The 72,089-nt window shown below is 41.3% G+C and overlaps 1 protein-coding gene, 1 non-coding gene and 2 pseudogenes across 2 annotated transcripts; all 4 read right to left on the reverse strand.

The window, feature by feature from the left end:
* Window positions 1-488: 488 nt before the first annotated feature.
* Window positions 489-23,488, reverse strand: LOC134368361 (transcription factor E2-alpha-like; annotated as a pseudogene).
* Window positions 23,489-26,344: 2,856 nt separating this feature from the next.
* Window positions 26,345-26,536, reverse strand: LOC134368852 (U2 spliceosomal RNA). The gene has a single exon (XR_010022542.1). It is a non-coding gene; the product is annotated as a U2 spliceosomal RNA (small nuclear RNA).
* Window positions 26,537-27,070: 534 nt separating this feature from the next.
* Window positions 27,071-29,263, reverse strand: LOC134368362 (transcriptional repressor p66-alpha-like; annotated as a pseudogene).
* An 18,652-nt stretch (window positions 29,264-47,915) lies between these two features.
* On the reverse strand, window positions 47,916-48,500 carry LOC134368363 (RNA polymerase II subunit A C-terminal domain phosphatase SSU72-like). Its single transcript, XM_063084883.1, has one exon. The coding sequence runs from the start codon at window positions 48,498-48,500 to the stop codon at window positions 47,916-47,918; it is 585 nt and encodes a 194-aa protein (XP_062940953.1).
* Window positions 48,501-72,089: the final 23,589 nt, after the last annotated feature.

The following is a 72,089-nucleotide window of genomic DNA, read 5'->3' on the forward strand; positions in this document are numbered from 1 at the left end:
ATTTTAATTTCACAGAACAACAGAGTTAAAGGGAAAAGGAAGCCAAAAATTACTGATTTCTTACTTTTTTCTCTATTTCTTGACCTCATATTATTTTGTTAAGTTTTTTCATATTTCCAAGTAAATTCCTATTCCGATGCCATGCTCTCTTGTTACAGACCACAAAATAAGATTTCAATTTGTTTTATGAAATAGCAAAACTTTTACTACTGAACTGGATAAAGAGTAATAAATGTGTGATCAATGTCATTCATAAACTTAGTTTCTTAAGCTAATTAAACCTTCCATTTAAAGGAATAACATTTGAAAAATTCCAAACTGAAAACAAGAGAAAGCTCCAAGTTACCCTTATAGTACAGGAAACCAAAGCTGTTTGTTATTCACTCTATTTCTCTAGCCCCACACTATCTTTCTACTTAAAACAGTGACTGCTATTTTCAAACACAGTAGAGAATCTACCTTAGACTTCATCTGGGCTTAGAGAAGCTTCAAGGTGTGCCACTAGAACTGGTACTGGCTGTGGCAGAAGTGCCATTTGTGGTGGCAATTCCGGCCTGGGCGCTTTCTTCCTCATCTCTCAGAGCCATCTGATACAAGTGTGGGAATAAACTGGGGAAAGTAATATTGAACTGGGCCAAATGCTCGAGAACTTCCATCTTGCTGGTTTCAGCGTGGGCACGTGGGCCCCACAGGAACCGATAGCACACAGGATCACTGTTGGGCACCTGCCGGTACTCCAGGTAGTTTTCCTGCACCCAATCTTCGGTGATGAGCTTCCTGGGCTCTCCATAGATGGGGTGCTCCCTCCCAGGACACAACCCCAGCACACCCAGCACATACCACATGCTCTTCTCAGAGGTGCAGTCGCCCTCCATGAAGACCAAGCCCAGGGTGATAATCAGGAGGCCGGTCTTGGGCACGCTCTGGTCATCGCTCTGCATCCCATCGTAGGTGAGGCCCAGGGAGGTGCTGAGGATGTAGGAGTGGCTGGCAGGGTCCACTTCCTTCACTGCAATGCCATAGACAATCTCCATGTACTTAGAGACTTTGCTGAAGATGGCAGGGAATTGGTCCTCGTAATTTTTGAGGACTCCATTCAGCATTTCTTCCTTTGTGATCAGCTCCTTCTTTCGATACTTGAGGAGCAGGAGATTAAGCAAATCATACATCATCTCCTGTGGTGCACCCTGGAGCAAGTACTCAGGGAATCCCACATCCTGTGAGCTGCTCGGGCCCTCCTCTTCTTGGATGCTGGGGCTCTCGCTTGCCTGGCTCCATGGAGGGGAGACAGTGGCAGTGGGGGATGAGCAGACACTCTGAGGACTCTGGGGAGGACTTGGTGTTCCAGCAGTAGGCACGTCCTCCGGGGTGCCTGGGATCAGAGGAGAGGTGGAGGCAGAGGAGTTGGAGGAAGAAGAAGAGGGGGTGAACACCTCCATGTCGTCCTCATCACCAGGAACCTGCGCACCCACCAGGGCTGGTGCCTCTCTTTGGGCCCGAAGGTCTTCCTCAAGCTCGCAGAGCTGACTCTTGTCACAATAAGGCATCGCGACTTTCCCTGGGGGCAGAAAACAGGAATGTGGGCTGGAGTTGGGTGACGGGGATGGGGACGCACAGGCCTGGAGGAGGGAGAGAGCGGTTGAGTGGCCTCAGCCTAGAACCACACCCTAGGGGGTTCTGACAAAGGCCTACTTACAGGTCTTCTCTTTAGCTTGTGCTCTAGGGCCTCACAGGGCTCCTGTCCTCCTCGTTGGCCTGTCTCCTGAGGACCTGAAGGGGGAATGAGATGGCCCCTCAGGGTGCAGCCGGCAGAGAATGAGGCTCCAGCACTGACAGTTTTGTGGGCGGGGTCGGGCACTGCGGGGTCCCCTCTGTTCTGGGGCCGGTGGGGCTCTTGTTAACTCATTCAGGGCATGCACCTCACCTTGACGCCTGGCTCTCCTGGGCCTCCTCTGCTGTGACCTGAGGACACTGCCTCAGACCAAGGTCTCACCTCTCAGTTCCTGGAGCTCCTGTAAGAGGAATAGAGGAAGTCCTCAAGCTGCAGACTGCAAGGACACCTTGGACTCCCAGTACCGACAGGAGGGGTGGGCCGGACTCTGTGAGGTCCCCACTGTTCTGTGGTGAATGAATGGTCCCCTTCATACTCACTCAGAGCCCTCACCTTTACGTCGTCAGGACCCGGACCCAACCCATCTGCTGGCCTGAGAAACTCTCAGAACAAGAACTCACACCCCTGATATGGAACAAAAGGCAGAGAGGGGCCCACATCTGGCCACACCTGCCCAGGGCATCCCAGGGAGGACCGCAGGAGGTGCCCAAATTTAGTGGGATCCATGTGTCCTGGAGTGAGCGGTCTGCGTGATATCACCTTTATGTCTGGCAGGTCCTGGGACTCTCCCTCTGCTGACCTGAGGCCACCTTCCTTATGCCAAAGCCCTGTCTCCATGAAACACTGGAAAAGGAAGTGAGAGCGCAACAACCCGCTGTTCCCTGGGTCTTCCCATGGCTGACAGAAGGAACAGGGAGGGGCTGGAGTCCTGTGTGTTCTGGTCTGGGTGGTCCCCTCAGCCCTCACCTTGACTCCTGGTAGGGCCTGGGACAAATCTCTCTGTCGATCTGAGCATGGCCCTCTCAGATCAAGGTCCTCTGCCCTCTGAGACTCCTAAGCCAGAAGTGAGGCTCAGTCTGAAGGCCTCCCCACAGTCTCCTGGGCTGACATCAGGGCCACGGTGGATATTTGTGGGGCCTTCTTTATGTTCTGGGCTGGGGATACCTTCAGTCCTCACCAAAACCTCTTCCCTTGACATATCCTGGGATTCCTCCCTCAGCTGATCAGATGCCTCTCTCCCTTCTGATCCAATCTCACCCCTAAATCCAAGGCCCTCAGCTCCCTGAAAACCCCAAGCCAGAAGTGATAAGGTGTCATGTCCTGGGGGTGTCACCCCTGCCTGGGGTCTCCGAGAGTTGAGAAGAAGGGACCACTGCATTCTATGGGGTCCTTTCTTTTAGGAGTTAGGGGGTACCTTCAACTAGATCGATCACCTTGACTCCTGGCTAAGCCTCAGATGACTCCTTCTGTGACCAGATGTGGCGCTCTCTGCTGACCTGAAGTTGCCCCTCAGACCAAGACCTTCACCTCCCTGAGAGGCCCAAGATAAAAGTGAGGGTGCATCGTATCTGGGCACTTTTGCCCAGGATGTCCCAGGGCAGACAGCAGGGCCTGGGTCCAGACTGTTTTGGGTTGGGGCTTCCCTCAGTCCACCCTCATAGTATTCACCTGTAATCCTGACAGGGTCTAGACCAACCCTCTGCTGAGCTGGCATCACCTCCCTTGGCTCAGGCCAAGCTCTCACGTGCTTGAGGACCCCTTTCCCCACCATGGTGGAATTGACAGCATGTCACACCCAGCTACACCTACCTGGATCCCCTAGGGGTTGAGAACAGGGAAGCTGGACTCTGTGGTGCCTTTTCTGAGATGGGTAGGTATATTTAGTCTTCATGAGGGGTACTTACCTCGACTTCTGAAAAACCTGGCACTTGTCCCTCAGCTGATGTAAGGCTACTCCCCTCAGAACAAAGTCATTTCCTCCCTGACACCCTCCCCAGGCTGAAGTCAGAGGCCGCACATCCAGACAGCCCTATCTGGGTCCTCCCAGGGCCAACAACAGGGGTGGGGAGTTGTTGGGTCCTCGCTATCTGTGGTGGGATGTCCCTACGTTCCTCCCTCTGTGTCCTCACCTGGATGTTTGGCAGGGCCTGGGACTCTTTCCTATGCCGACCTGAGGCTTCAACCCTCAGACCAAAATCCTCACCACCCTCAGAGTCCCCGAGGCAGCAGCGAAGGAGCATCATATCTGGTCACCCTGCCTGGAGCTTCTAGGGCTGACAGTGGTGACAGAGTGGGTTCCTGGGAGGCCTCTGCTGTTCTGGGGTGGCGGTATCCCCAGTCGTCCCTCAGGCAAAGGTGTTCACCTCCCTGACTCCCCAAAAGGAGAAGCAAGGATGCAACACTTCTGGCAACCCTGCCCAAGTTCTCCCAGGGCGGGGCTGGGCCCCAATTTACCTGGGGTCCTGGCTCCCCTGAATCCTTACCTTGACTCCAGGTAGATCCTGGGCCATCCCTCTGCTTTTCTGAGCTCCTGCTCCTAATACCAGGCCCCTGCTCTCTCCCACACCTGGATGTGGAAGTCAGGACACATGCCCATGGCCTCCCAGGCCTGACAACAGGCGCAGGCTTCTGTGGCGTTCCCTCGCTCTGGATTCTAATGCCCCCTGCCTCTTCTCTCTGTGTTCTCACCTGTCTACCCGGAAGAGCCTCGGCCCCCTATCCTCCAATCAAGGCCCACGCCTCTTCCCCATCTCAAAGGCAGAAGTCAGCGGACGTGATTTAGGGCGCCATTCCTGGGGCTTCCGAAGCTGACAGCGGGGGTGGAGATGGACTCTGTGGGTCTCCTCAGTTCTTTCACAGGGTCCCGACATTCGCGCCTGACAGGGCCTGGTCCTGTCCTTATTCAAACCCAGTCACCCATATCACAAAAAAGCTCTGACTTCCAGAGTCGAGTGAAGTGGCATGGGGGAAGGGTGGTTCAGCCTGACAAGTATGTCCCCGAGTGGCTCTCGGCTGACAACGGGGGCACAGCTGGAAGATTCCGGACTCTCAGTCCAGCCTCATTATCTCACTTCGTCTCTAACACAGACAGAGCTGGGTCCCCTCTGCCGACTGGAAGTGTTCACCTCACACCAAGGCCCTCCATTTTCTCAGACCTCCAAGGCGGAAGTGAGAGGACGTGATTTCCGGCACCGTGCTCGGCGTGTCCTGCCTGAAATGGACTCCGTGGGTCCCCTTAGTGAACCCCCTGGAGCCTCAACTTGGGTGCAGGCAGAGGCTGGAGCCCTGTCCCCTGTGACCTGAATCTGTCCCCTCACACCAAGGCCTAACTCCGCGAGTTCCCGAGGTGGGAATGTAGGAGGGGGGCTAAGCCTCACAAGTCTGCCCCGAGTGGTCCAGGGGTGGCAGCAGGGGCACAGCTGGATGATTCTGAGTCCCTCGCCCCGCTGAGAGTCTCACCTCGACTCTAGCACAGACTGATCACGGTCCCCTCTGCCGACTGGAATCATGCACCTCACAGCAACCGCTCAGGTTTCTCAGACGCCCCAAGGCGGAAGTCAGAGGACGTGACTTCCGGCAGCATGCCAGGAGTGTCCCGGAAAAGTGGACTGTATGGGTCCCCTTACTTCACCCTCAAGGTCCTCACCTTCATTCCTAGGAGGCCTGTGACACCTCCCTGGGCCTACCTGAATATGCCCCTCTTGGACCGAGGTCCACACTTCCCCGATTCCTTGAGGCAGAAATGGACTTGTGTAAGTGAATCCTTGTATAGGTGAAAATTGGGGAATTGGTCACCCTGACACCTCTGTCTGGGTCCTTGCAGGGTTTACGGCACGGGCGGAGATGGATTCTTTATTTATGTTGGTGGCTGGATGGAGAAGAGATCCAAAGCCCTGATCTTGGTGTTATCAAAGCACTCTGTAATCAACTGAGCTAACCAGACAGCACGAGATGGAGTCTCTGAGGTTGCTTTGGTTTGGGGGAGTGGACCCCTCCGACGTCACTCATGAGGGCCCTCATCTTGGCAACTGGCTTCAGGACCAAATGCTTTCTGGGAGATATCATCCCTGTCACATCTGAGAATTTGTCTAACTACAGCCTTTGTGAAAAATGACTCCAAGTCTGGAGCTGCAGCAGGGAAGACCTGTGGTAGACAGTCATATCTATAGTGGTGCCTTAGAAACACCTCTCCTGCATCTATATTTAACATATATATTTTAAATTCTATTCTTTGTTTATGCCTTTTTTTTCTTAGTAATTGATCATCTTTGCAAAAAATGTCTATTTTATAAGCATTTTCAAAGATCTGGGTTTTGTTAGTTATCTCGGATATCTGTTTCAATATTAATGCATTTATCTTTATTATTTCTTACTCTCTTCTAACTTCGACTTGATATTGTATTTATTCCCCAGCTTCTTGATTTGCCTGGATGTTTTAAATGTTTTTTTAAGTTTCTAATACATTTAAGGATATACTTTTGCCTCTGAGTATCACTTGAGCTGTATCACACAGTCAGTGTTAAATACTTTATGTGTATTGCTTGAACCCTTTAAAAGTTGAGTATATTACTCTGTTACTTATCCTATTATTTTCTCCATATATATCCCCATATAAGGGGGTGTAAAATTATTTTTGAGAAGATTGTGTAAAGTTTGAGAGGGATAGAATGTCATTTGGAGGAGATCTCAGGATCCAGGGGCGTTTTGTTTTGTTTTGTTTTAATTTTGTCATTAGTTATAGAAGGGAGTTAATCATATTCAAATGCTGTTGACAGAGTTGGTTTTGTTGCAGGAGTGCAAAGAAGTTTAACACTATAAGATCAATCAATATAATTGCCAAGTTGTAACAGTTAGGAAAGTAGAAACCCTTCTGAACATTTAATACAGAGGGAATATAATGCAGGGGACTGGTTACAAAGTGTAGGAGAAGCCAAAGATGGCAGAGGTGGAGAATCCAATAATTAGCAACATGAAGTAGTAAATCCCACCTCTAGGCTGAGAGGAGAGGATGTTACTGGAGCCTATGTGTTGAGTTCGACAGGATCTGAAGTCATGGTGGGACAACGTGATGGTGGCTCATGGAAATATGTGATGGAGCCAAGGAAAATATGTAGTCTTTAAGAAGAAGCCACCTGATGCAGAGGAAGAATGAGGAAAACTCTGGCTGCTCGGTCCTGGTTTTATCTCCTGTGGGTCCCTCCAGTTGGTTAAACCAAAATGGCAGCCAAATGTTGGTGAGCTTAGAAATTGAAGCCTGCAGGGGTCAATCCCTGTATAGCAGAGAGCAGAGCAGAAGAATGAGTGATGGGTCTGTGGGCAAATAGTACTAAGACTGGCTAACTATGTGAACATATTGAGCGAGAAAAATCATATCTGCATTAATCTTAAATGTATTTAATAAAAATTAACATACATTAGTAGTGAAAGAAATGTTAGTCTAAAAGTATAAAATGTAGTGCTATGAGTCCATACTGATATAAATAAATGACCGAATAAATAAAGAAATAGAGAAGAGTAGACAAATCTCCTGTGCAGAAGAATTGCTGAGCATTTATGCAGGTACTCTCTACTCCTCAAGTGTGGGCTGTGCATTAGTGACGTTCTTCCAATGAGAGTACAGTGTGGATGGGGGGAAAAGGGTAACTTTACAGTAGGGAAGCCTGACAAGCACCACCTGGGGGAGGTGGTCAAGATTAACATCAACAGTGGTAAGGCACTGTTGGTAGTATATGTCCTTAATACCATGCCATGAGAATAGCACTTTACCTCTGTGGTCTTCCCCTTCCCAAGTTCATAATCCCAGTGTAATCACGACAGAATCATCAGAAAAAGTCCAAAAGAGGGTCATCCTAAAATATGCCTGACTAGCATGGCACTCTTCAAAACTGTCAAGATCATCACAAACAAGGAATGCCTGAGAAACTGTCACAGCCAAGAGAGGAGCCTAAGGAGGCATCATGGGTAAATGTTGTGTGAAATGCTGGGTAGAATCCTGCAACAGAAAAAGGGTATTAGATAAAAATGAAGGGAAATCTGAATAAAGTGTGTATTTTTGATAATAACATTTTATTAGTTTTGGTTTATTAGTTGTGACAATTGTGCCATACTAAGATGATAGTAACAGGGGAGATTGAGTGAGACATATGCACCCTCTCTGTCCTATCGTTGTAATTTTTCTGTAAATCTACAATTATTCTAAAAGAAGTTTATTAAAAATTGAAAAAAGTAAATTGAGCCAACTAGATGAAGAATATGTATGAAAAACCTATGGCAAACATTATACTTATATGGGGAAAAGTTGAAAGCTTTTACTCTGAAATTGGGTACTGAATGGACCCTTGATTTATGAAAATGGTGCTACTGAGAAGTAATGGGGAGAGGACAGTCATTTTAATAAATCACAGTGAAACAACTGTGTCTCTAAATAGGATAGAAAATGCAACTGGAACCCTCCTGACGCTATACAAAAGCTAATTGCAGAGGAATTAAAGACCTAGTTTCCAAATTGTTGTAAAAAATGTCAGCCATACATGAAATTATGTAGAATAGTAAAATGAACCTTCATATATTTCTGTCATCTAGAGAGCTAGCAGCATGGGTCAAATAGGGCATTGATAATGCTGGACGGGAAAGGACTGAAGGAGGCTGGGGATGCTGGTCAGGTCAGTATCAGAAAGGATGCACATGATATGAGTGGGGGAACGAGAGGAACTGGCAGCTCCTTCTGCCCTTTGTCTCCAAGGTTGATTGCCTTGCCACCTTCATGGGCCTTTCTTTTCAAAGAGCACAATTGGGAATGTAGAGGTGGCTTGGGAAAAAGCTACCTGGATCGATGATCTGTTCATTCCACCTCCCACAGCATCCCCTGCTGAAATCTGGAGCCCTGGAGCTTCAAGAAGTATGGCCTGACAGCACGATTCAGAGACTCGTGACAAGAGATGTTGGGCTGACACTCTGAACAAGCCCAGGAAGATTTTACCCACCTGGAGGCAGTGCCAGGTTATCCACATGTGACAGGAGTAGGGTCCTACCTCTGTCCTCACCAGGATGTGAGCTCTTGATGGGAGGAAGGGTTTCAGGGATTTTGCTTCCTTCATTATATGCTCATTTCAAGGTGTCCTGCAGATCCTGCGCTTTTGTGGGAAACCCTCTCTGGGAATCCCCACTATTGGGACTTGGAGTACTTCACAGAGCAAAGGAAGGGGTCTCTCCTGAGGTCAGAGGTACTCTGAAGGTAGAGAAGATAAGTATCATGGGATGACCCTGAGCTAATTCCACAATGGGAGGGGGCCTCCAGGGACAGCAGTGCATGGGCTTCTTCACCAGCACATCAGCTACCACCAGTCTGGGCAGGATATGTCATGGAAGTCTTAATGAAGACCCTTCACCATTAAAATGGGATTTGGAGTTCCTAGTTGGAAAGGCTCCAGGTTAGCAGTCAGTCTCAGAATGAGAATGGGGTCACCCAAACTGGAGCTCCAGGTGATGGGCTGAGAAGGCACTGCAGGAAGGAAGCACGCCATCTTGATTATCACATCTGCCCATGGATAGTTGCTGGCCCAGATCAATGTGTGCCCCGACCTCTGCTCCACCTACTTCCCCTCAGCTGTCCTCTCTCTCTCTTTTTATTCTTTTCCATTTACAAGTTGGATTATATTATATTTTGCTTTATTTTATTTTAAATTTTTAAATTTATTATTAGCATATTCATTCTTACAAATCATTATATTTCTTTATGCCCTTTTTTGGCTAAGATCAAGTGTAGTGCCCTCACTCTTGACAGGGCCCTCACGGAATTCAGGAACCTCAAGGTTCCACAAGTGGTTGAATTGTGGTTTTTGTCAGAGATTTCACTGAAGGTTTGGGTCATCTCCACATCTACTCCGCCCAGGAACAACTGAGCTCTTGTGGAGGTTGCTTTCTTCCTCAGCTTTGGCTATCAGTGTCTCGGGTGTGGTTAGCCTCTCTTGTAGCCAGAATGGGGTACACAATGTCAGAGGTGAAGGTAGAAAATCTTGGGTGTTTATTTCAAAATGGCTCCTCTTTGCCTCCCCTGGCCAGATCCACAAGGAGATCTTTCTCAGTTCTTCATTTTGACAACCTATTGGGGTTTCTGGGGGTAAGGCCCACGAATTTTCCTCTAAAGCCTGCAGCCCCAGGTAGCTTATTACTCTCATAGTACCCCACACTCAACCTTCAGAAATTCATCAGAGTTACCACTTAGATATTCTTACCAGTTTATGGCTCCAGCAGCGTTTGCTCCAGGTAAACAGATCTTTCCTGTGGCTCTTTGTACGCACCTGTCTCTCCACATTTTGGGTTGGTGGTTTGCCCTAAAGTCTCAGTTCTCTGATGGGTGTAAGAAAAGTAGTTAGTTTTTCAGTTTGTCAAGCATTTTCTTGTTGTAAGAATGGGAGTGTAGACAGCTGTACAGATTTTTGGACTGCTTAGGTATTACATATACATATTACCTCCCTTCATGTCTTTTTACCCTTCCCAATTTATGTCTTCATTGTCTTAAATATTTCTTCTATGTACGTTTAGAGCCACATCAATGTGATAACTTTTGCTTAACCTGTCAAACATAACTTAGAAAACTCAAGGGGAGAAAGAAAGTCTATTGTATTCACCCTTATTTTTGCTTACTATGTTCTTTCTTCATTCCGGATGATCCAATTCCACATTAACCTTTTCATAATTTTTATTTTTCTGTTTGGGGAACTATCTTTTCCTTCATCAGAAAACATCTTGATTTCCCATTCATCCTGAAGGATATTTTACTAAATATAGGATTCTTTCTTCACTCTTCTTTCCTTTAAGTAATTGAGAGATGTGCATTTTTCCTTCTGGCCTTTGTGATTTGTTTTGAAAAAAAAAAAAAAACCCACTGTGATTTTAATTGTTTTCCCTCTGTGTTAGGCTGTAATGTGCAAAGAAACAACGTTTATTGCTTATAGTTTCAGAAGCTGGGAAATCCAAAGTGCAGGGAACACTTCTGGTGAGGGCATTCTTTGGTGATGACTTCAGTGTAACAGGGAGAACTGGTGGATGGCTTGAACAGAGAGAGAGGGAGCTTCTCGTGTGCTCTCCTTTTAAAGCCAGCAGAACTACACCAATGACCACCCATCAACGGATTAATTCTCATATAGTCCTCACAATCTAATCACCTCTTTAAGGTCCCTCTTTCAGTGACCATAATAGGATTTCCATGCTCTCGACATTGGCAGTCAGGATTAAGCTTCTAATACACAAACTCGAGGGACATAATTCAATCCATATCATCCTGTAAGCTGAGGTGTGGTTTCTTTCTTGCTGCTTTTAAGATTTTTTCTTTGTCTTTAGTTTTCGGAAGTTTGAGTGGTGTGTCTTCACTTGGATGTTTTTGGGTTTTTTTTTTTTTTTAATTATTATTTATAGTATTTGGCTACTGAGCTGCTTGAATTTGTACGTTTATGGCTATTCTAAATTTGGAAAGTATTCTGCTATTTTTTATTTGGGAGCTTTTCAAGCCCTATCCTCTTTTTCATCTCTTTCCTGTGCTCCAGCAACATGAATGTTAGATCTTTTGTTATAGTCCTGTAGGTTCCCGAGGCTCTGTTCATTTTTATATCAATGTATCTTCCATCTGTTGTTCAGACTGGGAAATTCCTATTCTATCTTTCAGCTCACTGATTCTTTCCTCATTGTCTCCATGCTCTTGTGAGCCCATCCAATGGGTTTAATTGCAGTTTTTCATTTGAGGAAACTTCACTGGATTTTTCTTTGTATGTGCTGCTTTGTTAAGACCTCTTTTTTATTTTCCATTTGTTTCAAGTGTGGTCCTAATTTTGTATTGAAACATTTTTATGACGGTTGATTTAAGATCTTTGTCAGATAATTCTTTCGTATCTGTCACCTTGGTGTTGGCATGTATGGATTGTATGTTTTTACTTGTTTAAGATCTTCCTCTGTATTTTTGCTTTGTTTAAGATTTTTCTGCTTCTTGTTATGTGAGTGAATTAAAATTTTATTGAAGGATATTGATTGTATGTATTTATGGAGTACACAGTTATATTTCAATATGTGCATACAATGTGGGATGATCTAATCTGGTAATTAGCATATTCATCACTGCAAACCTTCATCATTTCATTGTGATGTGGACATTTGACCTCCTCTCTTCTAGTTGTTTCATAATCTGTGTGAAACCGTTGTTATTAAAGATTCTTGGGTCCACGGCATAGCAATAGAATTTATTTTTCCTTTCTAGCTGTAATTTTGTGTCCATTAACCAGCCTCTCACTTCCCTCCCTCCTCCCTGCCCTTTCCCACCTCTAGTAACCACAGTTCCTCCCTCTCCTTTTACCAGTTCAATGTATTATTTTTTTGTTTGTTTCCTTGTTTGTTTTTAGCTCCTACATATGAGTGAGATCATGCGGCATTTCTCTTTCTGTGCCTGGCTTATTTCACTTAATTTTCTCCAAGCCCATCCGTGCGGCTGGAAACAGCAGATTTTCATTCCTTTTTATGGGTGAGTAGTATTCCCTTGAGTCTATATACCACATTTTCTTTCTTTTAGTTGAAAGATAATTGATTATACATATTTGTAGGATACAAAGTTGAATATCAATACCTGTGTACAATATGTGATCAGTATATCAGGATAATTACCATATTCATCATTTCAAAATTTGATCATTCTTTGTGACCCTTAACCAACTTATCGCTAACGCCCCTTCCCCTCTCCCTTTCCCACCTCGAGTAACGACAGTTCTGTTCTCTCCTTTTGAAAGTTTAGCAGATCATTGGGATTGTTGTTTCTTTCTTTGTTTCTTATTTATTTGTTTGTTTGTTTGTTTGTTTTTTAGCTCCAATTTATGAGTGAGGTATTTCTCTTTCTTTGCCTGGCTTATTTCACTTAACATGATTTTCTTGAAGTTCATCTATATTTCTGCAAATGACAGAACTTCAATCATTTTTATGGCTGAGTAGTGTACATATAATTCCTTTGTGTATATATACCACAGTTGCCTTATCCAGTCATCTGTCAATGGACGTTTAGGTTGGTTCCATATCTTGACTATTGTAAATAGATCTGTGATAAACATTGGAGTGCAGGTATCACTTGGACATGATAATTTCCATTCCATTGGGTATATACCCAGTAGGGGGATTGCTGGATCATTTGGTAGTTCTATCTGTAGTTGTTTGAGAAAACCCCATTCTGTTTTCCATAATGGCTGCACTAATTTACAGTGCCACCAACAATGTACAAGGGTTCCCATTTCTCCACATCCTCACCAGCATTTGTTATTAACAGCCTTTTTGGTAATAGCCACTTGAAAGGAGCAAGAAGATATCTAAATGTAGTTTTGATTTCCATATCCCTGATGATTAATGACATGGAGCATTTTTTCATATACCTGTTGGCCATATGTATGTCTTCTTTTGAGAAATATCCATTCACCTTATTTGCCCATTTTTAAATTGGTTTATTTAGTTTTTTACGATAGACTTGTTTGAGTTCCTTCTATTTTCTGCGTATTAGTCCATTGTCAGATGCACAGTTTGCAAATATTTTCTCCCGTTCTGCAGGTTGTCTCTTTGCTCTGTTGATTGTTTCCTGTGCCGTGCAGATGTTTTTTTAGTTTGATAAATCCCATCTGATTATTTTGCTTTTGTTGCCTGTGCTTTTAAGGTCTTATTCATAATATCTGTGCCCAGTTCTACATCGTGGAGGGTTTCCCCTGTGTTCTCTTCCAGAAATTTTATAGTTTTAGGACTTACATTTAAGTCCTCAATCCATTTTGACTTCATTTTTGTATGCGGTGAAAGATAGGTGTCTAGGATCATTCATTTACACATGGATATCCAGTTGTATCAGCATTATTTATTGAAGGGGCTCTTCTTTCCCCAATGTTATGTTTTCAGGGCCTTTGTCCAGGATCAGTTGGCTATAAGTACATGGATGTATTCCTGGGTTCTCTATTCTATTCCATTTTTCCATGGGTCTATTTGTATCCTGGTACCAGGCTGTTTTGGTTACTACAGCTTTGTAGTACATTTTGAAGTCAGGAAGTGTGATACCTCCTGTTTTATTCCTTTTGCTCAGAATTCCTTTGTCTATTCGGGAATTTTTGTTTGTTTGTTTCATATGAATGTTAGGATTTTTTTTCTATTTCTGTGAAGAATGTCATTGGGAATTTGATAGGGATTGTGTTGAATCCATAGATCACTTTGGGTAGTATGATCATTTTCACAATATTAATTCTAGCAATCCATGAGCATAGAATGTCTTTCTGTCTTTTTGTGTCCTCCTTAATTTCTTTCAGCACTGATTTGTAGTTTTCATCGTAGAGATCTTTCACCTCCTTGGTTAGATTTATTCCTACATATTTGACTTTTTTTGATACTGTCATAAATGGGATTGCATTCTTGATTTCTTTTTCTGCTAGTTCATTGACAGTGTGTAAAAACACTACTGATTTTTGTATACTGATTTTGTATCCTGCTACTTCACTGAATTCTTAATTGAGCTCTAACAGTTTTTTGATAGACTCTTTAGGCTTTTCTCTATATAAGATCATGTCGTCTGCCAACAGGGACAATTTTACTTTCTCCTTTCTAATATGGATGTCCTTTATTTCTTTCCTTTGCTCAATTACCCTGGCTAGAACTTCCAGTACTATGTTAAATAGGAGCGGTGAGTGTGGGCATCCTTGTCTTGTTCCAGTTCACTGAGGAAAAGCTTTCAAGTTTTCACAGTTCAGGATGATGCTAACTGTGGGTTTGTCAAATATGGCCTTTACTGTGTTGTGACACTTTTCTTCTATGCCTAGTTTGTTGAGAACTCTTATCTTGAAGGGATGTTGAATTGGATAAAGAAAGTTTTTTTTGCATCCTTTGACATCATCATATGACTTTGTCTTTCATTAAGTTGATGTGGTGTATCACATTTATTGTTTTGCTTATGTTGAAAATTCCTTGCATCCCTGGGATGAATCCCAGTTGATTAAGTGACGTATAATCTTTTTGATGTTCTGTTGGATTTGTTTCCTAGTAGTTTGTTGAGAATTTTTGCATCTAATTCATCACAGATATTGGCCCGTGGTTTTCTTTTTTGGTTGTGTCTTTGTCTGATTTTGGTATCAGGTATGCTGGCCTCATAGAATGAGTTTGAAAGCCTACTGTCTTCTTTAGTTTTTTGGATAGTTTGAGAAGAATTGGTATTAAATCTTCCTTAGAAGTTTGGGAAAATTCATCAATGAAGTCCTCTGGTCCTGGGCTTTTCTTTGTTGAGAGACTGTTGTTTACTGATTCAATCTCATTGCTCATTACTGGTCTGTTCAGGTTTTCTGTTTCTTCTTGGTTCAGTCTTGCTGTGTTATATATGTCCAGACATTTATCCATTTTCTCTAGATTTTCAAATTTGTTGGCATATAGTTGTTCATAATAGTCTTTAGTGAGTCTGCATTTCTGTGGATTCAGTAGTAATGTCTCCTTTTTCATTTCTGATTTTGGTATTTGTGTCTTCTCTTTGTTTCTTGGTTAGTCTAGCTAATGGTTTGTCAATTTTGTGTATCTTCTCAGAAAAACAAGTGTTTGGTTCATTAATCTTTTGTATCTTTTTTTTTTTTTGCCTCTTTTTCATTAACTTATGCTCTGACTTTTATTATTACTTTCTATCTACTAATTTTGGGGTTGGATTTTTCTTGCTTTTTTAGTTCCTTGAAGTATACTATCAGGTTGTCTATTTGAGATCTTTCATCTTTATTTGACATAAAAACTTATTGCAATAAACATCCTTCTTCAGACTGCTCTTGCAGTATCCCGTAGGTTTTGGTGTGATGTGCTTCTATTTTTATTTGTTTCAAGAATTTTTTTAATTTCCTGCTTTCCCTCTTTTTTGACCCACTGGTCATTCAGGAGCATGTTGTTTAATTTCAGTGATTCTGTATAGTTTACAAAGCTTCACTTGTTATTGATCTCCAGATGTATTCAATGTGGTCTGAAAAAAATACTTGATGTAAGATCAATATTTTAAAATTTGTTGAGACTTGATTTGGGCCTAATATGTGGTCTACCCTGGAGAATGATCCATGTGCTGATGAGAAGAATGCATATTCTGCATTTGGATGAAATGTTCTGTAAAGGTCCGGCAGGTGTGTTTGCTCTAACGTGCGGTTTAAATCCAATGTTCCTTGGCTAAGTTTTTGTGCAGGTGATCTGTCCAATGCTGAGAGAGGGATGTTCAAGTCTCTAACTATTATCATATTGGGGTCTATCTGTCCCTTTAGCTCCAAGAATAATTGGTTCATATATCCAGGGGCTCGGATGTTGGGTGCATGTATATTCATGATTACTACATCCTATTGCTGAATCATTCCCATTATCATTTTATAATGTCCTTATTTGTCTCTTTTTATAGTTTTTGTTTTAAAGTCTATTTTATCTGATAGAAGTGTACTTATTCCTGCTTGTTTTTGGTTTCCACTTGTGTGGAATAACTTTTTCCATCCCTTCTCTATTAGTCTATGTGTGTCTTTATGTGTGAAGTGAGTCTCTGGAAGGCAGCATATATATTTTGTTCTAGATTTTTAGTTCATCAGTCATTCTACATCTTTTAATTGGGTAATGTCATCCATTTATATTCAGGGTTGTTATTGAAAGGTTTTGCCTTACTCCTGGCATTTTATTGACTTTTTTAATGATTGTTTTATGTTTGTTTTGCTTGTTCCATTCCCTTTGATTACTTTTCTTTTATGTTTTTTGTTTTTCCTTTTCTTCTAGTGATAAAATATAGGTTTTTTCTCTTTCTTGTTTGCGTATCTACTCTACCAGGGAGTTTTATTCTTTCTCATGCATTCATGACAATGATTATTGCTCTTTTGATTCTGAATGTAAAACTCCCTTGAGGATTTCTTGTACGGTCAGTCTCATTGTGGTCTCCTTTACTTCTGAAGGATAGCACTGCTGGTTATAGTGTTCTTGGTGGGTCATTTCCTATAAGGTTTCTGTTGAGAAGTCTGCTGTTAGTATGCTGGGGATTCCCTTATAGGTGACTTGACACTTTTCTCTCACTGCTCTCTCTCTCTCTCCCTCCTTCTCTCTTCCCTCTTTTTTTTTTTTTTTTTTTTTTTGACTTTTGACAATTTGACCATAGTATATCGTACGAGGGCTTTTTTTTTTTTTTTTTTTGAGGGGGAGTTTGAACCTGTTTGGGGATCTCTGAGACTCTTGAGTCTGGACGACCATATCTCTCAGAATACTTGTGAAGTTTTCAGCTATCATTTTGTTAAATACATCTCTAATGACTTTTCCTTCCTCTTCTTTTTCCAGAACACCCATAATCTGTATGTTTTCATGCTTAAGCTTGTCCGATAGATCGCATAAGCTTTCTTCAGTTTTTAAATTCTTTTTTCTTTTTGGTCCAACTCAGTTAATTCAAAAGCCTGTCTTCAAGTCTAGAAATTCTTGCTTCTGCTAGTTCTAGGCTCTTGCTTAATCTCATGGTGGTATTTTATTATTTTGTTGAATGAATTCTTCAGTTCCAGGATGTTGCTATGTTCCTTTTTATGATATCCATCTTTTTGTTGAATTTCTCCTTCAGTCCCTGGAATGTTTTTCTCCCTTATTGTTATTTCAGTCTATTTTCTTGCATCATGCTGAGTTTCCTGAAGATTATTATTTGGAATTCCTTTTCCGGCATTTCATAGATTTTCTGCTGTTTGGAGTCTGGTATTGGAGAACTATTGCTTCCTTTAGTGGAGTCACGTTTCCTTGTTTTTTTCATGCTTCTCATCTCTGTGAGTTGATGTCTGGGCATCTGGTGTGGCAGTCACTTCTTCTAACTTTTGGAGTAGTTCTTGAATGGAGAAACTTCCTGTAGAAGTGTTCTATATTACCAGTCAGGTTGAGTAGTTCAGGTTTGGTTTCAGGTGAGCACCATAGGGTAGTCTTCGTGCAACTTCTTCAGCTGCATTCAATCTTGGAGTTCTCTGTGGGTGTCTTCATGGCTGAGGCAGTGGGGCCTTTGGCAGTTTCTTCTTGGGAGTGGGTAACACTGAGTAGGGTTTTTGTGGCTACGGGCACAGCATTAAGTACCTTGGGGGTAGGCTGGTTCGCTCAGTGGTTCCTGTGCCAAAGTGAATGACTCTGTATGGTGTCGCTGTGGTCACCAGTCGAACTTTGATTCCTTGGATAGGTGTTGTGGTAATGGTCAGTTCCTCTGGTAAACTGGGCAGGGTTGAAGGGGTAGTGAGCAGAGTGTACAGTACTGGGCAAAGTGCTGGTGCACTTCTTTGTGCCCCTGAGTGAGGTGGGCAAGCTTTCTGAAGTTTCCCCACTGGAGTGTGTGGGTCTATGCAAGTTTATCAGGGCCACAATGCACTGTGCATACCTGGGAGAAGCCAGCATGCTCCCCTCAACCTCTCAGTTGGAGTGGGAGTTCCCAGCAGGCTCTCCAAGGTGGGTAGGACACTGCATTGCCCAGGGGAGGTGGTTGGGCTTTCTGAAATTTCTCTGCTGGAGTAGGTGGATCTAGACAATATTACCTGAGATGTGCCCGATTGTGAGCACCCAAAGGTGCTCCAGACCATCATGCTCCTGCCACCCTGTGCACTGTGTTGGGTGATTTTTGTTTGAGATGTTGCCTTTTGGTTGTCATGGTATTTTACTCTGGATCTTATTTAATGCTTCTATTGTAGCTGGCTTCCTCTGACACCACTCTAGCAAGAGAAGCAGGGTACCCTTTCATTACTGCCATGTGGAAATGGAAGACCAGGTTCCCGTCCTGACCTCCACTGACACCCAAGTCTCTTCATTACTGCTGAGTGGGAGTGGCTGCTCTGGGTCCCCACTAGGCCTCTACTGATACCTCCTTATATGGGAGTGGTTGGTATTTTCATTCATGTCCCCCATGTGGCCTCCACTGATACCATGGTTTGTGGGGGATGCCCTCATTATTGCTGGACAGTAGTGAAAGTCTTCACACTTCATTAGGCCTACTTTGTTGACATCCCAGTTGACAGAGGAAGGGGTAACTTGTTATTTTTGGATGGAAGACCATGTTCCCCACATAAGCTGTACAGACAAGCTGGGGTTGGGGGTAGGGGAAGGCCTCATTTGTACCTGGTGGGGAAGAAACTCCAAGCTCCCACTCAGACTTCTCTGACACCAATCTAATGGTGGTGAGGGGGCAGTTGGAGCACCATGGTATATCCTGATGAGGGTGAAAATCTAGGCTTCCTACTTGGATTTTGTTGGTGTGTGTGTGAGGGAAGCCTCAGATTATTTAAAACATTTTTTTTTTGGTCGTGGTGTTTGGTGGGAGTAGGGCAGTTGTTGTGTAAAAGATTTCCATCCTATTCGGCTGACCCCATCCTTTTTTGCATAGACAGAGCAGGCTTTTGGTGAGGCTTTTTTTGCCCCCTGCACCTGCTGGCCTTTTCATTTGCTAGCTTTTAAAGCTCCATTTCTGAAATATATGAGGCATAAGGATAACCCAAGGAACTCACCACTGTGTTATTCCTTGGACGCCAAGGTCTTCACCAGCCTGCATTTCTCTCTCCACTGTTAAGTCTTCTTATGCTTGTTTTACATATATTGTTCTGAGTGTTTAGTTGTACTTAGCAGGAGAAATGGGGGAAAACACATTTACTCCATCTTCCCAGAAGTGGAAGTTGAATCCCTATCACAACAGTGATAGGACTGAATAAAAACCAGCCTTGACTTTGGTCACCACCATATCTCGGTATATCTACATAATTCAATTGACAAAATACTCTCCCCACAAATCTCTTATCTTTAGTCTTTTAAAAAGTTGCTTTACTCTGCAGAGAATATAATTTTAAAATAGAGTTTTTTTAAGGTATTTTTGACATTGACATTCAATGAATTTCCCAAAGTGTCTAATTTGAAAATTTTACATATCTATACACGAGGAAAACCATCACCATTGTCAAGATAGTAAACATATCCATTACGCTTAAAAGGTTCCTCCTATCCCTCTGTAATTCCTCCCTCCAGCCCCTTCCTGTGTCACCAGTCCCAAGCAACTATTGATCTGCCTGTCATGGTAGATTAGCTTGAATATTGAAAAGGCTTATATGAATACTTGAGAGGGGGATGGTTGCAGTGTATTGTAGGTATATGATTAACTTTTTAAGAAACTGTCAAATTGTTTTGAAAAGGTGTCATTTTATAATCTCACCAGGTATGTATGAAAGTTTCAGTATTTTGCATGCTTGTCAACCTTTAGATGGGATGATAATTTCCAATATCAGCCATTCTAATAGTGTATAGAATTCTAATTGTGATTTCGATTTTAATTTTCCTAAGAAATAGTGATGTTGAGTTTATTAATGTGACTATTTCCCAGCTTCTTCCTACATAATTCTTATTTTCTAAAGCTATTTTAAATGACACTGTTGTCTATTTTAGATAGGTACAGCTTTTTGCATAGACTAACTTGTGGCCTGTGAAAAATAGTTTTAGTTCTCCTTTTCCAATCTGGAAGCCTAAATTTTTCTTGTTGCACTGAACAGAATCCCAAGTACAATACTGAGCAATCCCCCTCCCCGTATCATGAACTTATTATTCTTGGATAATAGTTTCCTGCATGCAAACATCCACCACAACTTCTGGCATGTAAATGTCTGCCTCACTGCTGCACACTCACTATTAAAATCCAAGTCTCGGTACTACACCTATTGAGATAAGTAGGTCCCCCAGATTTGAAACAAGACTGGGATACGCAGAAGACCGAGTTTATTTACTGAGTCTGCCAGCCTGAAGGCAGTGATTTCAGACTGGAAAACAAAACTGGGGGGACCTCTGTGGACACTGGGAAAAGCGAGTAGGATGGAAAAGTTTCCTGGTGGCAGCCAGGAAGTGAGTCTTCATCAGGGTTCCTAAGAGAAATTTTTAGGAAGGTAGTAGGATGATTCATATCTCCACACAGACTTAAGCGTGGCCACATTACTGTGGGTGGATTGTAGGTAGGAAATAGAAAAATCAGGTAATGGTGAAGGGTGGGAGAGAACAGAATGAGCCACTGAATCAGGTGGCCCTGGGGAAGGGCTTGGAGAAGACACCCTCTCCTTGCCATGTGATCCCGCAGAATTGAACCATGCATGAGGAGTGTGGCAGGTCTGTTCGCAAGGCGCTGTCGGTTGCTAAGAAAACAGCCCATTTTCCAACCAGGGCACCTTGGCCTCCCCCCACTCCCAGAGGAGTCAGGATGGGCCACTGTGATGTCTGAACCACCCCTGCCAGGACAGGGCTAGACAGGCTGGGGGACTGGCTTGCTGACCAAACAAAGCGGAGGGTGTGGCTGCTCACTGTCCTGTGCAGGGCGTATATAGGGAGGCCAGGGGCCCTGGGACAGACCACTGGGCAGTGCTGACATGGCAAAGGAGACCAGGAAACCACAGCTCACCGGAAACACCAAATCGGGGAAGAAGACGAAGAACCCCTCTCCACCCAAGTCCAGAGGAAAGGGCAAGTTTAGATGACCACCCAAGCTCCTTCTCGTCTTCCCCTTGACTCCTTTCTCCCAAGTTTCCTACCCTGTCCTCACCTGGTACAACCCCCTCAGCCCACACGCATTCTCAGGAAGCCCTTGTTCCCATCCCTTCTCCACCGTCTTCCCCAAACCATTGCCCTTCTGTGATCTCCCTGTTGTCCTTCCAGGGACCCAAGACATCCGTGAAACTTAGAAGACTCCTTCAAGGGAGTGTAAGGACAGAAGGCACTGCAATAATTATCGCCCCCTGAATTAAACCCCAAAAAGGTAAAGGGCCAACACTATTCAGCCACTATCAACAGCCGAATGAGGAACTGCAGTAAAAAGAGCCATAGATCCAAAAGGACAACGAGATTTGTCGTTGCACCTCGGGTGAAGAGGAGATCCCAAGTACCAGTGATGACCTGGACACCCGCCAAATTAAGAGTGAGACCGGAAACCTCGAAGTTATCTGCCCTGGATTGTGGCAATCGAACCTATGAGGACTTGCCTGAATTTTGGTCCCCCTTGCAGCTGCAGCCCAGCCTCATAATCGGGCCCCGGTACCTTCCATGCGTCAGCAGGTGGCTCAGCGCCCTCCTGTGTCTGCATCTCCGCTTAGTGACCAGGCTGCACATTCAACTCTATCTGGCTCCACCGCCTATGCTAGTGCTGTCTCCCGACCTTGTGCTCGGGTTCAGATAGAACCTCACGTTTGACTGGTTTTGTAAGCAAACCTTGGAGGACCAGAACATTCCTGCCCTGCTGTCTCACCATGCCTGACATTTTCTCCTCTCCTCACCGCTTCGAGCAGGCCACTTTGGGGTTCTAATTCCACTCTGGCACTTGCTGCTCCAGGTTGAGGATGAACGACAAGGCCTGATGCAGGAGGAGCAGGTTGGTCTGGGGCTTCTCACCGTTGAGGTGCAGCTGGCACATGCACCCCAGCTCCTTAAAAGCTTCTTCGGTGTCTCTGATCCCCAGCGGCTCATGGGGGTTACTGGTCAACCGGCCGTTCCTTCTCCCACTCGGCCTTCTGCTCTGGGGGCAGAAGGTCGTCCTCATCTGGGCTCCTGCGTGTCCGGGGGCCGTCGACTCCTTCTCTTCCTCCGAGCTGTCAGCCACCGACGTGTTCTCCTCGTCCTCCGTCTCCTCCCGCTTGATTGCGCTGGCACCCGCCGCGGCACCCCTCGCCCAGTCCATTGTAGGAGGCGGGAGCGCTCAGGGAGGGCGCTGGGCTAGCTGGGGAGGCTGCGATGGCAGGCGGCCGACACTGCCTGCGAGGCCCTGCTCAGAGTGGGCGCCTCCCACCAGGCCAGCGTGCCGCCCGCCCTGCAGCAGGGGGCCTGCAAAGCCCGCGGCCAGCGTCCTGTGGCCACACAGCAGCCGGTGCACATTGCACGCCCTGCCATGGACCACGTGGATGCTTTCGTCCCGGTGGTCCAACATCTTGTTCAGGCTGTGCGGACCCCATCGCAGCTGGGCTTTAAGGCACAGGGAGCTCCTGCTTGGGGCCACTGCGATGTTCCTGCCAGCCCTGTGGGGAGCCCACGGGGGTCAAGGGGCTAGAGGAGAAGTTATTGCTTGAATGATCCGGGGAGTAGGTGGAGGCCAGAGCCTTCCCAAGGGCGTCGTGCAGCTGCAGGCTATGGTCTCGCAGGAGCCCACGAGGCTGTTGGTCCGCTGATGGCCCGTGGTTGGAGATGCTGCTGTAGGCGGCCCTGAGGGCCAAGGAGAAGGTGGACACAACCCAAAGCCCGCCGTTCACCTCTGCTCCCTGCAGCTGGTAGCCCACGCGCTGGTGCTGGTGCAAGCGACCAAACACACTGCCACAGCTCACTGAGCTACGGGCCTGACGGGAGGGGCAGGGGAGACCAGCTTTTGCCCAGCACGGTCTGAAGCCCACCCGGCCTGGCAGACTCCAGGCTGCTGTCGGCGGCTCTCCACTGAGGGTTGCCGGGGTAGGTACTGGGAGTCACCCTTGATGCCCAAAGGGGACAGTGGCCTGGGGCTGCTGAGGGCCAGCTTGCCCGGCAGGAAGCCAGCCTGAGTCAATTCGCCAACACCCGCGTCTCTCCTGAAAGTGGCATAGGCATTCTGCTCACCGCCCTCGCCTCCAAGTTCAGGTCCCAGGAATGTCGTGGGAATCACCTAAGTGGGCCCTTCACTGTAGGTGGGGCTAGGGTCAAAGGGCGAACTGTTCTGGTTGCTGGTGCCCGAGGAACCCGAGCTGGGTGTGTCCTGGAGACCCGAACCTCCAAACCGCTCACCTTCAAGGAGGCGGGCAGGCCCTTCCCACTGGCCACAGGCAGCAGAAACACCACGCTAACGTCCACGAGGTCGCTGACTTCCTTGTCTGTGCCCGCAGGTGCCATCCCCTGTGGCTGACTCATTCTCCAGCAGTGATGGTGGGCACAGAGGCCTAGAGACAGCCCCGCACAGCACTGCCTGGCACACAGTGAAGGGGGGTGGGGTGTCGGGGGCGGCGGTAGCATGAAATTGGGGGCCCTTCCCCGACAAACAGGCATCACTACCCGGCCCCTTACGGTCACATGTTGGCGGCCGTGCGTGGCCCTGGCCCTCTCCTCCATGTCACCTGGGGCGTTGGGGCAGGGTCGTGCATGGTCCCTGCGGTGCACGGATCCTGATTATAAATTTAGTTCCGTTTTAAAATAATTTAAGATCTTAATTTATATTTTGTAAAGTTTTTTCTGTGCTGTAGTTAACTGAAGTAAATGGAGAAGAGATTCCCTGTCTAAAAGGCAGGTTTAGATTTTTTTGTTTCTGGGTTAGATCTCCACTGTAGATAAATGACTGAGTTATTTAAATGGAAATGGGCAGCAATTAGTAATTGGGAATAGATTTTGGTCAGAAGTAAAACGGAAACATTGCTGTAATTAAAAAATTTTCTGTCCTGCTTTATTAATTTTTGTCTAACCTAACGTCATCACGACATTCTTATGGCTTGTTTTTTAAGAGGTCATTTGTTTTTGTGTGTGTAAGCTCTTACATTTTATTTTTTCTAGCTTTATCGAGGTGTAATTGACAAATAAAATGGTCTATATTGAAGGTACGGAACGTGGTGATTTGATATACATATGCACTATGAAATGATTACCACAATGAAGTTAGCACATCCATCACGGCACACAGTTATTTTTGTGTGTGTGCTGAGAACACGTAAGATCTACTCTTAGGAAATTTCAAGTATACAAAACTGTATTAACTATTGTTACTATACTGTTCATTAGATCCCCAAAACTTACGCATCTTGTCACTGAAAGGTTGTAGCATTTAACCAACATCTCCCCATTTCCCCCACACCTGAGCCCCTGGCAACTACCATTCTGCACTTGGATTCTATGAGTTTGACTTTTCCTATCTGCCCTTTATTATTCTGAGGTACTGTTCTTCTATACTTATTTTGTTGAAAGTTTTTATTGTGAAAGGCCATTCACATTATTTCAAATGATTTTGATGATATTCAAATGATTTTCCTGCATCCACTGAGATGGTCATATGATTGTAATCCTACACTCTGTTGATGTGGTATATGCCTCTTACTGATTTGCATATGTCGAACCACTCCTGCATCCCAGGGATAAGTCCTACTTCACCACGGTGTGTGAACATTTCACTGTGCAGTTCCATTCGGTTTGCTGATATATGAGGGTTTTTCTGTCTATTTTCATCACAGCGATTGGGCTGTAATTTTCTTTTTGTGTAGTGTCCTTGTCTGGATTTGATGTCAGAGTAATGCTGGCCTCATAGAATAAGCTGGAAAGTGTTTTCTCCTCTTCCATTTTTTGGAAGAGTTTGAGGAAAACTGGCATTATTTCTTTAAATGTTTCATAGCATTCAGCAGTGAAGCCATCAGGTCTTGGGCTTTTCTTTGTTGGAAATTTCTTGATGAATGATTTAATCTCTTTCTCATTGATCTGTTAAAATTTTAAATTTCTTCATGACCTAGTCTGGGTAGGTTGCATGTTCCTAGGAATTTATCCATTATATTCTGGATTATGCACTGTGTTGGCATACACTTATTCATAATAATCTCATAGTACTTTGTATTTCTGTTGTAGCAGTTGTAATGTCTTCTTTTTCATTTATAATTTTGGTTGAGTCCTCTCTTTTTTGTTGGTTAGCTAAAAGTTTGTCAATTGTTTGTATTTTCAAAAGTCCGATTTTTAGTTTTGTCGAGTTTTTAGATCGTTTTTTTTTTTCTCTGTATTTTTACTCTAATCTTTATTATTTCCTTCTTCCTGCTAACTTTGGGCTTAGTTTTTTCTTTTTGTAGTTCCTTCAGGTGCAAAGTTAGGTCTTTATTTAAGATCCTCCTTTTAATTTTTTTAATGTAGGACTTTATCGGTGTAAACTTTCATCTTTGAACTACTTTTGCGGAACTCCGTAAGCTTTGGTATGTTGTATTTCCGTTTTAATCTGCTGTAAGATTTTTTTTTTTTTTTTTTTTTTACTTTTTATTTATTTTTTCAAGTGGGTTAAGTGAGCCTTTATTAGAATGTTGTAGCAGTTGTGTTTGAAGGAGGCAGGCCTACAAATTAAGGATTTTAAATTAAAGTCCCTAACTGCATCAACAGAAAAACAGGACTGGAGCTGCACTGGGGGACAGAGGGACCCAGTTCTCACATGGACGTACACCTGTGCATGGACACCAGACGCCCTCACTATGCATGGAGCTGGACCAGTTGGCGGTAGACACAGAACGACTTCTGCCTTTCATCGTGGAACTGGTTTTTATTTATTTATTTATTATTTTTTATGAAGGCTATGGGAAGCAGAAAGAAGCAGCAAGTACACGTGCTCCCCACCCAGGTAGTAGAGGATGAGGTATGTGGCAGAGAAGAGACAGCCCCTGAGAAAGCGTAAGGGAAAGCCACGTCCTTGGGAAAGAGCCAGGTATGCGCAAGAATATTAAGAGAACATTTGTAGAAGACGCAGAGAGGGGACAGACGGGGACAGACGGGGCCTCCGAAGTGAAAGAAAAGATGGGAAAAAGGGCTGTGGAGAGCCTGACGACGGCGATGGCAGCCGGTCAAAGGGCCCCCCGGTTCTAGGCGGGCACGCAGCGCTCGGCGGGACCCCGTCAGCCTCCCTCTCACGGCGGACAGAAGAGGATCAGGCCACACGCGAAGCAGCTTCCCGCGAGTCTAGCCCTCGCCAGGCGGAGGGACTGCAACCCCCCTCTCCCCACCGTCTCTGATCTTGCGTGACCAGTGCTCATGTCCCCAAGGGGGTGCACCTGTGCCTGGAGACACTGCCATACCAGGCCGATGCGTGGACTGGACGGAGCAAGCTCCCGTTCCATGTCCCTGCTCCCAAAATCCATTTAATATACTGTCCTCCGATACAGGACGTATCAGACATTAAACTGATAAGAATAGATACTACACATGATCTTGGCCAAAAGGCCGAGAAGCGATGTGGAACTGGTTTTTAGAGAGTGGGAGGGGAAAGAAAGAAAAAAAAAAAAAAAAAAAAACCCAAAACTAAAAGAGGACCTGATCCTTTACAAAACATTTCTGTAGACACTAAAGGGGGTGGGGTAGGGGGAGGAAGTGTGAAAGCGAGCCCTGCCAGCAACCTCAGCTTTAAGGAAAGGCTCTAGCTAGCTAGACCCAAACAGAAATCCTCAGTCTGGGGGAGCAGCTCACCGCACACCTGGACTGCGCCTCCCAGCCCAGACGCAACTGTGCGAGGTCACCAGAGAGCAACGCAGGCCAGGGTGGCCTAAGACTGTGTCCATCAAAATGAATAGGAAAAGAAAAGGAAAAAAAAAAAATACAGTAAACCACCACCAGTAGCCGCACAAGAAAAAACCACACAGCAACCCTCCCCTCCGACTTCCTGGCCAGGCTTCAGGGCGTCGCTGCGGATTCTCTCCTCCCTCCGTTGTGGGCAGCGCGCAGCTTCTGGGATCCCTACTCTCTGGCCGGGTCTGGATTTCAGTTTGTTCTTCAGTTCAGCCTGGGGGGTTGGGGGGTCTCAGGAAGGCGCAGCAAGGGAGGCTTTCTGGCAGGAGCGAGGCTGCGCTGGCGCTTCCTGCCTCTGCCACTCGTAAGGTTCATGTAGCCGCGGCCGCCCACGCTCCAGCGCACGGGGGCGGCCGGGACTACGTGTGCACAACAGAGACCCCGGGTCTGCTCGGTTTACTTTTAACTCCATCATCATGAGGTGCTTAAAGAAACCAAAAATCTTTCAACCTACAGTTTGCCATGAAGAGACCCAGCCACAGATTGGGGACCGAAGACAGGGAAAAACAAAAACAAAAGGAAACGCCCTGCTGGAGTCAGGAGCCCCGAGGAACCAGCCTTGCTCAGACATGTCACGGTGTCCACGGTGAGCCTCCCTTGCGCCCTGCTGGGGGCAAAAGAAGGCGGCCTGGGGCAGAACCAGCCCCGGAGGTCCACTTGACTGCTGGTGTTAGGCAAAGTAACGGGAAAGAGATCGAGGAAGAAAGCCCCGTGGAAAGGTCCCCCAGTTGTAATCCTCATCCGCCTGTGAAGCAGCATCTCCCAGCCGCGAAGAGACTTTGCAGCCAAGAATCGAGGTGTCGCTTGTGCAGAACGGCCGTCACTCACTCTGTAGGGTGAGCACAGTGGAGGGCGGCACAGTGTGTCCTTCTAGACCGGGGCCAGGTAACAGTGAGGAGGGAGCCTGTCCTCCACCGGTCCTGGCTGGCACTATCCCACGTGGCTGACTGGAGGGTGGAGCGTGGCGGGATCACGTCAAGGACGTACTCTCGCTGGCGGTCCACGGCCGAGGACGTCTTGGGTACTGCCAAACTCTGGGGACAAACGCAAGGGTACTGGGTGTTCAGGGACGTCTTCTTCCAGGTGGAGGCGGTGCTGCCCCTTCCGGCGCTCAAGGCTCTCTTGGAATGTCTGCCAGTCCTCCTGACCAGGGCCGTGCCCGAGGCCGTATTTTGCAGTTTGGGGGCTGGGTAAACGTGTACAGGACACCATGGGTCATCGTGCCTGAGCCCCAGGACAGCTGGCTGGAGGCCAGTAGCATAGCTCTGTTACTCGAGTCGCGAGCCTCTCCTGAGCCGAGCACCAACTTACAGTGGGGTTTTATGAGCTGCTTCAGTGTGGGTGCAGCGCGGTGGCAGGCGCGGCGTCCTGCTGCAGGAGGCGCTGCTTGATCGCACGCTCCCGCTGTAGCGCCTTCACAAAGGTGGCCTTGAGCCAGCTAGTGCCCTCCACCTTGAGCGCCTGTTCTCGCACATGATGGCCCCGCCCTTGCGGCTTGCAAAGGCCATCTTGCAGTGCACGCACATGGAAGGTTCCTGGGACAGCACAAGGGCGGCCAACATCCGGCTTGCTTGCGTCTCCAGTAGGTTCTGCACCACTTCCTCCAGGCCAACTAGGTAGACGAACTTCTTGGCAGCACTGGGCAGGAAATTTATCTCTGGGGTGAGGGGCTTGGGAGGGGGAATCTCAAGCAGCATCTTCTCTAGCTGTTTGCACAGCCCGAGCTCGGCGGCCACCTCTTGGCTGCCTGGAGACTCAGTGGAGGTGATCATGGAGGCCACGCTGGTGGAGGTGGAGTTGGTCTGAGCGGAGTTGGTCGTGAACCCTTTAATGACGCTGAGGAGGGCTGCAGGATGTTGATGAGCAGAATGGTGTTGGGGACGTTGGCGACACGGATGAGTCCTTGCTCGATGACTCGCTATCCCTGAATTTGAACTCTGGGCACGGACACCCTGGGGTCCAGGAGGAGGGGCAGTGCCCCATGCTAGAATGTTGTCTGATGTTGTGGATTTGCTGTGATCCCCTGACGAGTGGGGCCATGACCACCTGTGAGGTCACCTGCAGCACCAGCACTGAGGATGCCTGCTGCCCTTCCCGGACCAGCAGAAGTGGGATCATGCTGTCCGGCATTCAAGTTGAAGAGGTCAGAAGTGACGGCTTGCTAGCAGGAATGTTTTGGGTGCCCTGCACAAGCAGAGGACGGGTGGTCATGGTCCTCCCAGTGGAGCCTGTGGGCTTCTGGGCAGTGGCTTCCTTCTGCATTTGACACTGTGGCAAGTTTTTCAACAAGATGAGTTTTGCTTCCTCTGATCTTAATTCTTCTATCAGTTGCTTGATCATCCTTTCTCATTCTTCAGGACTACTTTTGATGAGGGCCTCATTGCTTGTTTCCATCAAGGCCAGTGCCACTAGCCACATAAGGCAACCTTCGGCCGCACAACTGGAGACCAGCATTGGTGTTACAACCTGAGACATGCACAGCAGGTCGATGAGCCTGGCCTGAGGCCCCCAAAACACTAGAGGGCTCTGAAAGGCAAGGTCACCTGTCCACACTAGCTCATCAGCGCCCTTGCTGTAAGACTTAAATATAACTTATTATATATATTTAAGGTCTACAACATGATGCTTTGATATGCCTAGAAATAGTGAAAAGATTACTATAGTAAAGCAAATGAACATATCTCACATCCCCATTTTGTGCGTGTGTGTGTGTGTGTGTGTGTGTGTGTGTGGGTGGGTAGAGCACCTAAAATCTACTCTTTTAGCAAAATTACCAAGTACGGTAGAATATTAAGTATAGCTCTCATGTTGGACATTAGATCTCTAGACTTCTCATCCTACATATCTGCTACTTTGTATCAGCTTTGTTATCAGGTTAAAATAGACTGTTATTACTATAATATATTTCACACAAGACACTTGGTAATCACAAATAAAATATTTATAGAAGTTACATTAAAGAAAAAAAATACAACTCCTCCCCCCACACACAAAGGAGGACAGGAAGAGAGAAACAGAGGAGCAAGAGAACTATAAGAGAAACAGAAAACAGATAACAAAATGGCAATAGTAAATCCTAGCCTATCAGTAATTACTTTAAATGTAAATGGACTAAACTCTCCAATAAAAAGATACAGAGTGGCTGAACGAATAAAAAACAAAAGTCAAAGATTCATCTGTGTGTTGTTCTCAAGAACTCCCTTTAGATTCACATACATACAGAGGCTAAAAGTGAAGAGAAGGAAAAAAATATTTCATGCAAATAGCGATCAGAAGAGAGCAGGAGTGGCTATACTAGTATTAGACAGAGTAGACTTTAAGTCAAACACTTTTTCTAGATAAAAAAGAAGATTATTATGTAATGATAGAAAGGGTCAATTCAACAGGAATACATCAAAATTGTAAATCCATATGCACTCAACATCAGAGAATCTAAGTATGTAAAAAAATTGACAAATCTGAAAGGAGAAATTAAACAATACAATAATAGTAGGACTCTTCAATACCACATTTACAATCACGGATAAAATGTCCAGTCAGAAAAATTAATAAAGAAACAGCAAACTTGAACAACACTATAGAACAAATGTACCTAACAGACATATATAGAACTTTTCACCCAAAAGCGGCATAGTAAATTAATTCTTAAGCACACGTGAACATTCCCCAGGATATATCACATATTAGAACAAGAAAACAAGCCTTAACAAACTTTAGAATTCAATTTATAGCACATATCTTTTATGACTATAATGGAATAAAACTACAAATCAATAACAGCAAGAAAATGGCAACATTAATAAATATGTGGAAACTAAAAAACACACTCTTGAACAACAACTGTGTCAAACATAAAATCAAAGGAAGTTTAAAAATATCTTGGAAACATAAGAAAATGAATACACAATTTACTAAAACTTACAGTATGCAAAAAAGCAGTCCTAAGAGGGAAGCTTTTAGCAATAAAAGCCTACGTTAAAAACAGAAGAAAAATCTCACATAAACTAACTCTATACCTCAAAGAACCAGAGAAAGAACAAACTAAACCCAAAGTTAGCAAAAGGAAGAAAGTCGTAAAGATCAGAATAGAAATGAATCAAATAGAAAACAGAAAAACTATATAAAAATAAATCAACTGAAGTAAGAAGTTTTTTTTAAATAGCCAAAATCAAGAAAAGCTTAGCTAGACTAACCAAGGAAAAGAACCCTCAAAATCAGAAATGAAAGAGAAAACTTTTCAATGGATGTCTCAGAAATAAAAAGGTTCACAAGGGACTATTATTAGCAATTATGGAACAAATAATTGGATAACTTAGAAGAAATGACCAAATTCCTGGGAACATAAAACTAACCAAGACTGAATCAAGAAGAAATACAAAGCGTGAACAAACCAATAACAAATAAAAAGATTGAAACAGTAGCCAAAAGCTTCCCAGCAAAGAAAAGGTCAGTGCCAGATGGATTGATGGCTGAATTCTATGACACATTTAAAGAAAAATTAATACTAATCCTTTTTAAACTACTAAAAAATAGAGGTAGAAGGAATATTTCCAAACTCATTTTAGATGGCTAGCATTATCCTGATACCAAAGCCAGACAAAGACACCACCGGCAAAAAAACTACAGGTCACTCTCTCTGATGAACATAGATGCAATGAACATGACGCAATGGGATTTATCCCTGGTATGCAATGCTGTTTTAACATACCGAATTCAATCAATGTGATACACCACATTAACAGAACGAAAGATAAAAACCACATGATTATCTCAATTAATGCAGAAAATATATTTGAGTAAGTTCAACTTCCATTCATGATAACAACGCTCAACAAAATAGTTATAGAAGGAAATTTCTTCCACATAAAGGTCATTTATGAAGAGCCCACAGCTAATATCATAATCAATGGGGAAAAACTGTGAGCTTTTCCTCTAAGACTTGGTACAAGGCAAGGATTCCCATTCTCACCACTTCTATTCAACATAGTACCAGAAGTACTAGCACGAGCAATCTGACAACAACAAAAAGGCATCCAAATTGGACAAGAAAAAGTTAAATGGTCCATTTCCAGATGACATGATTTCATATGTACAAAACCCGAAATAGCCCATGTAAAAAATGTTAGAACTAACAAATTCAGTTATGTTGCAGGATACAAAATCAACATACAATCTTTAAGTCCCTGCTGATATTGACAATAAATTTCCACTGACTATATTTACAATATTCAAATTTGTGTATTAGTAAAATTGTTGGCTGTTTGTTTTAAGTTTACTATTTCTATTACATACCTGAGCTTGCTCCAAAGGGGATCGGAACATGCTATTGTAACATATGCCATAAGGATTAATTTGAGCTAAAGGCATTTAAGACTCAACAGATGCAGGAAGAGTTCTATCCTCTTTTAGGCTTTTTCTGCCTTAAAGGCAAGACATGAGTTGCCCTTTAAGGAAGGTGCCCCCTTTATACCAGAGAAAGAAGAGATACTATTCTCACTGAAGACCGAGAGCCAACACCAAGGTGAGTAAGCATAAACAGATGTCAATAAAGTAGCCCATATCTTTCATTACTTCACCCATGTATTTCCATCCATCCTAGTCACGTGAAGCCTATTAAAAAACAACTTGACAAACACTTTAAAGATTTAATTGGCATTTCTAGAATCATTTCAAAGTTAACTTACTTACACAGTTAACATACCCAGGACTTCCTTATGGTGGCTCAGGTGTTGTTCCTGTGAATCTTCTGATTTTGGGGGGAACTGGCCCACTGCTAATTTGGTTTCATGGCATTTAGCTAAAGTATCTCCATTCTTGTTTACTGAGTCCAAATAATGGACTCCCATAAACTTTGCTTAATTAAATCCAAACCCTTTTTCCTTCATTAAAAAGGTAAATAAGCCCCTGAATCTACCCTTGAATTCTAACAAGATATTGTTGTGAACCCCAGTGCATGTAAATAATGAAAGATATATGCTTAGAAAAATAAAGAATCAATATACAAAAATTAGTTGCATTTCTTTGTACTAACAATGATCTATATGAAAGGAGAACAACCCCATTTATGATAGCATCAAAGAATAAAATACTTAGGAATAAATTTAACCAAAGTGGTGGAAGATCTGTACACTAAAAACTATAAAACAATGATGAAAGAAATTGAGGAAGACACAAAGAAATTTTCGTGGATTGGAGAATAAATATTATTCAAATATCCATAGTATTTAAAGGTAATCTCTATCCAAATGCAAACTCTATCAAAAGTCCAGTGGCATTTTTTTTGCAGAAATAGAAAAAACTCTCAAGTGTGTATGAAATCACAAAAGATCTCAAATAGCCTTCCTAATCTTGAGAAGGAATAAAATTTTAGGAATAAAAAAGTTAGCCACTTTATGATTTCAAATTATATTACAAAGTTATAATAATCCAAACAGTATGGCGGTGGCATAAAATTAGACACACAGACCGATGGAACAGGATAGAGAACTCAGAAATAAACCCAAGTATGATATGGTGAACTAATTTTTGAGAAGGGTGCCAAGATCATACAATGGGAAAGGATAGTCTCTTCAATAAATGGTTCTGGGAAAATTGGATATGCACATGGAAGGGAATGAAATTGAACCGTTATCTTACACCATTCACAAAAATTAAGTTAAAATGGATTAAAGACTTAAATGTAACACCAGAAACCATGAAACTTTTTGAAGAAAACACAGGGAAAAATCTCCATGACAATGGCCTTAGCAGCGATTTTTTGGCTATGACACCAAAAGCTCAAGTTACAGAAGCAAAAATAGACAAATGGGATTATATCAATCTGAAATCTTCTGTGCAGCAGAGGAAACAATCAACAACATGAATAGGCAGCCTAAAGATTGGGAGAAATCATTTGTGAATCATATATCTGATTAGGGGTTAATATGCAAAATATATATAGAACTCATATAACTTGTTAGCAACACCAAAACAAAGAAACAAAACAACCCTGTTTTTAAAATGTTCAATGCATCTGAATAGACATATTTCTAAAGAAGGCATACAGATGGCCAGTAGGTATATGATAAAATGCTCAACATCACTAATTATCATGGAAATTCAAATCAAAACCAAAATGAGATCACCTCATACCTGTTAAAATGGCTATTATCCAAATGACAAGAGATAAGCATTAGGGTGTGGAGTAAAGGGAACCCTTGCACGCTATTGGTAGGAATGTAAATTAGTACAGCCATTGTAGGCAACATTATGAAGGTTCCTCAAAACATTTAAAATAGAACTACCATATGATCCAGAAATTCCTTCTTTGGGTGTTTACCCAAGGGAAATGAATTCAGTGCCTTGAAGAGGTATCGGTACTCCCATGTTCACTGCAGTATTATTCACAATAGCCAAGGTATGTAAACAACATAAATGTCCATAGATGGATATGTAGTAAAGAAAGTGTGACATGCACACACGGGGATATTATCTAGCTTTAAAGGAGAAGATAATCTTTCCATTTGCAACCACATGGGCGAACATTAGGTTAAGTGACATAAGCCATACACAGAAAGACAAATACTGCGAAATCGCACTTATGTGTGGAATCTAAAAAATTCATATACGTGTAAGCAGAGAATAAAATAGTGGTTACCAGGGGCAGGAATGTGGGGACAATGAGGAGATGTTGGCCAAAGTGTGCAATGTCATAGTTATGTAGGATGAGTAAGTCTAGAGAATTAATGTAGAATATAATAACTATAGCTAGTAATACTGTATTGTGTACTGGAAATTTGCTACGAGTATAGTTTTCAGGTGCTCTCAATACACACATGCGCACACATACGCACACATGCACGCACACACGGTAACTATGCAAGGAGAACGATATGTTAATTTGTTTGACTGTAGTAATCATTTCATTATATATATATATATCAAAACTTCACGTTGTACACCTTAAATACATATAATTGTTATTATAAAGTCAAAAGATTAACTCAAAATAGATTAGAGGTCTTAATGTAAAAGTGACAATTCTAAAATTCTTAGAAGAAAACATAGTTCTGAATCTTCATGGTGTTGTAGTAGGCAATGGTTTCTTAGATATAACTGCAACCGCACAAGCAACAAAAAAATAGAGAAATACGACTTCATCAGTTATTAAATACTTCTGTGCTTCCCAGCTTATAATCTATAAAGTAGGAAGACATCCCACAAACTGTGAGAAAAATTTTGCTAATCTTATATCTGATAAGGGAATTGTATCTAGAATGTATACGAACATCTATAACTCAATAATTAAAAGGTAAATATCCTGAAATAAGTAAAATATTTAAATAGACATTATTCCCAGAAAAATGGCCAATAGGCACATGAAAAGACAATCAATATCACTAATTATCAGTGAAATACAAATCCAATCCAAAATGAGATACCACTTCACACTCACCTGTATGACTATAATAATAAAGAAAGACAGGCAATAACAAGCGTTGGCAAGGAAGTGGAGAAATTGGAGCCCTCATATGTTGCTGGTAGGAAGGTAAGTAGTGCATCCAGTTTGGAGAAAGAGTCTGGCAGTTCCTCAAATTTAACATAGAGTTTCCTTACGGCCTACCAACTTGACGCCTCTGTACATTCCCAAGAGAACTGAAAACAAATGTCCACACACAGATTTGTACAAGAATGTTTATAGTAACGTTATTCATAACAGCCAAAGACCAAAAAGTGCAAACAACCTAAATGCCCATCAACTGAATGAATAAATAAAAGGTATGGTATCCATTCAAGGAAATATTATTTGGCTATAAAATATGAAGTACTGATAAATGCTACAACATGTGTTAACCTTTAAAACATTATGCTAAGTGAAAGAAGCCAGATATAAAGGCCACATATTGTATGTTCCCATTTATATGATTGTTCAGAATAAAAAATTCATAGAGAAATGAAGTCAATGAATGGTTACCAGTGGCTGGGGATGGAGGGAGTGTGGATTGGGTTCTAATGGGCACTGAGTTTGTTTTTATGTTCATAAATCTGTCCTCAAATTGCATACTGATGATGTTTTCACAACTTTGGCATATACTAAAAACGACTAAATTGCATACTTTTACATGGTGACATTTATGTTATGTTTATCTTCATAAAAATGAGGCATATTCAGTTATAGTTAATACTAAAACATTTTATAAACCATAAAATTTTAGCACAAAATTATAGAGAAGAAATTAAAACATTCCCATAAAAATAGAAACTGAGAAGAGTTATTACTATCAGACCTGTCCTATAAGAAATAGTAAAGGAAGTTCTCCAGGCTGAAATGAAAGGACAGTCAGTATTACTCAAATCCACATGAAGAAGTAAAGGTCATCAGTAAAGGTAACTGTACAGATAAACATTTTATACACACACACACATTTTTGTTTACCTCCTTTTCTCCTATTTGATTTAAAAGAAAACTTTGTAATTCAATAATTATAAATCTGTGTTGATGGGCATACAATGCATAAAGATGTAGTGTTTGTGTTAATAACCACATAAAGGGAGGGGGTATGAAGCAAAGATTTTGTGTCCTATTCAATAGTTCTGTAACAAGTAAAGGAATTGAATTAGTAATCAAAATCTATCTATAAAGCAAAGACCAGAATCAGATGGCTATACTTGTAAATTATTCCAAACATTAAAAAAAATACTAATGCCAATTCTATCCAATTTTCTTAACAAAACAGAAGAGGAGGAAACACTTCTCAATTCATCTTATAAAGCCAGTATTAGTCTGATACCAAAAAGAGATAAAGTTACTGCAAGATAATAAGAATCTTTCTATGAACTTTTTGAAGTAATCTTGTACGTTCTGTCCTTTCTGTCAGTTGTCTCTTCACTCTGTTAATTGTTTCCTTTTCCTTGCAAAAGCTTTTTTATTTGATGTCATTCCATTTGTCTGTTTTTGCATTTATTACTTCTGCTTTTCGGCTCATATCCAAAAAGTCATTGCCCAGACCAATAGCGGTTTCCCCGTATGTTTTGTTCTAGTAGTTTTTACCGTTTCGGGTCTTACGTTTAACTCTTCAGTCTATTTTGAGTTGATTTTTGTATATGGTGTGAGATAACGGTCTAATTGTATTCTTCTGTATGTGGATATCAGATTTTTCTAACATCAGTTATTGAAGAGACGGTCTTTCCCCATTATGTGTTCTTGGCATCCTTGTTGAAAAATCAATTGATTATAAACGTGTAGATTTATTTCTGGGCATTCTGTTCTGTTCCATTGGTCTATGCATCTGTTTTTATGCCATTACCATGCTGTTTTGATTACTATAGCTTTGTAGTATACTTTGAAATCAGGTAGTGTAATGCCTCCACCATCATTTTTCATTTTATTGTTATAACATTTCCATTTTATTATGAGTTAATGTTGTTAATCTCCTACTGTGTTCATTTTTTAATGCTTTTTAAAATTGAAATATTGTAGTTGTACATATTTATGGGATACATATGTATGTTGTATAATGATCAAATCATGGTGTATAATGTATACACCAATTCATGCATTTATTATTTCTTTAAAATGAAAACATTCAAATACCTTTCTTCTAGCTATTTTGTAATATACAATATCTTACTATTAACCATGGTCACCCTACTGTGCAATACAAAAACAGAACTTATTCCTCCTATCTAACTGTAACTTCGTACCCATTGGACAACTTCTCTCCATCCTCCTCTCTCTCCTCCCCTCGCCAGTCTCTGGTAACAACTGTTCTACTCTCTGCTTCTAAGATATCAACTCCTCTTTTTCTTTCTCTTCTTCTGTTCTTTAGATTCCACATATGAGTGGGATCATGTAGTATTTGTCTTTCTGTGTCTGGCTTATTTTACTTAATATCATGTCCTTCAGGTTCATCCATATTGTTGCAGATGATATTTTTTTTAAAATGACATTTTAAAAAATGGCTTAATAGTATTCTATTGTGCATGTATAGCACATTTTCTTTATCCATTCATCCATCATTGGACACTTGTGTTGATTCCATATCTTGGCTATTGTGAAGAGTGCTGCAATAAACATGGGACAGCAGATATCTCTTTAACATACGTTCTATTTTTAATTTTTTAAGGAAGCATCATACTGTTTTTTTTAAATAGTGATTGCACTAATTTACAATCCCACCAACAGTATTTGTTTCCTCTTCTCCACATCCTCGCCAATACTTGTCTTTTGACCTTCGATAATAGCATTTCTAACAGGAGTGAGATGGTATCTCATTATGTTTTTATTTCACATTTACCTGAGCTATTTCTCATGTACTTGCTGGCCATTTGAATGTCTTCATTTCAGAAACATCTATTAAAGTTTGTTGACCATTTTTTAAATCAGATTTATTTATTTATTTTGCTTTTAAGTTAAGTTCCTTATATAGTCTGGATATTAACACTTTTATGTATAGTTTGCAAATATTTTCTCTGACTCTGTAAGTTGTCTTTTCACTCTAACATTTCCTTTGTTCTGCAAAACTTTTTAGTTGAATGTAATCCCATTTGTCTATTTTTGCTTTCTTTCCTGTTCTTTTGATGTCTTTTTTCAAAATTCCTTGCCTGGCCCAATGTTGTGAAGCATTTCCCCTATGTTTTCTTCTAGCAGTTTTATCGTTTTGCAATTTACATTGAAGTCATAAACCGATTTTGAGTTGATTTTTGTATATGGTCTGAGGTAGGGGTCTATTATCTTTCTCCTAAATATGGATATCCAATTTTCCCAGCATCATTTATTGAAGAAACTGTCTTTTCTGCAGTGTGTGTCTTGGCACATACATCAGTTGCCTGTATGTATGTGAATTTATTCTCAGGTTCTCTATAAAGTTTCAGTGGTCTATGTCTTTATGTGAGTACCACATTGTTTTGATTACTATAACTTTGTAGTATACTCATACTGTGAAGTCAGATAGTGTGATGCTTCTACATTCTTTTCCCTCAACATTGCATTGGTAGATGCTGAGCAAAAAATAAATAAATAAATAAAGCTGGAGGCATAACACTACCTGACTTTAAACTATACTACAAAGCTATAATAACCAAAACAGCATGGTACTGGCATCTAAACAGACACACTGATGAATGGAATAGAATAGAGAATCCAGAAATCAACCCACACACCTACAGCCATCTGATCTTTGACAAAGGCACCAAGCCTATACACTTGGGAAGAGAATGCCTCTTCAGCAAATGGTGCTGGGATATCCATATGCAGGAGAGTGAAACTAGACCCACACCTCTCATCATATACTCAAGTCAACTCAAAATGGATTAAAGATTTAAATATGCACCCTGAAACAATAAAACTTCTTAAAGAAAACATAGGAGAAACACTTCAGGAAGTAGGACTGGACACAGACTTCATGAATATGACCCCAAAAGCACGGGCAACCAAAGGAAAAATAAACAAATGGGATTATAGCAAACTAAAAAGCTTCTGCACAGCAAAAAAACAAACAAACAAAAAAAAAACAATTAATATAGTTAGAAGAAAACCAACAGAGTAAGAGAAAATATTTGCAAAATAAACATCTGACAAAGGATTAATATCCAGAATATACAAGGAACTCAAACAACTTTACAAGAAAAAAAAAAACAAGCAACCCAATTAAAAAATGGGCAAAGGAGCTAAATAGGCATTTCTCTAAGGAAGACATATGAATGGCCAACCGACAAATGAAAAAATGCTCAACATCACTCAGCATTCAGGAAATGCAAAGAAAAACCACACTGAGATACCATCTAACCCCAGTTAGGATGTCTAATATCCAAAAGACTGTCAATGATAAATGTTGGTGAGGTTGCAGAGAAAAAGGAACTCTCATACATTGCTGGTGGGACTGCAAAATGGTGCAGCCTCTATGGAAAATGGTATGGAGGTTCCTCAAACAATTGCAGATAGATCTACCATATGACCCAGCTATCCCACTGCTGGGCATATACCCAGAGGAATGGAAATCGTCAAGTCGAAGGTATACCCGTTCCTCAATGTTCATCGCAGCACTCTTTACAATAGCTGAAAGTTGGAACCAGCCCAAATGTCCATCATCAGATGAGTGGATATAGGAAAATGTGGTATATCTACACAATAGAATACTACTCAGTTATAAAAAGGAATGAAATACTGCCATTTGCAATGACATGGATGGACCTGGGGAGAATTATATTAAGTGAAACAAGTCAGGCACAGAAAGAGAAATGTCACATGTTCTCACTTATTTGTGGGAGCTAAAAATAAATTAATAAATACTGAAAAAAACTGGGGGGGAGGAGGGAAGAAGACATAACAATCACAATTCCTTGAAATTGATACAACAAGCAAACAGAAAGGACATTGTTGGGAGGGAGGGGGGAGAGGGAAGCAGGAGCGAGTTTTCAGTAATGGGCCACAATAATCAACCACATTGTATATTGACAAAATAAAATAAAATAAAATAAAATAAAATAAAATAAATAAGTGATTGAGCAGGGAATCCAAGAAAAACAAAATCCCTTTCTCTCCACATCTTCTTCACCAAGACTTGGAATTATTAAACTTTTTACCTGATGTATGGAAAGAAATTTGTTTTAAAATGCTTTTTATTACTCACTGCTGTTTGTAGGTTCCTTTTCATATGTGTACCGTCTATCTCGGTTGCCTTTTCTATGATTGATTATTAACTCATTTTTCACAGCTCACTTCCACTGCTCATTTTCCTGTTAAATTGTTTAGCCTCTCTATTTTAATTCGTAATATACACAAATATACATATTTCTAATATATCAAGGGCAGAATTCACACTTTTTCTCAAAATAGCCTTGATTATTTCCATATGGATTTTAAGAGTTGTCAATTTCCATGAATTCCATGTAAGAAAATTGTAAAGATTGCATAGAAATATATCTAATTATGGAGTATTGGGGAGAATATAAACAACTTGGTGAAACAGATTCTTCCCTTCTAAGAACATTGTATATCTCTGCAATCATTTGGGTTTTCTATTTTCTTTGGAAAAAATTTCTGATTGACTCCAAAAGATCTAAAATGAGTACTTGCTTAATTTGCTTAAGATTTAGAATTGCTTAGTATTTGCTCAGAATGTCCTTTTCCAATGCTTAATGTTGAAATTCTTTGTTGTGTTTAGGTTTAAATAAAATCTACTTTCTAACTACTTAAAAAAAAAAAAAAGAAATGTTGTTAAAAGATCTGAATAGACAGTCTCCAAAGAAGACATACAAATGGCCAATAAGCCCATGAAAAAAGTGCTCAACATCATTATTCATTAGGGAAATGTAAATCAAAACCACAATGAGATACTACTTCACAGTAGCTAGGATGGATATAATGAAAAAAATGAACCATAACAAGTGTTGAGATGATGTGGAGAAATTAGAACCCTAAAAGAAGAAAAAAGATTGCATTGGTAGTCTTTTTTTTTCTTTTCTGTAGTTCCATAGGAATTTTAGGATTTATTTCTATTTCTGTGAAAAATTTCATTGGAATTTTGATAGGAATTTCATGGAATCTGTAGATTAGTTTGAGCAGTATGGACATTTTAGCAATATTAATTTTTTCACTCCATGAACACAGGACATCTTTCCAATAATTTTTGTCTTCTTCAATTTCTTTTATCAATATTTCATAGTTTTAACTGTATCAATTCTTCACCTCCTTGGTTAAATGTATTCCTAAGTATTTAATGTTTTTGTTGGCTGTTGCAAAAGGGATTTTTGAAAAATTTTTATTGGAGAGTTCATTTTTAGTGTACAGAATCACTACTGATTTTTGTATGATTTGTATCCTGCAAGATGTTGAATACATGTTGGAAAACGTTCTAACAGTTTTCTATTGGAGTCTTTAGTGTTTACTATGTATGAAACATATGTTGTTCCTAACCTTAGGAAAAAAGCTTTCAATTTTTCACTGTTGAGTATGATGATAGCTGTGAGCTTGTTATATATGGCAAACAGAAGATATCCAGCATCAAATCCATACTTATTTTAAGCTGAATCATCAGAAAATGGAGACAAAACCGGAGGTATGCCAGTTGAATTGTGTTACTTTCTTTGATAACACTATCCTTTCCTGTCAAATCTGTGCCAACTCAAGATGTTGCAAGTGATCGTTTTCTAGTTAGTAGATTGTGAACAGAAGGGATGTACCCGGTGCATATAAAAGTCTACCATGTGATATTCTCCATTCTCTTTATCCCTTCCAAGTGGCTGGAACACAGAGAACTAGAGTGGTGGTAAAAACCATTTGTTGAAGTTGGCAAGGCCCCCATCCCTCTGGTAATCATCCATCAATCCTTGTAATAATTCAGGGGAATGATTAAAATGAATATGGTGGCTGCTGACTGGAACTCTGGCCCTCAACCAAAGTGGTAAGGAGCTTTCTTGTTTTGAAGCCACTGAATATCCGGGGTTTGTTTATTTATTTATTTGTTTTAGCAGCTTGGCCTACCATTAGTAACTACCGTATTCCAGAGGTAATCTGGATAAGTAACATTTCTGCATAAAATCACACAGATTTTAGGAAAATTAAATGATCAAATTGAAATAGTTAAAGAAAATACATACATGAACCTAGGACTAAAAGTTTGGATGTGATTGTGCCTCTCTCTTTGTCTCTCTCTCACACACAGACACATTGTAAAGCTGTGGTGTAGACAGGGGAAAAGCTGGTTCAATTTTTCTCTATTTTTCTTATCTTCACATCCTCTCTTGAAAGTTATGTTTACTAATGTTTATATATTTAAAGACAAAGATATGCGCTTAGAAATGGAACTGAAAAATTTAACCACTGTGTTTGTACAAATGAATGAACCTTAAAAATTAGTGTTCAACGGACAAACTTCTTAAAAATAATTTTCTACTTAGAACGTGCTGTGGAGTGAATTGTGTCACCCAAGGTCCATGTATTAGAAACTTAACCCCAATGTGACAGTGTTAAGAGGGTGAGAAATCCTATTATGGTAATTGAAAGTTGGGACCTTGAAGAGATGATTAGATTCTAAGGACCATGCCCTGGTAAATGGATTAATAAGTTGATTGTTTAATGGTGGTCATGGGCACCCTGGTTCTGAGGGCTTTAAAAGCAGCGGTGAGGAGTTAGCTCTGCTCTGCCATTCCCGCTGCGTGACACCCTGCATTGCTGTAAAGCCGCCACCAAAGAAGGCCTTCGCCAGATGTGTTCCCTGGACTTCGGACTCCCTCGCCTCAGAAACTATAAGCAATACATATTGGCTCTTTGCAAATTATCCCGTTCCAGGTATTTTTGTTATAAGCAACAGAAATGGACTAATACAAAAAGGTAACTTTTAAGCGGAAAAACAATTTTAATATGTGTAATTGACACCATAAAACTTTCAAAATAGAATGTATGTTGAGATTTGACCAGATAGATTACATGCATATAAAATATATTTACGTGAAAAGCAGATATTATGACCTTTTGTTACAAGATGAATAATACCAACCACACACGGGAAAAACTTTTTGAAGATTATTATGTCTTGAAACCTCATACTTTAAAAAGGAGGTTAATATTTTTTTTCTGTCTTTACCATGTATGATTGTAATGGGGATGGTGTACCCCATGCTTTTTATAATATAAGATAATTTAAAATATTTATAATTTTGAAATGCCCTCCGTTCAAGAACCTTTTAAACATTAAAATCTATTAAGACTAGCATTACAGTGTGACAATATGTGTAATATAATCCCAAGTAATGTTTCAACTAGATTAAAATAATTTGTGTTTTTACTTTAAATATAATTGTCTCTTTTGTCTTTGTGATGATAACCCATTTATCCAAAAATTGGGATAGAGGTTTCAAATACATGTTGATGCAAAAATTCAGATGTCTGAATCAAAGCTAAAATTGTTCTGTTACGACTATTACACTTACCTTTCTTTATAAATCTCAAGTAACGTTATTTAAGTTGATTGTAATGTCCAAGCAAAGGTTCACAACTGGGATGCATTAAAATCTAAATAAGTAATATTAAATTACTTTCAAAAACTATTATAAAATTGTGTAGATCTATTGAATTGTTCTAGTGCTATCCTCTAGTAAACCAGGGTCCCTTGGGGAGTAGTTGATTTTTGTGATGCAAACGGGAATGTGCAAGCTGAACCTATATGTCTTGTTGTTTTTAAATAGTCTAGGAGTACGAGACCAACTGCCAAACTGTGACATATGATCATCGAAGAGAGAATTATTATATTAAATTAAAACCAGACAAGTCTATGAAATGCCAAGAGTCTATAATGTACTCAAAGGGGAAAATTATTATTTCTTCCTTTTCAAATGACTAGTACTATACTCAGCTGATTTTATGAGGAGAAGATGACAGACTGATATCACAGTTTGTTGAGGCATTCCGTATACAGGTATGAAAAACCAACCAATCGACCTATATGAACCGTGCCATGTTCTACAGTGTGAAGATTAGAGCCACATCAAAAATGGTGTCATATATCCCTGCCTAAGGCCATAGCTAGTCCTGTTCAGAACCTAAACTGAAATAAAGAACGTGCTTTACTGGATGTAAGATCCCGAGTTGTCATATCATAGTGCCTTGTACAGCATAACACCTCAGGGAGAGATTTGTGAGTATTTCTGACAGGGCAACAGTTAGCACAGGACCCAACTAGAACCTTTTTCAGCCCCAACTTCACTTTCAGTCTCCTCATAATCAAATAAAACTAGCATTTTTAGAAACGAATGTACTCGTAATTGCTCTCATGACAGGTAAAAACAATGTTCTAGGGCATAACCACTATGAATTTACCTGTGTATAACAATCACCCTAGAGGTTGCTGGTTTGTGTCAGTGAATCTCAGAATTAAAAAATGCCATTCCAAAGGGAAGGATAAGAGACTTTGGCAATGCAGAGAGAAAGGGGCTAGCTACAACTGAGTGAATAGGTTAATCTTCATGAAATTGATCAGCTTTCATCTGCTCCCTGCTAATGTCTTTTTGTTTCACAAGTTCAAGGACTTAAAAGCAGTGCTACCATCTTTATGGCGGATCAGTATGTGAGAGATTTAAATATCTAAATGTGTGTCTGTGCCAATATTCCCCATAGTTCTAAAGAAATATTCCCATGATGCAGCAACTTTCACTTGGTGTGATAATATGTCATTTGAAAATTCTGAGTAAAAGCTACCTTAACTGTAGTAAGTATGGGAGCTAACAAAGTTTTCTGAGTGAGGAAAGACAGGGCTTATGTATACTACAGATGACTAATAGCACAGACAACTCCTCAGACCAAATGACAAGAAAAAAATGTAAAATCTCAATATTATTTTATCCAGCAAAAAGGAGTATGTGACATTATTAATGAATCATGGCACATATACATTAAAAATAATTCAGAACTTATCCATAATACCAGTGGTCTTCAAAAAGGTCATGGGAAAGTTTGTATTATCATTTAATTTCATTTTTCAATGAACTTTTTGAAGTACTCTTGTATAACCACTCATAGTAATATAGAAGCCTTCATATTGTATGAGCCTAGTATTGGTATAATTAGTCTGGGGCAATATGTTAAAAGACTAAGAACTAAAATTGTTCCAAGTAACAAAATTATACTAAAAACGATTTTCGCTTTACATCTAAAAAATGATGATTAAAAGTGACTAACTATACCTATCAAAACAAATAAAAAACATCCTAAAATACATTAAAAACTTAAATGTTTTCAAAAAGGCATTAAAGGATGTGTTGTGTAAGTTATATGTATGTATATCTAGAAATTAAAGAATAATTTTGTTCCACCTTCGTCAAAATTAAAACTAAAGCATAGGTCACAAATTCTTTAAAGTCCTCGGTTATTTATTATTCAAAGGGATAAGGAAGACTAAATGGAGTGGCTACGTTTGGTAGTGTTGGAGAACACAGTGGAAGAAGAACCTTAAGCCAAGGGGAATAAAGATTTTCCTTTAACTTTGAATGAATACATGATCTGTCTCTTGTAAATATAACGACAGTTTCCATTGTATGTTTGGTCTTCAATGGTTGAGAGAGCCTGTAATATGACATTTTTAACTACAAAGGCTGTAGTCTGTAACTTTAGTGTTTAAATTTACTACAGGAATTACATTTTAAATGTTTATTATAGAAATGTGTTTGTATTTCTAAAGTTAAAAATGATAGAACTTCAAATTTGTCACTGAAAATTACATTTGCTAAACGACGTCGTGATAACAAACCCATTTCTTATTACCTCACTGGCCTTATTACCATTTGCCTCAACATAAATTTTCTTGCCAATGAGAAAATTGTATAGACTTATAATCTGAGTTATTTTTCTTCTTGTGTGTTGTTCAAATAAAATAAATGCTGTTTACAGATGCTGTTTTTCTTCACTAATGAAAGGAAAAAATCGGTTTTTCCATATAACTCAGAGATGAACAGCAAAAAGAAAAAAAAAACACACCTTAATTTAAAAGTTGAACGTTAGTCATGTTTGTTCCTAGACCTGCCACTGGGAAGTGTTCACTGGTTCTGTCTACAATTCAAGTGCTGACCTACTAATATTACACACTGGGTCCCATTTCACCCTCCTTTGACATTTCCTCCTTTTCTCTTCAGCTCCTTTGCCTCCTACATCCAAAATATCTTGGCATTTCTTAGAAGATTATGGGACTATTCATAAATACAGACCTTACTCACATTGGGTATTATCAGATTTGCGTGTGTGTGTGTGTGTGTGTGTGTGTGGTACACACCCAGTCTGGCGGGAAAGAGTCTGATATCTCAGTTTTTTTTTTTCCCGAGTGCGCCACGGGCTCAGCCCCTCTCAGGTTTTTTTTTAACTGTGGTAAAATATACATAGAATCTTTAGCATTTTAACCATATATAAGTGTGCAATTCAGTGGCATTAAATACCTTCATATTATTGTGTAAACCTCATCACCATCTTAGTCTGTTTGGATTCCTGTAACAAAATACTTTCGACCAGGTCATTTATAGCAACAGAAATTTATTGCTCACAGTTCTGGAAGCTGGAAGTCCCAGATGAAGGTGCCAGCAGATTTGGTGTCTGGTAAGGGCTGTTCCTCATGATGGCACTTTCTATGTATTTTCACGTGACAGAAGAGACAAACAGTGTATTCTCACATGGTGGGAGGAGCAAACCGGCTCCCTCGAGCCCTTTTGTAAAGGTACAAATCCCATTCATGACATCATCACCTCCCAAATGTTTCATCTCTTAATACCGTCACCTTGGAAGTCAGGTTTCAACACATAAACTTTACATTTTTTTATTTTTTCTGGCCAGTACGGGGATGGAACCCCAGACCTTGGTGTTAAACATGAATTTTAGAGGAACACAAACATTTGGACTGTAGCACTATCTATACCCACAACTTTAAAAAATCATTCTCAAACACAAAACTCTGTACTTGATAGCATACTGCATAATAGCTAGAGAGGCTTTTGAATGTTTTTGCCACAAAGAAATGATAAATGCACGAGGTGATTGATACATTAAGTAAGTACCATATTCTGATTATTATACAACATTACATATGTGTCAAAACATCAGATGGTACCCCATAAATATGTAGCATATATCAGAATCTCCTCCCCCCTCCCCCCCCCTTTTGACCAGTAGCATCCACTTACTGGACAATTCCAGGTTCTTTCCTAAAAAGAGGCAGCTCGTGGCTTTATTCAGGTATTTCTACAGTCCAGCCAGTTAGGGGAGAAGAAAAGAGAAAGGCACGCACAACCACAGACGCACATATGTTGGGGGAAATGTACTATAAACCATTTTTTCTTCTTTTTTTGGTTACAGAAAAAAACTTCGTTTTCTATGTCTTATTCATAAGTAAAAGGGGGATAGAAAAAACTTGTTTTTAATCTGGTATTTATGTATTTCTTCCCATTTCACATGTACAGGTTATTCAAGTAACAGTGCTGTCTACCGAGGCAATACCTAAAAGCCAAAAGAAATACTAGGAAGGAAAAGTCCTAACAATTGGAAGTTCAAGAAGATACCTTCAGGAGGCTGAGCCACGAGTGGCCAGCAGCATCAGTCGAAGCACACGGTGTGCAGAAAGGTCTTGCCCCTCTTCTTCTCCAACTCCTTCAGCATCTCCTCCATCTTGTTGTCCATGTCCTCCAGGAGCTGAAGACACTGGCAGATCTCACAGATGAGGAACGCTCCAAGGGTGGCCTCTTCTTGGTTGTCCTGGATGTCCACGTTGACCACGTGCACTGGCTGGCAGGTCTCCTGTTCTCTGGAAGTCAGATGTTCTACCACCTTGTCATAGACTCTCTCTTCACACGTGAGGATCAGATCAAACACATCGTTGCAGCTCTGGAACCTTTCTGGCCGGGGCTTGATTCTCTTATTTCTATCCAGCATATACAAAATGCCATTGCTTGTATAGAGTTCTTTGTCTTTCCTAAGAAGATCATTGTACATCTGATCATATGTGGTACTGAAATCATAAACATTCGGCTTGTGGGGTGTTGATCCTGGAAGCTTCACGCGAGTTGCTGTTCCAAAGGACCGGACATTGAATCCTCGTTTGCTGAGGACGTTGTGCGCCTCCATGCTCCGATTCTGGTTGCTTGAGCACACCACAGCCACCCTCAGTGGTGACGACTGCATGGCGACAGCAGCTCTGTCAGCTCCGTTCAGCTCCAGGACGCCCACCCGGCTGTGGGTCTTCAGCATGAGCAAAATGGCGGCGGTGGCGGCCGGAAGTCAGGTAGGAGGAAGCTTCAGCTGTGACGCAACACATAGGGACGCGCAACACGTGGGGACGCACAGCGGGGCGTCTCCAAGGCTCCCGGAAGTCCTCCCTGGGTCTCGGAGCACCAGGCCTGGGCCAGAGAGGAGGCCCCGCCCCTCGGGCTTCCAGGCCAGCTCCCTGCAGTCTGTTCATGTGCTGCCTGCTGGTCAGGCGCATTGCGCCAGCCTCCTGATCTCACAGTGACCTGCGCCAGCGCTGAGAGTCTCATTCCTGTTATGGCTGAATAATATTGCCTTGTAGGTATAGATCACATTTTGTTTATCCATGAATTTGTTGATTTGACACATCTGTTGCTTTCACCTTTTGTCTATTATGAGTAATGGTGCTCTGAACATTGATGTGCTGGTATCAGTTTGGGTCCCCGCTTTTTTCTTTTGTGTGTGTGTGAATTTATTTATTGATTTTTATCTCACACCAATAAGTGAGAACATGTGGTATTTCTCTTTCTGTGCCTGACTTGTTTCACTTAATATAATTCTCTCAAGGTCCATCCATGTTGTTGCAAATGGCAGTATTTCATTCTTTTTTATAGCTGAGTAGTATTCCATGGTGTAGATATACCACTTTTTCCGTATTCACTCATCTGATGATGGACATTTGTGCCGGTTACAACTCCTGGCTATTGTAAAGAGTGCTGCGATGAACATTGAGGAACGGGTATACCTTCGACTTGATGATTTCCATTCCTCTGGGTATATGCCCAGCAGTGGGATAGCTGGGTCTTATGGTAGATCTATCTGCAATTGTTTGAGGAACCTCCATACCATTTTCCATAGAGGCTGCACCATTTTGCAGTACCACCAACAATGTATGAGAGTTCCTTTTTCTCTGCAACCTCGCCAGCATTTATCATTCACAGTTGTTTGGATTTTAGCCATCCTAACCGGGGTGAGATGGTATCTCAGTGTGGTTTTGATTTGCATTTCCTGAATGCTGAGTGATGTTGAGCATTTTTTCATATCTCGGTTGGCCATTTGTATATCTTCCTTAGAGAAATGCCTACTTAGCTCTTTTGCCCATTTTTTAATAGGGTTGCTTGTTTTTTTTCTTGTAAAGTTGTTTGAGTTCCTTGTATATTCTGGATAATAATCCTTTGTCAGATGTTTATTTTGCACATATTATCTCCCACACTGTTGGTTTTCTTCTAACTGTATTAATTGGGTTTTTTTTTTTTGTTTTTTTTGTTTTGTTTTTTTGTTTTGCTGTGCAGAAGCTTTTTAGTTTGATATAATCCCATTTATTTATTTTTCCTTTGGTTGCCCGTGCTTTTGGGGTCGTATTCACGAAGTCTGTGTCCAGCCCTAATTCCTGAAGTTTTTCTCCTATGTTTTCTTTAAGAAGCTTTATTGTTTCAGGGTGTATATTTAATTCTTTAATCCATTTTGAGTTGATTTTAGTGTATGGTGAAAGGTATGGGTCTAGTTTCATTCTCCTGCATATTGATATCAAGTTCACCCAGCACCATTTGCTGAAGAGGCATTCTCTTGCCCAGTGTATAAGCTTGGTGCCTTTGTCAAAGATCAGATGGCTGTAGGTGTGTGGGTTGATTTCTGGATTCTCTGTACTATTCAATTGATCAGTGTGTCTGTTTTTATGCCTGTACCATACTGTTTTGGTTTTTATAGGTTTGTAGTATACTTAAAAGTCAGGTGGTGTTAGGCCTCCAGCTTTATTTTTTTTTTTTGCTCAGCATTGCTGTGGCTATGTGTGGTCTTTTGATATTCGATATAAATGTCTGGATAATTCCATTTCTGAGAAAAATGTCATTGGAATTTTGATGGGGATTACATTGAATTTGTATTTCATTTGGGGTTGTATGTACATTTTCACAATGTTGATTCTTCCAATCCAAGAGCATGGAATATCTTCCATCTTCTTATATCCTCTCTAATTTCTCTCAGCAGTGGTTTGTAGTTCTCATTATAGAGATTTTTCACATCCTTAGTTTACTCAATTCCTAAGTATTTTATTTTTTTGGTGGCTATATATTGTAAATGGGAAAGCTTTCTTGATTTCTCTTTCTTCATGTTCACTATTGGAGAATAGAAATGCTACTGATTTTTGTGTGTTGATTTTGTATCCTGCTGCTTTGCTGAAATCATTTATCAACTCCAAGAGTTTTTTTGTAGAGGCTTTAGGCTGTTCGATATATAGGATCATGTCATTTGCAAACAGGGACAGTTTGACTTCTTCTTTTCCAATCTGGATGCCCTTTATTTCCTTCTCTTCTCTGATTGCTCTGGCTAGTACTCCCAATACTATGTTGAATAAGAGTGGTGAGAGTGGGCATCCTTGTCTAGTTCCTGTTCTTAAAGGAAAAGCTTTCAACTTTTCCCCATTCAGGAAGATATTGGCAGTATATCAAATGCTTTTTCAGCATCTATAGAGATGATCATATGGTCCTTGTGTTTGATTTTATTAATACGGTGTATCACATTTATTGATTTGCATATGTTGAACCAACCTTACATCCCTGGGATGAATCCCACTTGATCGTGGTGAATAATTTTACGTATGTGTTGCTGTATTCTGTTTGCTAGTATTTTAGTGAGGATTTTTGCATCTATATTCATCAAGGATATTGGCCTGTAGTTTTCTTTTTGGGTTGTACCTTTACCTGGTTTTGGTATCAGGATGATGTTTGCTTCATAGAATGAGTTTGGGAGATTTGCGTCTGTTTCAGTCTTTTGGAATAGTTTGTAAAGAATTGGTGTTAATTCCTCTTTGAATGTTTGGTAAAATTCTGCTGTGAATCCATCTAGTCCTGGGCTTTTCATTGTTGGGAGCCTTCTGATAACAGCTTCAATCTCCTTTATTGTTATTGGTCTGTTCAGATTTTCTACATCTTCATGGCTCAGTTTTGGGAGATTGTGTGTGTCCAAAAATTTATTCATTTCCTCCAGATTTTCAAATTTGTTGGCATATAATTGTTTATAGTAGTCTCGAATGATTCCTCGTATTTCAGATGAATCAGTTGTAATATCACCTTTTTCATTTCTAATTTTTGTTACTTGAGTCTTCTCTGTTCTTTTTTAAGTTAGCCATGCTAATGGTTTGTCAATTTTATCTATCTTTTTAAAAACCATCTTTTTGATTCATTGATCTTTTGTACTGATTTTGGGTTTCAATTTCATTCAGTTCTGCTCTGATCTTAATGATTTCTTTCTGTCTGCCAACTTTAGGTTTGGATTGATCTTGTTTTCTAGTTCTTTAAGGTGAAGTGTTAGGTTGTTCACTTGCCATCTTTCCATTCTTCTGAGGTGTGCATTTAATGCAATAAATTTCCCCCTTGGTACTGCTTTTGCAGTATTCCACAGGTATTGGTATGATGTATCATTGTTTTCATTAGTTTCCATAAATTTTTGAATTTCCTGTTTTATTTCTTCTTGGACCCACATGTCATTAAGTAGAATTCTGTTTAATTTCCATGTGTTTGTATACTTTCCATAATTTTGATTGTCATTGATATCTAATTTTAATCCATTGTGGTCTGAAAAAATACATGGTGTAATTCCAATTACTTTGAATTTGTTGAGAGTTGATTAGTGACCTAATATGTGATCTATCCTGGAGAATTATCTATGTGCTGATGAGAAGAATTAATATTCTGAGGTCGTTGGATGGAATGTTCTGTAGATATCTGCCAAGTTCAATTGGTCTAGAATATTGTTTAGATCTTCTGTTTCTCTGCTGATTCTTTCCCTAGATGATCTGTCCAATATTGACAGTGGGGTGCTCTGGTCCCCTGCTATTGTGGTATTAATATCTATTTCCTTCTTTAGGTCTAATAGAGTTTGTTTTATAAATCTGGCTGCTCCAACATTGGGTGCGTATATATTTATGATTGTTATGTCTTCTTGATGGATCAATCCTTTTATCATTACGTAGTGTCCCTCATAGTCTCTTTTTATGGTTTTTAGTATACAGTCTATTTTATCAGATATAAGAATAGCTACTCCAGCTTGTTTTTCTTTTCTGTTTGCATGGTAAATGTTTTTCCATCCTTTCACTCTTAGTCTATGTGAGTCTTTATGGGTGAGGTGGGTCTCTTGAAGGCAGCATATAGTTGGGTCCTCCTTTTTAATCCATTCAGCCAGTCTGTGTCTTTTGATTGGGGGAATTTAAGCCTTTTACATTAAGAGTTGTTATTGAAAAGTGTTGATTTATTCCTAGCATTTTATTGATTATTGTTTGGTTGTCTTAGGTGTCTTTTGTTCCTTACTTTCTGATTTAGTGTTTGTTTTCTGTGTTTGTTGGTTCCCTGGGTTATAGATAGCCTTTTCGTTTGTTTGTTTTCTCTTCATGAATGCCATTTTCATTATACTAGTGGGTTATGATATTTCTTCGGTTTATATGCCAGTGGTATTTCTTTTTCAGGAACCAAACCCCGTTGTCCCTTGAGAATTTTTTGTAAGGGTGGTCATGTGGTGGTGAACTCCCACAGTTTTTGTTTGTCTGAGAAATATACTATTTGCCCTTCATTTCGGAAGGACAGCCTTGCAAGGTAGAGTATTCTTGGCTGGCAATCTCTGTCTTTTAGTATTTTGAATATATCATCCCATTCCTTTCTGGCTTTTAGGGTTTGTGATGAAAAGTCTGATGTTAGCCTGATTGGGGTTCCCATATAGGTGATTTGATGCTTCTCTCTTGCAGCTTTTAAGATTCTCTCTTTGTCTTTGAGTTTTGCCAATTTGACTATAATATGTCTTGGAGAAGATCTTTTTGGGTGAGTACGTTTGGAGATCGTTGAGCTTCCTGGATCTGAAGATCTGTGATTTTTCCTATACCTGGGAAGTTTTCTGCCCCTATTTTGTTGAATAAGTTTTCAATGCAATCTCCTTTTTCCTCCCCTTCTGGAATACCCATGACTCAGATATTTGAGCGCTTAAGGTTGTCTGATATCTCTCTACGATTTTCTTCAATGCCTTTGATTCTTTTCTCTCTTTTTTATTTTGTCTTCTTGTGTTATTTCAAACAGCCCATCTTCAAGGTCAGATGTTCTCTCTTCAATTTCCACCAGCCTGCTGGTTAAACTCTCTGTTTTTTTTTTTTTATTTTTTTTATTTTGGTGATGAACTTCTTCAGTTCGGGAAGTTCTGCTACATTTTTTTTCAGGGCATTGATTTCCTTGTACATTTCTTCTTTCAGGTCCTGTATACTTTTCCTCCTTTCATCATGATGTGTACCTGAGTTTTCTTGTATCTCATTCAGTTTCCTTAGAATTATCACTCAAAATTCCTTGTCAGTCATTTCAAGGGCTTCTTGTTCTGTAGGATCTAGAGCTTGAAAGTTATTATCCTTTGGTGGTGTACTTTCTTGATTTTTCTTATTTCTGGTATCTTTTCTTTGATGTTTATTCATTGTGGCAGGGGGTTTCACAGTCTACAGGTTTGACACTATTGACTGACTAAGATGTTGCTGTGGTTGCCAATTTAGTATGGCTCCCTCAGTGACTGCTCAGTTGGCCACTAGTGCCTTGTGTGTGTGGTTGCATTGGGTCTTGGGCCTCTCCAGGGAGCCATTTCTCTTTTCAGCTTGGACTTGGCTGGGCTACTGGATCACGGTGTGGTACCGCAGGGTGTGTGGTCTCTGCCGAACTTCCACCTCCCTTGCTGGACTTCTGCCTGTTCCGTGCACTCTGGGCCGGGATGCTGGGTTGTGTGGATGCACCGCAGAGCTTGTGGTCTCTGGGGAGTTGCCCCTTCCCCTGCTGCATGTCTCCCTGCTCCATGCGCACTAGGCCGGGCTTGGGATGGAGGTGGGTGGCAGCGGTGCTGCTGCTGGATCGCGCGGTGGTGGCGGCCCCCCACAGGGTATGTAGACTCTATGCAGCTTCTATCTGCCCTGCTGGATGTCTCTGTGCTCCCTATGGATTGGGCCAGTCTGCTGGATTGCACGGCAGTGGTATGGTCCCTGTGGAGTTCCCACCTCCCCTGCCGGACGTCTCCCTGCTCTGAGTGCACTAGGCCAGGCTGGGAATGGAGCCAGGTGCCTGCAGTGAAGCCTACCTGCTGGATCATGCAGTGGTGGCCCCACAGTTTGTGTGGTTTCTGCGGAGCCTCCCCCTCCCCTGCCGGACGTCTCCCCACTCTGTGGGCACTGTGATGGGCTGGGAATGGAGCCAGGTGGTGGAGGTGAAGCCTATTTCCTGGATCGTGTGACAGCGGCTCCGCAGAGCATGTGGATATGGGAATTTGGATATAAAAGAGGAATTGCTGGGTTATATGGTAATTCCATTTTTTTTTTTAAAAATTTTTTGTGATCGGTAAGGGGATCATAACCCTTGGCTTGGTGTCACCCACACTGTGCTCAGCCACTGAGCGCACCGCCCATCCCTATATAGGATCCGAACCCGCGGCCTTGGTGCTTCCCAGCGCCACTGTGCTCCCAGTGCTGCACTGCTGCACTCTCCCGAGTGAGCCACGGGGTCGGCCCATATGGTAATTCTATGTTTAACTGTGTGAAGATCTGCCAGATTTATTTCCAAGGAGGCTGCAACATTTTACATTCCTACCAGAGGTGTATGAGGGTTCTGATTTCTCCAAATGCTCATCAAAAGCTTTTTTTATCTGACTTTTTGATTATGATCATCCTAGTGGGTTTAAAGTTGCATTTCTTTGTGATTTTGATTTGTATTGCCTGATGGCTAGTGATGGCAAGCATATTTGTAAGTGTTTATTAGCCATTGTATATCCTCTTTGTAGAATGTCTATTCGAATGTTTTGCTAATTTTATTTTTTAATTTATTTTGTTGAAGCATAATTGATTATACATATTTTGGGGGTACAGTGTTGACTATCATTATTTGTGTACAATATATAATGATCAAATCAATATTATTAGCATATTCATTATTACAAATTGTAATTAATCTTTGTGCCTCTTAGCCAATTTCTCCCTAAACCCCCTCTTCCTCCATGGTTTCCACCTCTAGAAACCATAGGTTTTTTCACTCCTTCGGGAAGTTCAGCATATTATTATGGTTTTTCTTTCTTTTTTAGCATCCAGTTATGAGTGAGGACATGGTATTTCTCTTTCTGTGTCTGGCATATTTCACTTAACATAATTTTCTTCAAGCTCATCCATGTTGTTGCAAATGGCAGAATTTCATTTTTTTTTGCCCATTTTATTTTTTAAAATTTTATTTGTTTTATTTATATTTTTTCAGTCTTTAATTAGATGTTGTCTTTTATTTTTATTTATTATTTTTATTTTTATTTATCGATATACAATGCAGTTGATTTTCCTGTCCCTTTACCAATTCCTCTTTACCCCCTCCTTCTCCCCCTCCCCCCATCAACATCATATCTGTTCTCTTGTCTTAACAAGTTCAAGGAATTGTTGTGATTGTCGTCTCTTCTCCACCCCCACTTCTCTGTTTGTATACTTGTTTATTTGTTTATTTCTATTAGCTCCCATAAATAAGTGAGAACATGCAGTATTTCTCTTTCTTTGCCTGGCTTATTTCACTTAATATAATTTTCTCCAAGTCCATCTATGTTGCTGTGAATGGCAGTATTTAATTCTTTTTTTACAGCAGAGTAGTATTCCTTTGTGTAGATACAGCACATTTTCCTTATCGCCTCAATTACTCAAGGCACTATGAATGCATTGAGAAGCCTGGAATGACTGCACTTCAGTAATTTCCCCATTAGGAGGAGAAAGCTGAATGTTACAGCCCCAGTTCAAAGTTAGCTTCTCCCTTTTATTGTAAAGACAAGGAAGTTTTGCAAGAAAATTCAGTTGATTTAATCATTACAAAGAACACAAGGACATGGGCAGAGTTTTGGCTAAGTATAGTTTTAACAATGGAAACTAGCAACATCAGTGAAGTAAACAAAGTGACATTCTATAACGCAATTAGCAAAAGGTTAAGTCAATCCACCAAGAAAAGCTTATTCTTAGCAAACACTTTCTTTTCCTACAGCAATTTCCTCATTATGTTTACGTAACAATCAAGTAACTTTCTCAACATAGTGATCAGTAGGTTAACCTGCACCAAGGGCATCTGCCCTTTGAGCCAGTAATTTTGCTGTGTTACAATTCTTTATTTACAACAGAGACTTTAGTCGGGGAAAGTTTCTTGTCTTTTGCAAGCTTAACATTTCTATGTGTAATTTTACAAAGTTAGTTGCTGTGAAATACATTTGTTTTATTAATGTTAGTACTCTCCAAGGCCCCGTTTATCATTCTCAGTCTTTTGGATATTAGCCATCCTAACTGGAGTGAGATGGTATCTTAAAGTGGTTTTGATTTCCATTTCCTGAATGCTGAGTGATGTTGAGCATTTTTCATGTGTCTGTTGGACATTCATATATCTTCCTTTGAGAAATGCCTATTCAGCTCCTTTGCCCATTTTTTAATTGGGTTACTTGGTTTTTTTGCTGTTAAGTTATTTGAGTTCCTCGTGTATTCTGGATATTAGTCCTTTGTCAGATGTATATTTTGCAAATATTTTCTCCCACTCTGTTGGTTGTCTTTTCACTCTGTTAACTGTTTATTTTGCTGTGCAGAAACATTTTAGTTTGATATAATCCCATTTTTTTATTTGTCCTTTGGTTGCCTGTGCTTTTGGGGTCGTATTTATAAAGTCTATGACCAATTCTACTTCCTGAAGTGTCTCCCGCTTTTTGCCCGTTTTAAATTGAGTTATTTGTCTTTTCATTAATTGTGAGTTATCAGTTGTGATTGTTCATCTATTTTAGATATAAGTCCCTAATTAGGTATATGATTTGCCAAAATTTACTCCCATTATGTGAGTTGTCTTTTCACTTTTTTGACAGTGTCCTTTGAAGCATAGACGGTTTTCTTTTGATGTTGTCCAGTACATCTATTTTATCTTTTTTTTGCTTGTGCTGTTGGTATCTATGATATTATTGCTAATTCTGGCTTCGTAGGGGTCACCCCTGAGTCAGAGCAGCTTTGTTGTTCAGTCAATGTTTTGTCAGAGTTTGTGTTTAAACCCCTTGTGCCAGTGAAGTTTGTGTCCTGTGTTGATCTGTGTGTGGCTTGGAGAATGCTTGCTTATCTACCCAATGTCTTGCTTAATGTTTACTTCTGGTTGGTTACAGCCATGCTTATGTGCAGACTTCCCCAAACCCAGAGTTGACTGTGATCCAGAGGGCTCTTCTTGGCTGTTTCTTTACCTGATATTCTCTCTTAAATGGCTAACATGCTATTTTGCCTGTATTAGAGCTACCAGCCTTTTCTGTACTGTTCTCCTCCAAGACCCCCAGTGATCATAGATTTCTCCACTCTCTTCTAAATAAAGTTAATCCCTTCAGACCTAGCAGCAGAGCTCTTAGTCCTTATGGCCTATCTTTCTCTTGGAAAATCCCCTGTGCCACTGCACCTGACTAGGGACAATGAGCCACTTTCCATGAAATAACGTTTTGTTCTAAGAATGGACACCGAAGCCTCTACTCTTCATGGCTTGTCCATCCTGCTGTGGAGCTAGGATGATGTTGGTAGTGTCCCATTATTCTGGGCAGCCACCACCTCTCATGTCCCCTCTTCTTCTCCTGGCCTCCAGGGTAGAGATAAGCCCCCAAATGTTTGTGGTCCGGTATTGGGATGACAATCCATTCTATGTATTGTGTGCCCTGAAGGACCATCCCTTTTGCCTGAGGAGGCAGGAAGGCATGGGCTTCAGGAAGCCAGAGGAGAAACCTCTTGTTCTGTGCCACTTGCTCAAGGAGAAATATTTGTCTGCCTTTGAGTAGGATCCCTGCTAGCAAGAGCACAAACGATGTCCGATACAGAACAATACAACAGAAAATGTACCATTCAACATTCAGAAACCTATTTACATGTCAGAGATTTTTAAATAAGTGGATTTTCAAAGGACGTTATCTTAAGTTGTATCAGTCATAGGCCTTTGTTGCTCCCTCCAAGACCAGGCACCACTGGAGCACTATCTCCTCCAGCTCTTTGCCACAGAACTGCTAGGGGACCAGCACCTCTTCCAGGGGCCACTGCAGGTGGCATTCACACTGCCAACATGGGTGGGATGTTCTGGGCTGGGTCTAGAGGAGTGACAGCGACTGGCAGGTATCCCCTGCCTGTCTGGTGTCTTTGATATCAGAGGAGACAGTCTGTGAAGGCCTCGTAGCTGCCCTCGACCCACCCTGTCCTCTAGTAGGTTCTTGACTCTGCCACAGGAAAGAATTCAAGGACAGACACACAGTACAAAGTGAAAACAGGTTCAATGTAACAGTTAAGAAGTACAAGCTTCACTGAGCTAGTGTGGCTTAGCTCCAGAGACTGAGCAGAGTCTGCACCAAGTTTAAAACAAAAGTAAAAAATGCACACTGGAGGTTTAGTACAAAGTGTAGGCTGGCTCAAGAGAGTGAGCAACAGCCCCTTAGAAATAAGCTTACCACGAAAATAAAGTATATGCACCTCTCCCGGAGAGTTGCAGGTGGGCTCCAGGAAAGCCAGCAACCAACCGCAGCAAGTCTAACACAAAAGTAAGAACTACAAGTTTACAAAGAGCAGGCTGGCCCCAGAGTGAACAGCAGCCTGCTAAAGGCAAGTTTAATGCAAAATGAAATACAGACCTCAGGTGAAGTGCAGACTGGCTGTAGAGTGAAGCAGCAGCAGTCCCACTTTCTCCTGGGACTCAACTTTATAGTTTGACTATCAAATACATATTCACTCTATCTAATGAATATTTAACTAAGGGGGTGGTTCCCAGTTATGTAGCATATTCTTGCACATGCTCAGTTGGTCTCTTTTTAGAGCTCATTCATTGGTTAAATTCCATCATACCCACTGGAAAACTCCTAGTATATTCAGTGCTCTCCAGTGCCTCTAGTAGAAGGTCATTCAAAGGACAAAGTCCCCTCTACTAGGGTTATATAACCCCTCTCTTCTGAGCATGCCCAGCCACTGGATGTGCATACATCAGCTCCCTGAGGTCTCAATTTCCCCATGTTGGTACCAAAAAATAAGTCCAACCTGCAACAGTAACTCTTCTCTTGGGGAGGGCCTAGAGGAAGGGCCTGAGACCTTGGGGAGTGGACGGAAACCTAGAGGTGTGTCTCAAAACCCAAACCCATGGAAACTGAGCACCTCCTATCTCACCTTGATTTATATTTTCTCTCCTTTTGAAAAAAAGGAACACACTGTTCTTGCAAAATAATGTTCACCTAAGGAGACATATATAAGGTAGAGAGGAAAAGATAGCCAGTGGTGCCACCACTCAGAAATGCGGGATGAGGAGTGGGAAATTGGGGCCTGTATCTTCCTGGCACCTTGCCCCTAAGGACAGAGTGAGAAACAAATAAAGATGTTTTTAAAGCAATATTCTAGTGAGCTCCATAGGCCCATGGGTAACCTGCTAGCTATTTAGTTAGTAAAAATGATCGAATATGAAGATATTTTTGTGGGCCCTTTTTATTTTCTTTGACAAATGTAATTCTCGCTTGATTATATTTATTTTCCAAAAAAAAAAAAAAAAATGTTCACAAATACAGAATTGTTTCAAGAAAGAATTAGTCACTCCTGTCCAAATCCACTGCTCAGTGTAATCACCCTTAGAGATTGTTTTGTATTTCATTACATACATATATTGAAATTGAAATTCAACTCTGTACCCCACAAATATGTATAATCAATATGTTTCAATATAAAAAGAAAAAGATTGTTGTGAACTTGCATACTAATTTTTTTATGTTTATAAAATCATTTATTTATGTATTAAGAACATGTTTAAAAGAAATCTTTCCATCAACCTGAGGTCAGCACTACTGTTCTTTGAGGGCCCCTACTTCCTCAGAACTTCCTGCCTCCATTCCACTCCCCCCAGCGGATCCTCACAATCCCAGGCCCCCAAGGCGACCTGCTGGCCTGATACTCCAAGCCTTGGTATCAGGCCCTGACTCACAGCCCTTTATTCTTACCCAGTCCCTTGCTGTTTGGGTAAAGCTGCAATTACCAGGGCAGGAGGAGAAGGACAAAGAGGCCCCTTAAGTGCTCTGTCTTGACCAGGCAGCTGCCTATTTGCATTGCAGGTCTACACAGGAAATCTCCCAAATCCCTGCTGCCTTCAACTGGTGGTGATTGGAGGAGGGGTTAATGCTCTGTCACAACTTTCCCACCTTTTACGGAGTGGAAAGTTAAAAGAGATTCTAATTCCTCCAGGAAATTGAAGTCCCCAGAGGCTAAATGGCTTTGCCAAGTTGAACCAGGTGGCACAGGATGGAGTCACACATGTGGAGTTCTCACATGTGCTGCAAATCCTCTGCTTTCTTCATGCTATAAATAGATTTTTAAAAATTTCATCTTAGGGCGGAAACCAACTCTGCCTGCAACACTCCCAACACTTGATTTTTCTACACTCCCTGCCCTAGCTCCTGCTCCAGCTCCCCTTCTCTGTGCCTGTCTAGTTCCAAGGCCAATAGAGGCAAGCTCAGGAAACTGCAATTCCTTTCTAAGCTAGAGGCCAGGACCATCTCACCCTGGCTTCTGACTTGCTCCTGTGTTTTCCAGCTTTGCCTCTGCTCAGGGCTTTGAGGATTAGTTCCCCTCATGGTCCCACCTCCTGGCCTTTAGATAGACTTTGATTTTCCAAGATCTAAACTCAGCGCATCAAGCTTGACTCTCTGGGCCCTGCATCCTCTGGAATGTCGCAATTATCTCTGGCCCTCTGGCACACAAATCCTGGTCCCTTCAGGTTTGGCTGCACCCTTGCAGGATGTAGGGGAAGCCCAGACTGGCAAAGACTGTTCCTGAAATCCCCATGCTCAGTTGTAGTGCTTCCAGAACTCTGCTGCCTGAGTATGTCCCATTATGATTCCAAGATAGATACGCACACACATCATCATTTATAGTCAGGGTCAAAGGGAACCTCAGCCTCAAGGTTAAATCAAGATCTTTCCCAGATAAAGACTTGTTTTCCCACCAAAGTCAGACTGTTTCCCAGGTGTTTAAAGTGTTTCTTGCGTTTTGAAATAGATGAGGCTTTGTTAGTATTTCATCCAAGCCCGAGAGTGGTGGACTGGCTGGACTCCTTCAGCATTGGGTTCAATTTTAAATAAAGGCTGACCGATTAGCTCAGTTGGTGAGAGCACTGTTGTGGTAACACCAAGGTCCAGGGTTTGATCCCTGTACCAGCCCGCCACACACGGAATAAATACATAAAATAAAAAAGAATAAAATAAGCTAGTGGCACTATTCATTTCGACCACTAGATGGCAGGACCTCTTCAGCATGAGTATAACCTGAAGCTGGCAGGGAAAACCCCCAAGTGGTCCTGCTGGCCAGCCCCAGAGAAAGCAAAAGAAATTTAGGAAGTTTTGGCGAAAGGAGCTCTTCTTGTATGAGGGTACTTCAAAAAGTTTGTGGAAAGATTTGTATTATCTTTCACTTCTGTTTTTCACAAACTTTTTTTTTTGAATCTTCTCAAGTTTATCCTTATTTTGATAATGACGTTAGCAAATACAATTTTGATCATCTAGATTGTTTCCATAGTGATACGTTTGTCCTCATTACACTCTTTCTCCACACTTAAGAATTCGTAAAAAAAAAAAAAAAAAAAAAAAAACAACCTCCTTTAGTCGGGAAGGAAAACCTGAGACTTTTTATGGAAATGCAGGGCAAATACAGAGACTCCACTTTTGTTGAAAAATGTTTTTCAAATTGTTAGATTAAGTTTGGCCTAAAGGTTCCTTTAGACATAGTGAACTGTAACCCAACTTGATGTGTAAACAGACTGTAACCTACTGCTTTAACAGGTAGACAATTCTCAGCCAATTACAGGCAGTCAACTATTCAAACTGTGTTCAGATAATACAAACACCCAGCTGTAACCAATCCAGCTGTTTCTGTGCCTCACTCTCGTTTTCCATACATCACTTTCCCTTTTCTGTCTATAAATCTTAGCCAACCACGTGGCAGCTGCTGAGTCGCTCTGAACCTATTTCGGTTTGGGCGACTGCCTGATTCTCAAATCATTCTTTGCTCAATTAAACTCTGTTAAATTTAATTTCTTTTAACAAAAAGAAGTCTCTAGGAATCCTCAGTAAGCTTCCTGAACACAGGTCATCAAACACAGAGAACCGATCCAAATTTTATTTAGAGCAATTATTCACAGTTAGACCTTTACAATAATTAATTGCATGCTAAGTACTTTGAACTCCTTCGAAGGGTGAAGTGGGGGTACTGCAAAATGGTGTTCCTTTTCCAAGATGATAAAGTCAGAGGAGACGAACAAATAGGCCCTGAGAAAAGTGGAGAAGAGGAGCCCAGTTCTGGGCATGTGAGTAGGGGTGAAAACTTGAGTGCTTTTTCTCACTGCTGGCTGTACAAACAATCTGGAGATGGAGTCCGTTGTTTCCAGGGTCAAAGAACACCAGGAACATCCTTGTAGTGAAACAAGTGGGGTTTTTTTGCTTGTTGAAGAAACCATGGAATGCCTCCGTAAAAGGCTATTAAGAAAGGATTTATCTTAGGATTTGGGTTTGTATTAGGTGATTTTAGAGAGGATTTAAGGAATTAGTGCTTTGCTCTGTATCGGATGCTACCAGGGAGTGAGGTTAATTCTATGACTGAGAATCTTAATAAGTCTGTCTAGGAGGAGGCGAGAATACAGAGACCAAAGCTGTAATTGGTTACAAACAACAAAAGCAGTAGTCACACATATTAGCCAGCAGAGGGGGATGTTGGTTATTTCTGTATGTTAGACAATGTCCATGCTTAGTCTTTGATAAGACACGATTACTGTGTGTTCTTGTTTTTTGCCTTGGTTGATCATTATTGTTACAGAGTGGCCTTGCCTGGTATTGCTGTTCTTTGAGATTGTTCATGTTCAACAGGAGATCCCCATGGCACGGCTGTGAGTGCAGGGCCTGCTCCTGGCAACAACAAGATCTAGCTGACAGTACTAGGCCAGCTCCTGGATGTCAGGGGATGCCTTGCTCTTTCTCAGTCTCCCCATTTGGCGGAAGGCAGATGAAGTCAGCCTGCAGAACATTCATCCATTATATGCAGATTTTCACAATAGCCAAGATTTTACTTGCAGAGAATATAGTCTAAATTTGGAGTTTCGTTAGTCTCTCCTGCTCCTTTTATTGCAGGATGAATTGTTGAAGTCTCTGATGGTGGCAGGATAGCATTTAAGACTGATGGGGTTCAGGGCATACCACCGCAAAAATATGACTGTAGGAGACCAGATTATGCCACCCCAAAAATATGCCTCCTTGGCCCAAGGATTATTTTGAGTTGATATTTTGGGAAACAGCAGACACAGGAGAAGCTCTAAAAACAAGAATAAAAGTCACCCTTTTGTAAAAGAAACTTACATCTATAAAAGAGATCCCTATTTATTTTGTAGTACAGTCAGCCGTCTGTATTCGTGGGTCCCGTATCTGTGGGTTCGATGAATCTGGCATAGAAAATATTTGGGGAAAAAAAAAATTTCACAGAGTTCCAAAAAGCAAAACTTGAATTTGCTGCGCACTGAGTACCACATTGAACCCACGTGAATGAAATGATGTGTTTGCATTGTATTTGGTATTGTAAGTAATCTGTAGGTGATTTAAAGTATATGGGAGGACATGTGCCGGTTATATGCAAATACTATGCCATTTTATATAAGGGATTTGAGCATCCTCAGATTTTGTTATCTGAGGGGGGTCCTGGAGCAAATCCCCCACGAACACAGAGTGACTGGTATAAATAGGTGCAGCAAGGAGTGTTTGCTACAGCATAAATTCCCCCTCGGCTAGTTAAGATGTAATCAAAGGCTATGTGGTTGTCCGTAACAATCTTGGCTAGTGAGCGTAGACTAGTTTGTCTTTCGGAGTTGAAGTTGTGTTTCGTTAGGGTCTGAGGCAAGTTTTGGACCATGTTTGCCACTGGTATTATCCCTAATGAGGGAATTGCAACTTACATAGTATCCATGAAAAGGGAGTCAGTTATACTTTCTGGGAGTTCATTTGTTTTTAAATAACCTTGTGTGTACTGCATTTTGGAGGTTTCTGAATAGTATTTTTTTTCAGGGAAACACGATCCACTGAGGGGATAGTATTTTTAAATATCTGAAAGTGTCTTACAATTATTCTGAATACACAAAATAAGTTTGTGTGTGGCAGACCAGCGGAAGCCTAATATCCATATGAAATTTAGTACCCTAGTAGGAGGTAGACTGTATTGGGAGTATACGTATCATTTACCGGAATAGGTGTAGGCCAGTTTTGTGTCCCTCCAGGTAGACGAATTTTTGAGTAAATTACATAGTTCAACAAAGCAGGATGACATGTTTCTGAAGAGAATAAACTGACTATTATGTTCAGGAAGGTTTCAATATTATTGCCTGTTTCTGATTGGCTAAGGTCTTGATGATAGTATTATAATAAGTATTTGATAATGTAAGGTTGAAGTTCATTTTTGCAAGGCTGAAGATGGGCATTAATGATATGAGGGAAGTTTAAGTGCCAGAAGGGGACTATAAAAGGGAACTGGCCTTCTGAAGTGTTTAAAGGGATTGCCATGAAATTATGATCAGCAGGGTCTGGTGGTAGATGTTAGATCCAGCAATCAGTTAAATTCAGATCAGTAGCCATGGCCTGTGAAAAACGTAAAGAAAAACTTCATTTTCCCTTAATCAGCAGAAGACGACCATAGAGGTTCAAAATAATAGGATAAGGTAAGAGAGATTATATTAGTGTTCTAGAGGGTGTCATAGTGTAATAATAGGTAGTATTAGTAAACGGGCAAAGGACAAAAACGTGTTAAAGAATCAGAAAATCAATTTTGTTCCATCATCTTGGGTGAAACTTCTGAAGTCCCAGCTTGTTTTATCTTGTGCAGAAGCTGTTCATTTCTGCAGTCAGCGGCTTCTAGAAAATTCCTAGGAATCCTCAGTTTAAGGTTTTTTGATGAAATGGATGTCCCTTAATGTAGGAGGAAGTGACGTATATCTTTTAAGTCAAAAGTTTTATATACTTGGGCTGGCCAGATAGCTCAGTTGTTTGGAGCCCAGTGTTATAACACCAATGTCTCTTGGTTGGGTCCCCTTACTGGCCAGCTGCCAAAAAAAATTTAAAAAGTAAAAAATATAAAAATAAAAATTCTACCTGGGGCCAAAAGCTTTAAAAACAAATAAATAAAAGACAATACACTCATCTCTTCAGCAAGGAGAGGCCTCAACTACACTAAAAACACACAGTGATAACCGGAACACATTCATAGCCCATTTGGAGAGGTTTAAAAACGACCTTGACACTTTGGATCCCATCCATATCCTGTCCATTGTCTTACTTAGTCTTACAGAATTGTGCAATTGTGGGTAGGAAAATCCTTGGCAATATCTCTTAAAATCCCCACCATTGCTGGTTCGGTATTGTGGCCAATCTATCTATCCCTGCAATTGAGGGTAAAATCATGAAGTATTTTTGCTAAAATCTGTTTTCGTTATGATTATTTTCTTCGATAATGTGAAAGCATCTTCAGGGTTTTTAATTCACCATTTGTCTTATAGGGGTTCCTGAAGAGGTCAGGTAATTTCTTTGTTTCTAAACCATTTGGATGTCATGGGCTAACCTAAAACCACATATTTACAGTGAATATAAAATATCCTCTTTTCTATTTTGTCAGTTGGTGAGTCTGAGCAAGAGTCATTAATTGAACCATCTGTTTTGTGTTCTTCCATGTGATGGTCAGTCAGGTGCAGTCACAAGAAGAGACGCCGGAGAGGCTCAGGGAAACACAGTTTATTATACTCCCAGGTCCTAGAGACAGGAGGCACGGCACGCCATGTAGGGCCGCATGGGAAGGAAACCAGTGTGGTCAGGTGACAGGCGACAGTGAGAAGGTTTAGGCCACTGCCTTTATTGGGGTTTCCATGGAAAAGGTGAGGCAGGCAATAGTTTGAATAATGCATGTGGACTTTGGGCTGTAGGGGTGGTCTCTAGTTGCCTGGTATCTGGCCCTAGGGTCATTAAGGCAGATTCGGGCCTCCTGGGCTGCCTGGGCCATTTAGAGGAGGTATGGCTCTGGATTGGTTAGTTTATATATCAAAGGAGCTCCTTGCTGGGCCTTTGTTATTTCTAAAACTTGGCTAGCCCCAGGAGGGATATTCTCTCCCCATCAGGAAAAGTTCTTTAAGGTGTCAAAACATCATCATATACAGAAAACTTAAAAATATTTACAATACACCTCTTGAATTGATTTAGTTTATTTGAAAAGCTTGTATTTTAAGGGCAAATTAAGTATGTGTTAGCATATCTTGTTTAGCAATTTTTAGTTTTCAAGCATTAACAAGAACAGTTAAGTCAGGGTTATTCAAGGAAGTCTCTAGAAAGTCTGTCCAGGGCATGGATAATCTCATAAAAGAAGTAAATGACCGTGGGGTTTTTCTTTTTCAGCTAAAGGAAGAAGAGTGGCTGGGTTTGGAGTGCTGCAGCAATGGATAGCATGTGTGAAGTAGAAAGGAAAAAAATCTTAGGCAGGTAGGTGACTAGCCGAAAAGTGCTGAGCATTTTTCAATAGAAGAGTTTATATGCCAAGGAGAAGTGTAACATTTAGTGAAGATCTTAGAACTAAGGTCACTGAAGTTTTTAGGTATTTCACTGCTGCTGTTACAGCAGGCAGACAAAGTGGGTAAGTCTTGGCTACTGGATGTAGTGAGAGACTGAAATAAACAGCAGACTCCTGGTGATTCCTATATAACTGTGTCAGTACTCATACTGCCTATTCAGAAACATTTTGAATAAAAAAAGAAAATAGTTTGTGAAGCTGGAATCCTGGAAAAATTTTGAGACAGTCATTGCTTGAGCCTTTCTGCTTAAACATATGTATGTTTGCTTTAACTTGATAAGTATTCAATTATCAAAAGATATTTAATTATATTTCTTTATGTTAGACTAACTTAGGAAGTTAAACCTTTAAAATTTCTCAAGTTTATTCTTATCATTATACCATTAGTATGAGTTTGGCAGACAAAAGCTGTCATAATAGTTTTGACTTAATTAAAAGTTGGAGAAATTTACTCTTACTGTCCTTTCTTTTATAAGATTGAGAAGCAAATCTTTATATTACTGTTGTTGGGAAAATAGAACCGTTTGATTAGGCCTCCTCACCTTAGGCCCGGTAGGAGGTGGTGCGGCACATTCTTTGTTAATAAGTTGTGTGTGGGTGGAGTTAGTGGCACGCGCGGCACCACTGTTTTGGCTGGTGTTGACTGCTTCAGGCGTCCACCCTGTGCAGCCATGTGCTCCAACCTATGGTGTGGAGTACACTAACATTTATAAAGCAAATGTATTTCACAGGGCCTAGTTTCCAATGCCCTGTAGTTTCAGGTTTAACCTAACTTTTTAGAATTACGTATAGAAATGTTCACCTTGCAAAAGACAGGAAACTTTTCCCCAGGCCAAAGTCTCTGTTGAAGATAAGAACTGTAACACAGCAAAATTGCTGGCTCAAAGGGTAGATGTCCTTGGTGCAGGTTAATCTTACTTGATTGTTATGTAAACATACTAAGGACATTGTTGTAGGGAAATAAAATGTTTGCTTAGAACAAGCTTTTGTTGCTGGATTGACTTTACCTTTTTCAAATTGCATTATGGAATATCACTTTTTTATCTCACTGATGTTACCAGCCTCTATTGTTAAACTGTACTTAGCCATAACTCTACCTATGTTGCTTTTCTGTAACTTTCTCATTTGGAGAATAAATACTGAGACAGAACCCCAGTTCAGTGTTAATTTCCCTAAGGAGGAGTACCTCTCTCTTGAGGGTTCCAGGAAGTTAACCCCTTCAGGGTGTCTCACTGCTCAGAGGAAATGGGCTTTGAGTAATCCTTTGCATCTCTGTCACTCAGGGGAGAGAGGTGGCAAATCTGTGTGAGGACAAAGAGAGTGCAACACTGTGGCTTCCAAGGACCTGTTTGCCTGTTACCCAGCTCATAGAACTGGGTGTGAGGGGTCTGGTGACCCAGCCTGGTGTGTGAGGGGTCTGGGGTCCCAGCCTGGCATGTGAGGGGTCTGGGGTCCCAGCCTGGAGTATGAAGGGTTTGTGACCCAGTCTGTGAACGGGCTTGAGGGGTCTGTGAGCTCCAGACCCTGCCCTAGCTCAACAACTGTCTTATTCTGTTAGGGCTGATATAAAAAAGTACCATAGGCTAGGTGGCTTATAAACAACAGGAATTTATTTCTCACAGTCTGGAGGCTGCAAGCTGGAGATCAGGGTGATATCGTGATTGGTTCTGGTGAGGACCTTCTTTCAGGTTGCAGACTGCTGACTTCTTATGTCCTCACATGGCAGAAAGAGGGTGAGCGAGTTCTCTGGGGGGTCCCTTTTATAAGGGCACTAATTTCAATCATGAGGGCTCCAGCCTCATGACCTAATTACCTCCCAAAGGTCCGGCCTCCAAATGCCATCACATTGAGGGTTAGAATTTCAACCCATGAATTTCGAGGGGACATGAGGGGACATATCCATTCAGTTCATTACTATTACTTAATGGCAATTTTAGGAAATCCAAAGAAAGTTTAAGGAATAAAAGACATCTTAATAGTATTATAATTCTGAATTTAGATCCTGAATTTGGGAAAGGAAAATTCAAGAATGGTTGTTAGAGGAGACAAGATACAAGTCATAAGTACTTAAAGACAAAGATATTTACAATCACCTTATAAAACCATACTAGACTGTACTAAGACTAAAGCTATAATTCACGAAACAAACAAACAAACAAAAACCAGCAGCAATCACTCACATTAGTCATGAGAGGGGGATGTTTGTTTGTTTCAGTGGCTTGGACAACGTTCACGTTTTGTCTGTGTTCAGACATGATTATGTAGTGGTCTCATATTTTGTCTGACTTCATCACCATCACAGAGGGACCTTGTCGGATGTTGATGCTCTGTGAAATTGTTTATGCTCAAAGGAGAACACCAAGGCCTAGCTGTGAGTGCCAGGCCAGTTCCCATATGTCAGGAATTAGTTTTCTCTTTCTCATCACTGGTATTGGGCTGTGGTAGGGGAAATTGTCAATGCTGTTTAAGCATCTCTTCCGTATATTTGAAGTCTAAGCTGTCAAGCTTTACAAGGAGGCCCTTCTAGGAAATCTAATGAGCTTAGCACAGTATTGAAATAGAACTTTGAAACCAGACAGCAGGTAAGGATTAAATCTAGATATCAAGTTGAAGCCTGTAGGAATTTTTTTTAACCTCTCTGGGCCCTCTTATTTCTGGCCAATCTTGTAATGAACTGATCACCAGCTAAAGCATAACTTTCACATTGAGGACCTTGCCTACCCTTGCCTTCTCCCCTCCCACCCACCACGTGTGCACATCCTGTCTGACTTTGTGCCCCTACCTTATACAAACTTTCATTGTAACACTTCATGGTGTTTGTGTCCCAGATACATTATTGTACAGCTCAAGGACAAGAATGTATCTCATTCGTCTTATTCGGGCCTTAGACAAAAGCTTGGGACAAAGGAGGTGCTCCATATTATTTAATTGATTAACTAATTTATTATTAATTAGACAGGTTTTAACAGAACACCCAACAGAAAATGTGACTTTGAAAACTTCCCCATCCACAGAAAGAATAAAAAGTGACAAAAGAGAAAGAAGACTGAAGTAAGTTTTTCATTTAGGGACATTTCACAAAATGAACAAAACATGATACATTCCTGATGAATCACAGCAAGCCTCTATCCCTAGTGTTTAATGGTTAAGTAAAAAACAATTTTACAAATACTATTTGTTTCCCCATAAGTGGTTGTCATTTCTATCTTGTTGGCCCTTTTTGTATACCTTCCCATGCATTGTTCCCAGGAAGGTATATACGGGTAGATAAAGGACAGAGTCAATTTCCATTAAATAAGCAATGATTGCTTTGGTCTTATTACTAATATGATACATATATTTTAAAGACTAAGAAAATATATTATGAAAAAAATATCTCTAGGCCCATCCTCTGGAATAATGATTTCTAGACCCATTCCCTGGGGTAACCACTAGCAATATTTTGGTTTATCTTCTTCCTGATCTGCTTTGTACTATATATGTGTATACAATGTACATACAGACGTACACACACACTGAAACCAAAATCTTCCTCAAGCAGTTGGCCACAGCCATAAGGACATTTGCTGTGTTCGAAACGGAACTCTCATCATTCACTGCAAATGCTAGGGAAGGCAGTCTGGTTCAGGCCCACCGTTGCATGGGTGCACAGGCAGGCCAACCACCGGAGGGACCCTGCGACTGCTGGACGGGCCGGTAGCCAGCTGGAGTGGGAGCCAGTTCAGAGAGCCAGGCCCTGCCTCACCAGATGTTCCATCCTCAGGAGATGATGAAGAGGGGGAGAACGAGGCTGAAGACACAGATGGCAGAATAGATGGTCCCCAGCGTCAGTCTCTCCCACAAATCAACCAATTTATAACTATTCAAAAGCAACAACAGCCAAGCTGGGACCACTAGAGCTCAGGGGAAGAAGAGGAGAGACCTATGGAGTGCACGACGGAGGGAGAAACCACAATGGGAGAAAGAAAGAACTGCTCTGACCATTTCGAGCCCGGGCCACTTCCAGGCCAGAGCTGCTGAGTGCTCAGAGCAGGAGCTGGCAAAAGCTGCAGCTGTGCCCTTCGGATGAAGTTGCTTGGAGGCAGCAGGGGAGAAGAGGGCCTTGATGGCTCCTAGGCCAGCAAGATCACTAATAGGGTTCCCATGGACCCACACAGGAGCAAGGAGCCACAGCAACTGAACCAAAGGAGCCACTAAGAGGCTGATGAGTCATCACAAGGGACCAGTGCAGGGCCTGTCCCATGGGGAGTGTTTGCAGCTGTCCTTGCTGTGCCCCAGTGTTCTCCCAGTGGGCAGGTTTCCCCTGGGAGAACACTGAGGCACAGCAAGGACAGCTCATCTGCCCCCCAATCAGTAGATGACCACTCAGAGGAGACTGGGTCAGGAATATAAAACTGTGGGGGGTAGGGGGAGCAGTTTCCTGAAAAGACTCAGGCCCAGACTAGAGTTTCTAACCAACCCAGGTGCACTGGATCTCATGAGAGCCGGAAGTAACCTAGAAAGTCAACAATTGAAACCTGAGCTGCACAAAAAGCCTTCCCTAGGGAATCAGCAGTAAAGCAGCAATTTAGCTCAACCACAGAGCTCAAGTACTGGTCCCCACAAGAATCAAATACAATTTTTATGAAATATTTATTACATATACAAGAATATTTTCAACAAAAGTATATGTTTTAATGGGTAACAATAAAACAAAAACCTATGTACCCTGCTTAGGAAATAGAACACTACCCATGTATTTGAAGCTCCCTCCCCTATCAGATAAGTGTTTTCCTAAATTTTGTTTACCATTCACTAGCTTTTCATTGTAGTTTCACCATGCCTATATTTCTAAATGATATACGATTCTTAGTTCTGCATGGTTTTGAACTTTATATTAGAGGGACTCATACTGTGTATATTCT

Source organism: Cynocephalus volans, chromosome X (genome assembly GCF_027409185.1).
Source record: "Cynocephalus volans isolate mCynVol1 chromosome X, mCynVol1.pri, whole genome shotgun sequence".
Taxonomy (NCBI): domain Eukaryota; kingdom Metazoa; phylum Chordata; class Mammalia; order Dermoptera; family Cynocephalidae; genus Cynocephalus; species Cynocephalus volans.

Coding starts and splice junctions, on each gene's coding strand:
- LOC134368363 (XM_063084883.1), bottom strand. CDS start 48,500: ATGCAGTCGTCACCACTGAGGGTGGCTGTGGTGTGCTCAAGCAACCAG.